We start from the raw sequence: 72,089 nt of genomic DNA on the forward strand, positions 1-72,089 counted from the left end.
TTAATGACGATTTATCTGTACTCAAACAAGTCATTACTCCGAATTCTCACTTATACATTGAATTTCATAATATTCTTATTATTTCCATTTTGAGGCAGAAAGCATTATGTACTCTATTTTAAATGTTCAAAGAAATACAAGGGATCACTATTATAGTCTGTTTTGCCACAGTCAAAAAAATTGCCAACAAATCAGTGGCTTACAAATGTAATTTTTTCTTTGCTCATGTTATATAAGGCTTATGGGTTGGCTACAACTACAGTCTTTCCCAGTTTTTCTGGGCTTGGCTGGACTCAGGTCTGTGCATCCTGCGTTTGGGAACTCAATTTGAGACAGCATTGACTATCTGTGTCATTTTGTTTTTGTGGTGAAAGGCAGGAATAAGAAGTTCAAACTAAAGATACACAGTAAGGCCTTTTGCTCAGATATAGCAAACGTCATATCCTTTCACAAGTCCTTAGTCAAAGCATGTCAAATGTCCAAGAGTTCCAATTCCATGGTTCGAGAAAGTATATCATACCTACAGAGGCACATGGCAAAGAAAAAGAGGAAATTGTGAACAAATAACACAAATTACTATAATTATCCTCCAGTCCCCATTTTGCCTACCTACTTTGTGCCTTTAAGCTATAGCCCTGACAACTGCAGGTTGTACAACTCTTAACACTGTAACCCTGGTGACCTGAAGGAAAGTTCCTTCTCTAACGGAAACATTTTGATTGACTAATATTTGGTTATTTACTATGCTATATGCTAATGATATTAATTGTTCAGAATCCTAGTTCCTAAATTGATAATGATAACGATAAACAGAAAGATGAAAAGCTTATCTATTCAAAAGTAAGAAGTAATATGGGGTGGTGCATATAAAATCATATTCACCATGCATTTTACTTAATAGCCTAAAGCTTAAGGTTTTTGGTTTTTGGTTTGTTTTTTTTTTGAAAAATACTAAGCAAGCTATATATTTCCTCCTCAAAAACAAATTAAACGTTATTTAAACTGGAATTGCATTCCCTTAATTTGGCAAAATCGATACTTGCTAAAATGCATATCTGAAATCAATACGGTTAAAATAAAGCAGGAAGAAAAAAAAAAAAAACAGCCCTGTAACTCAGACTATACTTCTAGCAAGGGTGTCATGAGTTCCCACGATGGCGGGTGATTCCTATAAAGTAGAATAGAAGTATAACATGGGACAAAATGATCAAAAACAACTATTGCATGACCAAAGATAGGCGGCTTGAGAAATGCTTCTGCTTCGAGTCAGTGAGTGCACTGTTGGGCTTCCTGGCTCGGAGCATCCCCGCGCTGTAGGAGGGGGCGTCTTCATCCAGAGCAGGGGGCAGAGTGCAGAGATCATTACTGGTGGGATTTCGGAAGCGGGAGAGCTATGGAAAGTCTGAAATTACAAACAGCAGCAGCAACGATACCTGTCTCAGTGACCATCAAACTAGATACGTGGGTGAGGGACACCAGAGGGCGCTGAGGAAGACCGAGGATCTGGGGAGTGTGCGACTCAGTGCACTCTTGAAGCGTTTCTCAAGCACCCAGAGACTGGGCACCACAGAGTGGAAACTTTTAAGACTTGAGTTGTCTAAATATAATTCCTTTATGAATATCTTTTCTTTTTAAAGATTATTTTTTGGAAAGATTTCCAAATTTCTTGTTTTTTTATTGTAGTTATTTTTATAGTAGCACATGTGTACAATATACAAGGTAATTCATGACATAGATTAAGTACACCTAAATTAATAAGAGAATATTCACTAGTCACCATGGGTCACATATGAAACTGACAATGTAGTAGGAATCTACCACATGTGGTAGGCTGACTAATACGCCCTATAGATGTTCATGTTCTAATTTCCAGAATTTCCAGAATCCATGAATATCTTACTTTATATGGCAAAAAAGACTTTGCAGAAATGCTTGAATTAAGAATTTTGAGATGTGAAGATTATCCTGTATTACCCACAGGTGCCCGCGTAATCACAAGGTCCCTATAAGAGGGAGGTAAGAGGGACTGTATAAGAACAAGGAGTCATTCAATGGAATCAGAGCTGGAATGAATCACTGTGAAGATGGAAAAGCAAACCACAAGCCAAAGAATGCAGATGCACCACATAAATTGGAAAAGCAAGGAAACATTCTCCCCTGGAGCCTCCAGAAGGAACGCAGTCCCACCAACACCTTGATTTCAGCCCCATAAGACTCATTTCAGACTTAGGACTGCAGGGACTATGAGATGATAAACTGGAGGTGGTGTTAGCCAATAAGTTTGTGGTCATTAGTGACAGCAGCTTTAGGAAATTAATATTTCCATATACTCACAACAAAACTAGTAAAAGTCAAAACTAAATAAAAATAGTTGAGATAGCAAGAGAAAAACAACCTACCACATAGTCGGGGACAATGACACTGTTACTGGTTGACTTCAAATCAGAGGACATTAGAGTGAAATGCACAGTTTGCTTGACAAAGAGCTCTTGGCACCAGGCTGATTCAGGGGGCGTGCCCTCTGCAAACAGATCGCGAGAGCCTCTCTAAGGCTATTCCACTGCTCTTGACATACGGAGCTAACGGACTAGATGAACTCTTGGTGTTCTTCCTCGATCCAGTGACTGCTTGTTTTATTTCCTGTTACTTAGGCATTCTCTCACTCACACAGATAAAGATAAACTTGTTAGGTAATGGGTACGTTAATTAACTCGATGGGGGAATCATTTCACAGTGTACATGTGTATCAAGTCACCACAGTGTATGCTTTGTCTTACAATTTTACTTGTCAATTAAACCTCAATAAAGCTGAACTAAAAGAAAAGACAGTAGGTGTTCCCTACCTTTTCTGAGGCTTATTTATAAATAGGCAATAATTTCTGTAGCCTGGACAGGTCGTAAACTATGATGCTCTCAACTCTTCTGCAGGGGTAAGGAGGCAGCACGAGCAGAGATAACCCAAACCTTCCTTAGAGTTAATGTGCAGACGCTGCAAAAGAAAATGTCTATTCCAGGTTAAGAATTCTATATTTAGAGGAATGTAAAGCTGATGGCAGCCATCTTCTGCTCAATGAGAGAAAATCTATAATTGAATGCAATGAAAAAAATATCAAGGGCAACCATACAACAGAGAAGGAGAGATCTAGTACTGAAGGCCCAGATGTTCTCATCACATTCTGAAGTGTAGACACACATTCCGTCATTGATAAAACTGCCTTCGACTGCTTTCATATCAGGTATGATGCAAAAGTTTTTAACGATGCAGAAACTGGATCTCAGAGAGGGGGTCGCCGTGAAGGGCAAAGCATGACGTCTGGAATGGATGACGTTACAGGAGGGCAGAGGGAAGTAAGGATTCCTTCATTCTCCTACTTCAAATTGGTAGTCTGCTCATTCTAAAATAACACAGCCCTCGGTTTAAAATGTTACAAAGGCTTTGTTCTTAGCCTGGGCTGGGGAAACAAAATGAATTCATTCTCTAACCATTGTAAAAGGGGTATGTCTCTTGATGACACAGAGAAATTTTTTTTTTTTTTAATGAGGTCCATATTCAAAGCCTGAATGGGTAACTATATTTATTGCAGTTATTAGTTCTGAATTATTTGAAATAAAACTCAGGTAGTAAAGAAATTTTTAGAAATTATTGACAAAAATATTGATCTCAGGAATTGATTTCTCAACCTCTAAATACAACCCAGTTCTTATGACTGTGAAGAAAAAGGCTCATCATTAATACCATACAGCTCTGAAAAGTGAATTCCTCCTCTATATTCCTTTAGATATAAAATTTGAGGGAAAGGACAAAATATGCACTCAAGAGAATTACAAATTGCAGACAGATTTCTAGTGAAAGCCATCACTTTACTGCGTAACTGGGAGACTGTGGTATTTCACTCTAGCACAATGTGGTATATGCTATGAAGTTGTGCCCACTCTCTATTCTATTCTTTTTGTCCTTTCCGTTTTTTTTTTTTTTATGATCAAAAAAGTTTATATCTAGAATTAGCCAGCTGGACTCAGTTTGTTGATCTCAATTTCACTGGCAACATCCAAAACATCAGAGTCAAGAGCTAGTGAACATGTACCTTCTTCTCTTCATCAGGCTTGATGAGAGTGTTGACTTTGGCCATGCCAATGTCATAGAGCTTTTTCACAGCCTGCTGGATTTGGTGCTTGTTGGCATTGACATCAGCCATGAACACGTTGTTGTCTTTTATCTTCTACGTGGCCGACTCAGTGGTCAAGGGAACTTGATGATGAACAGAGTTCAAGTTTATAACTCCTGGAGGCGCTCTTCTGACGTTATTTGGGCTGGCTGCGGTGTCTTGGCCCTCTAGAAGGTGGATGACATGCAGATCTATTTGTGTGTGTCTGTAGATGCCTTTCAGCACTGTCTTCTTGGCCTTCGATACATTTAATTCTTCAGCTTTGGAGAGGGCCAGGATATTCTGTCTTCAATTTTGGCACTACCTTTGTAAAGAGTTTGCCCTTTTTTTTTAAATGAAAATATTTAATATGATTTTCCTGTAATCCCTCTATATTTTTGTGTTGTGTGTATTGGAGTTTGTTAAACATAACACTTAGTCTAGACTGCAGAAAGTCTAATTGGGATGATGAGACCCTGAAGGAGAAATAAATGTCATCTGGAGATATGAACTCAGAGAAAAACAGACTTAAATAATCATCTCTATATGTAATAACTGAAATTGAATTTAGATTGTCTTCTAAAGTCGAAAAGATGAACATATTTTCAATTTAATGTGCCATTATTATTTACATAAAACAACACACTGTATTTTAAATAAGGTTTGTTTGAAATACAAAAGCAAGACCCAGTGCCACAATTATAACTTATAAAGAATCTCCTTGTAGGAGGCTGCTTCAGCACGTATTTACATTTGCTTGTAAATTAAAGATAAAGCAATTAAGGGTGACTTACACATACTGATATTTACGTGACTCATGAAATTAGAAGTCACAGAGTGGGTGGGTAGGCAGATCAGGATGACACTGCCCTTAAAGTTTGTCACGAATGATCTAGGTGGCCACTCTAATTTCAAAATCAAGAGGCACCCAGCTTCTCCAGGTTTGGCATCTACATTCCAGGAAAAAATAAAATGAGACTGTCAAAAACCTAAAGAGTTTGTACCAAATATATACTATTTAAGACGTTTTCTTCAAAGCTCCTCCTACTTACACTTACACGGTTCTGCCAGAACTATGTCACAACATCATCTCAGTCACAAATAGGATCTGGAAAGATATTGCTAACTATAAAAATTACAATCCAGAAACACCATGGCTTATATTCTGGAGGTAAGAAGAACGTGTAAAATTATAATTTACTAGAAGACTAGTTGTAACTGCCATAATTGCCTATTCAGAAATTGAACTCATAGAGTTCCAATTAATGACAAGACACTCTTATAAATGATCATTCTTTACTATAAGAAAATGTCTAAATTACTGAAAATGATTGCAAAATTATTTTTTGAAAGATTTATAATCCACACAATGGTGGATTACTTGTTTAAGGATCTGCCTTCCCCTCTCCTAGAAATGTGAACTCTGGCACTATTTATACGACTGCTTTGAGGGCTTTGATGCTTTCGTGTGGACCCCTCTCTCTGGGCACTGGGGCTTCTGTGTGTGATGAAGGGGAGGATGACTTTCATTAAAGTGGGCTCCCAGACTACCCATCCTCGACAGCACTGTCGAGTGGTCCAGAGCCATGCCCCATGACCTAGAAGCATTTCTGAGGAGTTTTCAAACTAAACTGATAAAGCAAGTCAGTCTCTCTCTGGGAATAAAAGCCATAAATGCACACAGGTGATATCCATTCAGGTAACATACATCCAGAGAAGAAGAAACCAAGTTGATGTTTCTTAAGACTCAGATGAAAATCTGGTCTGACAGTTTTGGGTTGGCGAAACAGTCTCTATTTTACCATGTAACATGAAATTCTCATTTTTGGTTTAACTTATTTATTTGATTTTCTCTGATTTTGATCAGTAGATCAAGTGGAAGAGTCTTGACATTTATCGTAGTTAATTAAATTATTCTGATTAATAATTTATACTATTTTTTCAAATAAAGGAAATAATCAAGCATCCTCCTTATCAACTAATAAAATCTTAGATGTGATTTGGCACTAGGCATAATGTATATTGTGTATTGTAAGGCCAAATATTATAGTGGTTTTGAGCTGTATCAGTTGAAATAAGCTAAATCATACTGCAGTAATCAACAGTGAAAATTTTTAGTGCCTTATAACCATGAATGTTTTTATCCTATGGGCTCATCTCAGATTGGCACACATTCTGCTTCATACTGCCATCATGCTGGGATCCAGGGGGACTGAAAGACCTTGACAATTTCACCAGTCTCATGAAAGACTGCATGGAATCCATAGGTTAGCTCTAGAGCTTGGGATCGGAAGTGACATGCATGTGTCATTTCAAATTCCTTAACCTAGGCAAGTTATAGGACCATACCTATATTAAAAAAAGGCAGGGGATCAGTGACCATTTTGAGCAATAATAGAATATTCAACAAGAACAGAGTCTGGAGACTGCGCAGGGTAAATTCCAGCTATCATTTAACAATGTTACTTTGGACAAGTTAAATAATGTCTCTGCCTATCACATTCTTATTGAAAAAGTACACATAATTCTACTAACAACTTCATGGAACTGATGTGGGCAATCGATAACAATGACTGGAAAATGCATAGCACGTTACCTGGCTCAAAATCACTAGCTTTTTAAGAATAAAAACATCATGTGATCTGGGATCCAAATTTTGATTCAAAACATTAAAATGTGACTTATGGAAATATGATATATATGCTCTAGTTCTGATTCATCTTCTTGTAATGAAATTGCTATTCAACGATCTCATGGCTAAATGCCTCTAGCAACAGTAAACGGTTTGCCTGGGGCTTTCAGTGTCCCTTCTTTGTTCTCTATGTAATCTTCAATCTCTTATTTTCATAAGAGACACTCTAATTAAAATGAAGACTCATTAGCTGCTCTTAAGATGTAACATAAAACTGAACTGCACATCCTCCTCTATAGAAGGTAAATAACAAAAACCCAAAGCAGTCACCCCAGGCAGCGTAGACAGTTACAGCGACTCATTTTAGTGACTGCACACTCAGCAGTACAAAAATGCCTAGACCTGGTGTCACTACTGAGGGGTTCACCTTTATTTTTATCTCTGAAAATACTTTTTTCATAATGTCCACTTGTTTAAGTTCATGTATCCTTTTCTCTATATAAGCAGAAAATGCGTAAACTAGTTATGCGTGCATCATTCTAAGAGTCCATCGTTTCCCCGTGTACTGGACTGATGATACCCCTGTAGCACAGGTTAGCCTCCACCCCACGGAAAGACCCGAGCTCGGCCGGGGAGGCGCTTCTCAGCATGCTCATCTGCTCTGGGCTCCCCACTCATGGCCCCTGCCTCTGGGATCAAAGGGGCAAACTTTTCTCCTGTTTCGTAAACAGAGGTGGACTTAGCCTTGCTCTTTGTCTCTGATTACTTGTTCAGAGTGACTTAGCAAGAGAGAGCTGTCTTTTCAACTGCTTTCTCCTAGCTAACTCCATCACAGTTCACAGCAGCTTAGCGAGAGGCCATCTGTCTGCATTTTATGCCCAACAATCTTCCAAATGTTGGTATCATTTTCTCAAAATCATAAATAAAAAATAAAACATTTGTAGGTATCACATTTTATTTGACAATAAAGCAGGAATTCATACTGGAAAACCCGCGATAATTCTGTTTCATAAATTTATGAATTTATGAATTATATATATTTATGAATTTCTATTTTATCCATGTTGACATGAAATAGCATTGATTCCTTAAAAATTGTTTTTAAAATGTCAAGGAAACTACTGCTTATGGTCATAGTTAAAGGAATCAGAGATCTCATTTAAAATCAAATAATAAGTTCTTGTTTATAACGTTTTTGAGAGAGATAAAATATATGCCTTTATTTTATAAATCATGGTTAATTCAGGTTGTTCTGGTATATCTCTGCAAAATATACATGAAATAAACCTAGCCAGAAATCAAATACATTAACTGTAATTCAACAAAAAGACATGCTAGGAATTTATTTATAGTAGGGCAACTTCATAAGAATTAGTAATGAGTTGTGCAGTTTACATATTAATTTAATTTTTCTACTACTGCTATACATTGAAATTTGTATGCAAAGCCATACATGCATACGATGGACTAGAATTACATTAAGAAACATATTCTTCTATTTGGATGAGAGGGCCTACAACTTTCTGGTTTCTTAATTTTACTCATCTATGTCTTAAATAACAGGATTTAACTTTTATAGAGCTTGAAGCTAGGGCATTCAGCAAGATGGCATTAGAATTTAAGAGAAGACTGGCTAGGAGAATTGATTGAAAGCTAGATTAGAAAAATAGAATAAGAGGCAAAGGTAAATACCACCTATCTAATAAAAAAATTAAAGGTAACATTTAACCTGTCGAGTCTACATGACTACTATTTTATTTACAAGTGTGGCACTGACAATCAAACACTACTCAGAATTGACAATATTGTCTAATTTTCCAAGAAAAGTGTAAGAGAGAAAATGACCACTGCATATTGCCTTATATACATTTCACTAACTCAAGTCAGTGTTTTGTCAGGATCCACTGCATTTTTGGCTCAAGATAAAGCATTTTAAAGTTCATGCTGGCATTTTAGATAAGGTTCTTAGTGGTAGATAAGATAAAATATAACTGAAGCTAAATAATGTATTTGCTTAATTTTCAGTAGCTCTAGATAGAGTGCTGGATCCCTACAGAGAATTTGGTTATTTATGATGAAATGGGAAAGAATAATAAATTTGCAAAGTGTATTCTTATTTGACTGTAAAGCTAATCATACATAAAACAATTTTGGATAAACTATGTAAAGTTTACTTTAATGAATATAAAGCTGAACTACTTAATTACCATCATTAAATTTTTGTTACTTTATATTTATCAAGAACACTTTATTATCAATAAATGTGTTTTTCTGAAACTAGGCAATGTTGGTATTTAGGTAATAATACATATAGAAATTGGAACATATTTTAATATCAACTAATCCATGGTACACCTGTCATGTACCTATTTTAAAGCATCAGAGACATCGCTATCTTTTGAACAAGACCATTGAATTGCACATATTTTAGTATTTTAAAAAATGTAACGTCATTTTCTATACTTTAATAAACAACATGTTTATCTTCACAAATTTATCTTTTTCATCACTTTTGCTTCAACTAAGTAGATTAATTATCTTACTAATATCTTTAAGCTGTTTAGCTTTGTTTACTTTGATTAATTTTAAAAAACAGTTCATGTAATCTTGCATTTGTGAGAGGTAGATAATAATAGCTATCTTTAATAAATATTTTCAAAAGCATGTAGTACAATGACTGGCATTTAATATCTGCCAAACTATTAATTACATCCCTCAATCATGATATTTCAACATTTTTAGCTCTATTTATCAAAATTATACAGAATATGCCTAATCTCTTTTCTATGTACTAAACTTTCTCCCTTGTCAGGTGAAACATAGTTCATTCTTTCAGTTGCTCCTCATATGTCTTGGGTCAGTAGTAGACTGGTACATGAAAATTATTTACTCATGAAAAAGCAACAGAGTTGTCAAAAGGGGAGTGAACTTATATTTTGAATAGAAACTGGTTAAGACTGTAGAAGAGAAGGCAAGATATGGCCATCAGAGATGAATTTACGAACAGTTTGAGATGTTCTGGCTACGAATTAAGGTGGATAGTAATTTGAAGAAAAAAATAAACTTAGAATATTGGTTCCTATGGTTATAAATAAGGGCTCTAAATATAATGGGTCTTATGACACAATTAATGATTAGTCATCTCTTAAATTCAGTATCTCCTCTAATTCAGTGAATCACAGAAAACATGTTAGGATGATTGATCACTAAACCAAAATCTCCATCATACACCTCTCGCATTGTTTATAATTATAATTGAATATGTCTGTACCATCTACTACGGAATGAGCATCTGGACAAAAAAGATTGTGAGTCTGGTTTATTATACCCCTAACAACCCATAATGGTCCATACAGAAATGGTGAATGAGTTAATGTACAAGGAAAAAAAAAATAGAGCTTTTTCAACCTAGATGCCTTAATATTATTAAAGATATTTTTCCTCTCAGTGGTATCTTCTCTACTTTTTCAATAAAAACTACTAACATATTCTAATTTACTGCTTAATTAAATCATCCACAGGTATTTTAATTGTTTTATTTTATGTCTGCATAAAAAAGTAAAGTCAGTCCTTTCTGTCCCTGAATTAAAAAACAAATATTTCTGCCTTTTTTTAATTGGCTTAACAATCTCAAGCAATTCATTATTTTTCTTATTGTCTTCCGAACAATTTTAGTATACTTATAATATTTTCACTGATAATTTCTAGCCCAATGCCAAACTTATATTTTTAACTTTACATACAATACTTTTTATGACCTATTTACAAATATTTTTCCAACACAAAGCTCATTATATTTTCCAGTGTCTTCATATAGAAGCTTTATTTTTAATCTTTCATATTTAAGTTTGTGATTCATATCAGATTAGTTATTTGTGTGAGGGAAAAAGAAGGTTTTAGATTTTACTTCTTTTTGTTAGATATCTGATTCGCCCAGCAGCATTTACTATAAACATCATTCTTTCCTCGCTGAATTTCAGTGGCTCTTAGCCATAAACCAGATGACTGTGCTTATATTGATTAGTTTCCTCATTCTTTTCCCCCTGTCTATCTTTCTACACTTGGGCCAATACCACTCTGTTTAATTATTATAGCTTTAAAATAATGCGTATGGAATTTATTTGTGTGATCTTAAAATATGTATATAACCTAAGCACATAATCCAATTTCGAGTGTGTTTGTTTGTTGTTTTCCCTGAGGCACTCTTCTTACTAATTCCTGTGTTAGTCAGAGACCTGCCAGGGTGTAGACAGCAAAATCGAATTGGGGCATTGATGGAACATTCAACTGTGTACATGTTGTCAGCAGAGCATGGGGAAACCACAAGGACGAATGCAATATTCTGGGAGTACTCAAGTAGGACAAGTTTATCATCTTTAGGCCTTAAGGTAGGAAGCAAGTTTTGGAAGACAGAGAAAAAGTTCTGTAAAGACTGTAACTCAACTGGAATCATGATGTGATGGAGACACTGTAGTTAGAAGGAGAATAAATAACTCAAATTCACTCTTTCTCATCTCTTACAAGTGCCTTTCACTGAACAAAATACAAGAAGGAAGCCAACTTATTTACACATTCTTTAAGCTGCTTTGGGAATGCAATAACAGCTTTGCAGAAGTTGAGAAGTGACTCAAAACCCTACGTGCAATTTTATATTCACTAAATTACTAAAAGTGGTCTGATTGAAGAAAGCAAAGCAAAACAAAACAAAACAAAAAACCCCACAAAAACATGAAAGCTGAGGTTACATTCTAGGTCAGTGAAATTCAAAGTGTGGTCCATGGATTATTGCTGGTCTGTAAATGATGTGCACGGCAACAACATAACCACGGAAATTGACAGTAACCATTGGGAACATCTACAGCGACTTGACAGTTACATGAGGCAAGTTATTCTTACCAGAGACCAGTAGTAGGATCATGCTTTAATCTGTCATTATTAAAATTTAGTTTAAGAACTGTAACTCAAAAGTGCATAAAATCTGGTATTTATTTCTTCTATGAAAAGATACTTCAAATTTAATTATAATTACATTAGAAACTATTGAAACTGGATGGAAGATTAAAGACAAATTTTGAAAATATAGCAACACTTGCTTCCTTTTGCATAAAAGTTAAAAATGAATATCATAAGGTCGCTGACGGTGCTTTAAAATCTCTTTCATTACCCATCAATATGTTTCTGAGAGACTGTTTTAATAAAAGTTTCTATAGCAAACAGAGCTACAGTATAGATATGCTTCTTTTTCTAGGAGTGATGTTGTCTTCAACATAACAGATTAGTTAAGCAAAGTTTTACACTTTTGAATAATAGTTGTCAAACTATATGCACACATTGAACACAGTGTATATCAATATTTTGAGTTTTAATGTGACGAATGGGTTCAATGTGTGCATATAGGTATTTAATATGGGGAATCAGTTTTCTTATTACTGCAATAAGGAAGATGTATTAATTATAAAAGCAAATTATCTATATTAATAACCTGTATGCAGTTTTCATAAAAACATGTATAAACTGTTTATATTTCTCCTCATATTTGTTTTGAAAATATTTACTGTGATGTGATTTTTTTCTCTTGCATCCAATAAAAACAGAATTTGTATTTTATGCCTTTATTATTTATATTCTATTTCTCTAGTATTTGTATTTATTAAATTTTACAAACTTATTTTCAACGTTGAATTGGAGAGGGGTGTCTGATCATTCACTCCAGATAATTTGGGGAGTACTAAGCTTGGTGAAAATTTCAAAAGTGAAATACTATTAAAAAAACATAGCAAGGTGTTTGGAGGGATGTAAGGATAAAGACTTAATCATTAACTTAATATTTAACTAAAAAGGGAAGGAAAAGTAAAAAATGAAGTCCAAGTTTTGGGTTGCTGTAATTGAATTAGTGGGAAATTTGGAAAGAGATGCAAGAAAAGGAATGAAGAGCGAGCAAAGTCATTTACAGGCAATGTAAAACTGTAATAGATCCGTTCTATATTTGCATTATAGTGAAAATTTTCAGTGATAACTAAAAAAATCACAGCATCATTTCCTCCCCTAGGTTTGTATGACACAGGATCATATAGTGTCACTTGGTCTCAGATGTTTCCCAGTTATCAGTGAAATACCCCTCTCTGCATGTCATTCTTAACTGCCTTCCGGCAGTCCCGCGTGCACTTCTAAAGACAGCCCGAAGACATAGTTGAGTGGCATTGCATTTAGAATCATTATAATCCCAAGGTAACAAATACTTTGTATGGAGATTAAAATTTTTTCATGAAGACAGATTTCTACCAATGTGACATTCAGTTTGCAAGAATGAGTGCCCACCTGCTGAACTCCAGCAGTGGCAAAGTTTTATCACCATTCTGATACTTGATGCATTGTGTGTATTTCAAATTATCTTTATTTCTAAAATGTACTTGCCTTGGTGAAATACTTAACAAATTAACAGGCAAATATATGTAACCATTACCATATTTAAGAAATGAAATATGCCATCAGGTTTTACAGGGATATTTCTGACACCTTTGGCTAAGTAAATCATAAAATATCTCCTCGCTCATTTATTAAAATTTCACGACACCTGATTATAGTCATTTGTAGCAGATATCAATTTTGCACTGATTTGTGTGCTTTTGTCACATGTATCTGTCTTCCCATCATATTGTATACTGCTATATTTACTCATTTTCAGTACCGAGCATACTGCTCAACCAAGATTAGGGTCTAAATATATATTTATTATATTAATAAATGAATGATGGCCTTTACTAAACATGCAGTGTAATGTTCAGGATAATATGCTCTTTAATTAGCTCGTTCCATTTGCTTGTTTTGGAGTATCCATTGGTCTAGGAATTCTAAAGAGGAAATGAAGTGTTGGTTGTTATTCTCTTTAGCCACTGCTGTTCCGTGATCCTGTGATTAATGGGAAAATCATTTTCCTTTTACGTCAAGATGAGACCAGTAGCCTAGTTTTAGAAAACAAATGCATTTTGAATTGCTTTTCTCTTTCATTCTAAAGTGGTGTGAATGAAATATGGTAGAGAAGGTTTCTTTCACTAAAAACATTCTCTATTGCACCCCAATTATTCCAGTAATCCACATCTCTAAAATAATCTTGTATAAAAGGTGCATTCAATGCCCTACTAATCTAGGGACTTTTTTTTTCTCCCTAATAAACTAATCAAAAGCATTAAGTCTGTTTACATGTGTACTTCTTTTGGCAAAGGTGAGTGGAAGAAAAGGGCTATAGATAAAATTAGCTTTTAAGAAGCACAGTTAGAAATTAGATGTCATTGTATAAATTCTTTGCCCCCTGCCCCACCCCCCAAAACAGACAATAATGGATAAAACTGATGGGCTCAAAAGTATTAGCCTGGAATGTTACCCAGTTTTATTGGCATGCTGACTCTGGTATTTAACATCCCAGGGCAATATACAAAGCCTAAAATGAAGATGATGTATATTGGCTTACTCTTCTTTTAATGATGTATAAAATATATTTTACTGTAAAATATAAATTACTGAAATAAAAAATATATTTTATGATGTAAAGAATTCTAGTTATATATAAATGAGTAATTTATCAACTATATAATTAGTTTGAGAAACAGTCACAACAATCAAATTGTTAATTTGTCATTAATTAAATAATAGTATCTTGTATCTGAGATATGGTTCATTTTGGTAGTTTAAGTTATTGTCTTCTTTCTCCTCTTTCTTTCTTTCCACAGAAGCCAGTACTCTCAATAAATCTTACCCAGACCAACAGTGAAATAAAAGTATCGGGAGCATCTTGGTTCGAAATGGCCAAGGTCAGATGATAATAAATGTATTGCCCTTTTGGCTCCTCTTTCTTCTTTATTAGTAGGTATTTGCAAGGGTTAGGTTGTAACTCCAGGGGAAATTGCAAAGGTTAGGGTGTAACTCTGGGGGAAAAAAACAGTTTTGAACTAGTATTCCAGTTAAAATTGTTATCTTTTTACATAAGGAAAATGAGGCAAAGAGAGACTAAATACTTTCCCTTCACCTGTAGATATTAGATTTTAGAAGAACTATTAAAAGATTGATTGCAATCATTTTCTTAACTTTCTGCAGTGAAATTCTGAAGAGAAAATGATGTACTAGTAGTAATAATGGTCTGCTGAACAACAGAGTATAGATTTGTGCTTTTTAATACATTGAATATGCTCTTAGCCTTCACCCCGAAGTCAAATCAATTTAAATGTTGTAATGGGTGGAGTACAATTGCCAACATTTTCCTCTTATCCCCTGCTCCTTAATATAACTGTATGTAATGGTGTTAAATTATATTCACTCAGTCTATATTCTTGTGACCTCTAGAATTTTATTAGAAGTAAGGAAGCAATAAAACAACTGAGCTGAATAACCGACGTGCATCAACATGAGAAAAATTAATCTGAAGTATTGGAGAAACAACATTAAATGTGTCCTATCTAATTCAAGGTAACTAAATACACTTTTACTTGAACTTGTTTTCAGCCAGTTATTTCAGCCAGATAATTTTAAAAATATTTAATGAAAACATTTCTCAAAATAGCTGTAACTAATCTTATTAAATCATTAATTAAACAGGTGTTATTTTGCTTTAGTATTTTATATCAACAAATATGTACTATAATTCATTTTTTTTTGTTGAAGGGTCAAATATAAATATGTCATTAAGAAGAGAGTATAAGCCATTAGCGATTTGTTCTTCTATAAAAGCTTATTTAGTGCTGTTTTGTTCGACAAGATATAGCGCTGAATCAGACCTGTAGTGATATACTCAGGAGAGGGCCCAGTCTCCCCTAGGAAAACCAGACCTGTACAAATTTTGACTGTAATTCCAGGGAGAATGTGAGAAATAGAAGGCAGTACGAATTAAACCTATGCAGACTCGTGGATAGGAATCATGGCATCTGATTTGGGATTAAAGAACACATCAGGATGAAGGAAACGTTTCGTTCAGAACCTGAGTAGTAAATGCAGACCTGGCTAATGACAGAAGGGAGACCTGCGTTGTGGTTGTGTCAGGTTATGTATGGTCCCTATCAGGACTAACATTAACTTCACGAGTCTTAACGTTTAGTTTTCTCTTCCTGTTTATGGAAAAGTGAACAACTAAAGGACGGGAAAGAAGTGAAGAGATAACCTAGTCTCATCACTTGGATGTACAGATGAACAAGCTTCCAGCGACTTTGCCAAGGTCATGTAACTCACTAACGTCAGAGCCAGGTCTAGGAGGAAGGGCTGAATGGGCATCATGTTTCATGTATTCAAGATTTGTAGAAATAATACATGTACTTAACCCTAGGTTTTTGCATGTTCTCTGCTTGAAATACTCTCTGCTTTAAAGTCTGTCCATATTGGTTTTGAAAATGTTCACCCCGTGAACCCCGCCCCCCGCATCAAAGTTGTCTAGTTTCAGGGCCTCTAATTACATGCTTCCTTTGCAGCCACACTTGCTTCCCTCTGTTTGCTGGACCTCGCCACCCTGCATCTGCTTGGTTGTGGTCTTCCTCCCTTTAGACTCTGAGCTTCTTGTTGGCTGACTCTGACCTTTATTTATTGTCACCTCTATTCCTAGAAAGGTATTTAATACATAATAGGCAAGCAACATTTTCAATGCATACAAAATTGCAGAATGACATACTGCTTTTTCATTGTCCCTAGTGCACATGTTTTTAATCTCATAAACTAGATTATTTGCAATATGAAAAGGGCTATATTTCATATGATAAAAACCTCCAGGGCTGCATATATTCAAAGAGACCTATTGATTAACTAGGTCAATTAATATATTTTTTATTTTTAAAGCTAGAATATAAAAATGAGCCTTATAAAATATATGATTTAATATACACTGCTTTTGCATTATCTTCAATTAATAATATGTGTTAAATTGTAGTGGCTATATTATTCAAATAAGTAGTTGGATAATAAAATAGAATTATTATTGACTACAGTATTATTTTTGTCTCTTATAGAAGTTAATGTCTCATAATAGAGCCTAATCTATTCATGTTAAAATGAATAATCACATTCAGCTATCTACATTTTAATCAATCTATAATCATCTTCATGAATAAACTAATGATGTTTCACTAACTTTTAACATTAGCACAATAATCAATCTATGAGACATTTTATTCACTGTGAGTTGATTTATTATTAAGTAGAATTTCAAAACATGGTTATTGACTCCATTAGTCTATAAGATTACACTATCAAAGAACCCTAGAAAATTCAAGTAATAAATTTAAATTAGTATTTTTATTACACATTGAAAATATGCTTGGATTTTATATAGTATAAAGATTCCTCAAGGAAATGCAAATCAAAGCCACAGTGGGATATTATCTCACGTCTTTTAGAATGGCTATTACTAAAAAGACAAGAAGTAAGAAAATTTGGCAAGGGTGTAGAAAAAGGCGAATCCATACACAGCATAAGTGGGATTGTAAACTTGTGCAGCTTCTATGAAAAACAGATTGGAAGTTCCTCGAACAATTAAAAATAGAACCACTGTGTGATCCAGCAATTCCACTTCTGGGTATTAATGCAAAGAAAATAAAGAGATATCTGCACCCCCCACATTCACAGCAGCACCATTTACAGCAGCTAAGACCTGGAAGCAACCTAGATATCCATCGATAGATGACTGGATAAAGAAAATGTGAAATATACCACAGTACGTTAGTCACATTTTCTTGGTGGAAACGGAATCACACATCTAAAGAAGGAGAAGTGGGAAGAACACACAAAGCGCCTAAAGAGCTCCATCAGGCACCAGATTTTCCAAACACACATCCGATGCACTTAGGGCAACAGAGGGGTCACTAAATACACTTAAAACACCCAGAGCAGTGTTAGGGGCAGGTATGATTGGGTGCTGGGTCAGACCCGAGGATCCTTATGTCGTCAGTACCCTTCAGGCAATTATTCTCAGAGAAATGGGAAGGAGAAGGTCAAAAGTTTTCCGTGAAAGTTAAGTGATCAATTGATCAAAATATGCAGAGAAGGGGGAGAAATTCTCTTCTATGTTGGAACAAGATTTTGAGGAGCTTAATGTCTCATATATATACATTTTTCTTTCTAAAAGTGTCTAATATATGTCGATTTGTAGGGACCTATCAGAAATTTGACTGGTGTAGATGAAAAGGCGCATAGTGATGCTTTCTAAAGGAATAACTATTTATACTCCACTTGATCGTAAACATTATATTTTAAGATGTGATTACTGTAATAACTACCTCCACCTAAAGGAATAATCTCTTGGTAAAATAATATGAAGCAGGACTAAGGCCAGAGAGGAATTTTTATTTTTTCTAAGTATGTCCATAGTCGTGATAAATAATTCTCCCTCTTAGGGCTAGGTTTTTGATCTGTCGGAAATAATTTTATTTTTTATGATGTATTTCTAACTTTTTGTCTCAAAAGGAGTTGATGTGCTATCCCTGCTAAAAGTTCTAAAACAAAAAGATTTTGCAGACGTGCCTTTGAATTTGCTCATCATTCTCACTTGAAGGCTCTATCTACCCTAGATATATGATTTGCTTCCTTCGTCCTTCCAGGCTTTATCCAAATGTCACCCTCATGGTGAGACCCCCCGTCTGTCACGCCATCTAAAATCGCGACCCTCCCAGTATCTTTGTTCCTGCTTTGTGTCTTCTTGAAGTTTTCACCTTCCACATCTCACTGGTAGACTGACTTCTAGCACAACATCAGCAGCTCCATTCAGTCTGATTTCTTTTTTTTTTTTTTTCTTTCTGTTCTCAATCAAATCTCCAGCATTCAGAATAGAGCCTGACCTAGAAAGTGCTCATTACACATTCACCGAATGAATAAGTGAACGATGAAGGGATAAATAACCGCGATGGCATTTTCAAAGAAGTGAAGAGCAAGCATATGTTTCGTGAACTAACACTGTCTCCTAATGAAAAACAAACTAAAATCATGTCTCTTGACTTTGAGCAATTCTTTTAATCTTGGAAAGTAAGAGTTAAATTGTATATGCTTAAAAAAAATGAAACTATTTTGACATTTTGAAAGGTATTCCTCCTTACATGCAGCAGAGGAAAAACGAATTTAAAATAAATGAATGAAGAGGAAATCAACATTATCAGGGAAATAAAAATGAAATAAAAATAATACAATATTTCATCCATGAGAGTAGAAAAATATAGTAAGCGTAAAAATATGTTTTATCAAGAATATGAGAAATGAGAACTAGTGAACTGATATTGCTTTAGCTACAGACATACTGAAACCCTATGTAATATACTCTACAACTGAACAATTCCACTTCCCATTACATTCCCACGTCGACAATTAGATGGTCTATAATAGTAAATTAGAAAGTATATAATGTAATAAAATATGATTTGGAAGACACACCTAAAATTTATTTATTTATTTATTTTTTTGAGAAGATGATTTTTGAGGAGAGGATAAGGTGAAAATAATTACAAATAATGGTCGAAGATCACTTCAAATGTATCTATAATATACTTTGTCCATTTAAACAGTTATTTGAAGGAACCATAAATATTGTTAAAACAGTTAATTCTGGATGATGGGAATATGGTTATTTCTGTTTCTTATTGTGTGTTTTTTTTTTTTCGGTATTTTAAAAATTTCTTCCAAATACAATTTAAGAGAAAATAAATATCTACTCTAAAAGAAATCTGAAACACAGATACAGGTTTCATAGTAGCACAGGTATATATAATATCGCTATGGTGGTGGAAAGTGGAGATAAATTCACATGCATTCTTGGCTATCTCGCCCTTGGAAAACTATTCTAGAAAATCAAGACTTATAAATGAGGAAAGGTTTAATGAGTGTTTAGTGAATAAACAGTCCTGTAAAGATAAAGAGCTTTGATCTAGTTTTGTCGAGTAACCTACGACGAATGCTGAAGAATGGAAAAAAACTGTGAAATCGGAGTTATCCAAGTATTTTTCTTAGATGTAGTGGAAGATAGAGAAAACAAACAAACTCTGGCTATACTGAATATAATTGTGTGATCCTGTACTTGGAAAAAATGTGGTGAAATTTCAGAAGTCTGGTTTGGGGGTGACATACTTGCTAGATTTTACATAGTATAAAGATTCTTCAGTGAAATGCAAATTAAAACCACAGTGGGATATCACCTCACACCTTTTAGAATGGCTGTTATTAAAATGACAAGAAATAACAAATGTTGGCAAGGATGTAGAAAAAGGCGAATTCGTGTGCAGCACTGGTGGAGTCAGGGTAACCACGTAATTTATCAACAAAACTGAGAAACTTTCAGAATGAAATATGGCACCATTAGTAATTATGCCTGGGCAAGAGTTATAAACCTATAAAAAGGGATTTTCACCCAAACTATACGTAACTGATAATCTTGATGACATATGTTACATGGGTTGGAAATGAGAAAGCACAGACTTAGAAGTCATAATGAAATTATCAGCCATTTAAGCAAGATGAGCGATTGCATCAAAAATTTCTAAAAGAGATCTGAGAAGACAGATGAAAAAGCAAATATGTAACAGATTTATTCAGTTACTTAGTGGAAAGTACCAATAAAATATCAGGATAAAAATATTAATTTACATCTTAATATGAACATAAATTATTTGCCAAAGGTAATGATTTAACCATCTCCCATATTATTTATATATTTGACATGTATTTCAGAAAGTTTCACAGAGTTTACCTGTATCAATATTACAAACTGTTTTTGGAATATTTTTGTTCTGTAGTTTAATTCAGGGAGATGCCCACAGCAGTGTTTTTCTAAAAGTAGACAGATAGATACTACTTCCTTTGATATCTCAAATTTTCTGAGGGGAAGAAAACCAGTGCTTATGACTCTGAATTAAAAAGTCTGCAACTATTCTATCAGCAAGCTATTCATTGATGAATTGGGTCTATTAAATTGTAAAACCATCCAATCTTCTTGTTCCTGTGATTGTTTGCTCCAGAGCCAGTATGAGAAAATCAGACCTATAGGCAGCAATTTTTCTTCCCTTTGTAATTCTACACAACAAGGAATATTTTCTTCTATTCTTCAAAGTTACACTCTTTCTTCATCCACTCCAGAGAGTTCTTAAATCACGGGAAGCTACTCAACCAACTTTCCACTCATGGGAAATTACATTCACATGAAGGATAATTCTACTTCTAATTCATTCTTAGTGATACAAATATCTCAGTAAATTCCTGTACTTTATGAGCTCATTCTTAAATTACACAAAACTAAGGTCAAAACAAAACTTTCAATCGTAGGCATCTCATATATAAAAATAAGAAATTATATAAATATAAGATATGCACAACATATGTACTTTCAGTTATTAAGAAAATATTAAAAAAAATGCACATTTGTTCATCATACTGAGATAGATATGTATACTAAAGAGATGAAGAATCTTCATAAATATGAAGAGCCAGATTTTGTTGGTAAGAAACTACAATGGCAAAACAATGTTTGAGTATAGATAATATATTATAATCTTTAAAGTGACAGACATTGCCATATAAATTCCACTTTAAAACTCAAATTTAGATCAGTAATAGATATGTACATGTATGTTGATTTATAGCAGTTTAATCAATATTAATATTACCACACATAAAAATTATAACATATACACATATTAAATGATCTGATTAAATTACAGAAGATTTATAGCCATTCTGTAATCCATTGCTATTTGGAAAGCATATGAAATATAATTATGTATCAAAATCTGCAAAATTTATAAATATTTAAGATTTTTCTGACAAATCTTGTTTAATGAACATAATACTTTTTACTTCACAGACTGAATTTTTTGTGTTTCCTAGTAGAGTTCTATAATATACTGTAACAATTTTTCACAACTTGGAAGGATTCCATAAGGTCCAAATGGATGATTTAGGTTAGAGCTATATGCAGTTTTTAATGCATGTAATAAAATCTGATATAAATAAAAGATTTAGTTGTTTCATTCTGCTTCACTACTATATATGTACCATTTTTGAAAAATGCACCACAGACTCTTTGGGGCACATCCAGTTTGGTTTCACTCAGTTGATTTTACTAATAAGATAAACAAATCATTTTCTACATAGAAAAGTGGTAGAAGTTGTACTTTTCCTCCTGCTATGTCTGCATCCCTACTGTGAAGATTGTTGAAAATGATACTGACATTTATTCATATACTTTAAGAGAAGAAACAGTATGCTCCTTTGTGAAACTCAGTTCTACAGAGTCTCTCATTCTTACAGACTACTTTTCAAAGCAAAAATCGAGAGGACCTTCATTACAGACAGTGAACAATTGTCTTGAAAAAGTAAATGGCCCAGAGTAAAGTCTGAGACCATTGACATTTGGATGCCTTGTGGCATAAGGATAAGTTCCACCCCAGGGGCTATAGAATTTAGATAATTATACGATAAGGGGTTTGGGCTAACCAGACATCCTAAGGTCCATTTACTATCTAATTTTATAATAATAATTCATATGTTAAGTTCTGAGGAATAAAGAAATTCAAACAACATATGCCCTTCTCCAATGATGAACAAGATGGTATCATATATTTAAACTCTTCTGGATTGTAATAGCATTTTGATGTAATAAAATGTGAGGTGAAAGCAAAACTGTCAAAATCTCTAACAACACAAAGGCTATGCATGATAGTGATCTGACCCCCTTGTCCCATACTTTCTAGTAATGTTGATTCAAAGGGTCTGTTGATTTTTAAAAGAGGACTGCTTTTCTTCAGAAGAGAGGATATAATGATTAAAGGATTCATCTATTTGTTAAAACTCTTAGCAGAGTAAAGTTATCTTGGGTATGCTGAAAATATCTGTTTCAGTGTTTATCTGATACCTGAGAGCATAAAACAGTTAATAGAAAAAAATCAGTGTTATTGATTTGTACATGTGCTTACATATCATTACTTAGAATAAGAAAATAGGAATTGATATAATTTTATAAATTCAAACTTAGAAATGCTATTTTTAGTTAAAGGGAAGGTGTTTTTGTTTTTTGTTTGTTTTGCAGTAGTAAACATGTCATAGGATTTCACTAAGATCTCAGCAGTACCTAATTAGAATTTGAGCATATAAGAAGTTTGATGGTTCTTTAATTTTGTTTATATAGTCTTTTATGAAAAGCCTAAAGTCTTAATCCAGGACCTTCAGGATCCTGTTGATTGAGAAATGTGGAAGAGATGTCTCTGATGCAATCTTATATGTTAATAGTGTAAAAAAAAAAAATCACAGTTTATTATTGTGACAATCTTTCACTATAACTTTCTAATTATCGGTTCCTTGGGGAGAAATTCTGCCTTAACTACAAAAATTAGCTCTGCACATTCAGGAAATCATTATCCCTCTATATTTTGTTTTTGTAACTTTTTAAATCTGTAACAGACGTAGCCGCCTACTTTATGGCAAAGAGTGGGGTTCTACTTACAGTCCAGGACAGAAGCAGTGGTGCTGTCTGTGCCGTGGGCAGGCTCTTGAGGTGGACCAGAGAGCTGTCGCTGCTAATGTGCCATGCGTGCCTCTGCGTTTCTACTGGCAGTCTGAAGCAGGTCAGGATATGATTTCATCATTGCTTTTTTATTCAGTTTGCTGTTTTAGAATCGATATTAGGAATTTTGTAAGAGGCCCTCACATTAGGACACCTTATTTCAAATAACATTGCTAATCCCTGCTGTGATAATAGCTCTATTTTTATTAAACAATTAGCACGGTAACTTTAAAAAATATTTCTGTACTTGTCAAGAATGCTGACATAACATCGTTTCACACCATGTCTTTTCGATCACTCATAAAACTTCCTGAAGCACGTGTCGATCAAGTTTCACGTGCCAATTATCTTTCTCACTGGGAAAAGACCAACTGGCCCTTGACTATCTCAGTCAGCTCTTGCTATGTTTTGATTAATCTACTTATAACTGTAATATCGTCAATTTTTCAAATTAAGGTACAGTTCCAACATGGCAAGGACTGCAGTCCTTTCTGCTGAGCCATATCTCTTGTCATTCACAATGTGCCTGGTGGTTCTTCCTCAGACGAGCCTAAGACCACACACTTCTCTTCCGAAGGAAGTGTGTCTTCTGACAGTTTCTGATTCAATCGAATTCACTTCCACCTATTTTAATCCTTGTACCTTACTGGTAACCCAAACGATTTAATGTGTGTGTGTGTGCATGTGTGTCATGCATTGTTTTTTCTTCTAAACGTATGTAGGAACTTAAGGAAATTTTAATTTGAAAATTGCCTGTTCATTGAGTTTACTTGCCACAGTCATTTTTATTACCCATATCTTCCCATCAACACCATTCAGGGACTAACTTTTCCAACTTAAAATATTCTTCTGGTTATTTATTCATTGGAAAAGTGAAAATTAAACAATACTGTGACAATTAATGGACAACATTCTCTAAGATATAGATGATTATATTAAGAAAAGGTGGTTCTTATGTGGTGTATAATTTTTATCGGAGTAATTTTAAATATTAACTTCTGTTGAATAAAATGCCCTTTTTAAAAACTTGGACAGTATGGCCACTCTGGTTGAACTATTATCACAAATATCTCTTATTTTTAAATAAATAAAACAAAGATGGCATGAAATTAGTTTCCACAGTGTGAAATTATTTACAGCAGCAGTAGACCAGGTTCTCAGATAAAGGCATCAGAATGTGTGTCTCTGAAAGGATGGCAATTTATGCAGCTCAACTCCATTGCATCTGGAGGTCGACAGCTGGTTATTATGTTCACCTAATTTACCGGAGCGGTAAATACTGCAAGTGAAGAGATCAATTCACTGAAGGTCTATGGTTCAATAGGTTTAGAACCTCATGTTGAAAATAAAATGTGGAATAAATTAGAAAAAACCTTTCCCACACTGCCTCAATAAAAAAAAATAAAATAAAAAAGAATACCCACAGTGGAAAATGGCACTGAATAAAGTCTTTGATATAATTATGTGGATGGCAATAAACCTAGTCCTGATTTGCTTTATGAAGCTATTGTAATAATATTAATGATGTTTAACCATGTAACAATCCCTGGACAAATGGGAAATCTATTTTCAATATCAATTACTCATCGCTGAAAGAAAATAAATTAATAGAATGTCCTACTTATGAGACATTATAGGAAAATTAAGTTAAGAAATTTTTAGAGCATGAAGAAAAGAAAAAAATAGTTTGTAAAGGAAACACAGAATTTTACATTAAGCTTTAGGTTCAGACATTTGTGTTAACCTAGGAAATAGAGCTAATCGTTTAGAATATGGGTCCAATAATTTAAAGTATAACCTCTTTTACCATATTAGCCACTAAAGAAAATAATTATAAAATGTACTCTGGTCTCTAATTTTAAAAGGATGATTCAAAATAAAATAACAGTACATATAAAAACAGTATACACACACACACACACACACACACACACACACATATATCCTATAATTAAATAATACTCAGATAAACCATTCTTATTCATGCCTAATAGCACATAATCTTTGTTTTTTATTTACAATAAGACTTATTAACTAAATTTTACATTTAATGAACTTCACTGCTCTTTAGAGAGAGCCTTTCATGGGTCTGTCTAAAGGATACAGGTGTATGAACACTACCAATATGAAGAAATGGAACAGCTCATCACCTCCAGGAGTTCCCAGTGCCCCTACCCCATTCCATCTCCCTCATCGCTTGGCAATGATCTTTGTGCTTGCTGGACCCACAGCTTTCTCTTCTCTAGAATTTAAATGCCATCATACAGTACACAGCCTTTTGTGTCCAGCATCTCCCACTTAGCATAATACTTTTGATTAATATATGTTGTGTCATATATCAGACATTTGATTCTTTTTTTATTGTCCAGAAGAATTATGTGATCATTTCTTAAGATGTAATCAAATTGGAAAATTCTTATATGATTTTAGCCTGTTCTATTGTTCTACACTTTTAAAATCTTATAGATGCTTGGAGGGTCAGAGTAGGTATGAGAGTGAAGCAGGGCGTGGACCCTTATTAGGTATAAATAACAGCTTGTAAGATGCCTTCACTAGAAAACGTAAAAACAATGTTCTTATTCTTATGTCCTTATTTTAACTTAGAACTAATTGTTTAGTCATTTTAAATGACTAAATTTAAATACATAAATTTTGAAAATAATACACATTTTCTCAAACTATGGACAACAGAGTATATTTCATTTAAAATACTGAGTGCTTAATGGCTTCTCTTTTCCAAAATATTTCAAAAACTGTCTCATTTTAACCTAACATGGTTAGCTACTTTCTAAATAAAAATACCTTTTATTATTTAATAGTTTTTATAATTCCATGTATTTGTTTTAAAATTCCATTTATATTTAATTTCAAATTTTCTTAAATATGATCTTGTTATTGAGAATCACTTTTTTGAAAGTGAAAGAAACACTAACAGAAAAAAAAAACCATAAATCTACAGTTGTTTGGTCTTTAATTGACATCCTTGAGCTTCTTAAATAAGCAGCACTGGAGACAAGATAGCAACTAACCAATGCAATTGCTAAGATTTTTTTTATATGTCTCGCAATAAGGACTTTTTTTTTCTATTTCTGTTTTTTTTGTCTGTTTCGATGTTAACTATTCTTTGTTTATAGGTATGATCGCCAACAAACACGAAGGCTTATCCTAACTACAACTGTTATACTCAAAATTATAGCGTTCTTTTGATGTCTGAATAAACACTGGTCTTTCTTAGTACTCGTTGCCTGAAAACATACCAGCTATTACAAATCATATTTCCTTCCTCCTTCCTCCACACCCCTCCTGACCTCTCCTCTTCCTCTCCCTCTCTGTGCCTCAATCCCTCTGTCTCTTTTGGGGGGTCACACTAGTTGTGTTTTGCTCTTGTCTTTGGCCTCTCTCCCCCATATATTTTACTGGCTCCATATTTATCCTAATGTCAGTAAAATCCTTAGCTCTCAGCTCCTTTTATTATTCTCTTTTATTTTTCGGCCTCATCTACCATATGGATTCATCTATTACTTCTGCATTTATAATTTCCAAATATAAATATCTGCTCCTGAACTTTTATTCAGAATTCAGATTTTGAATTTTCATGCAGAATGTCTCCACTTGGGTGTTTTAGCCTCAGATTAAGCAAACATAACATCAACTTCCTTTCTACCATAATTATATTCTTCTCTGGGTATTCTAATTTCTTCTCATGATACTCTTGTCTCTTAATTACTGGGTTCTAAAATGATGCAACATTTAGTTTTCTTGCTTTTTATTTAGTCACTAGGTTCAGTTGATTTTTCTTTCCAAATCATTATGCATCTATATCTATTCCTTAGAACAGACACCATATTTACTCTATTTCAGGCTGATGTCACCCCTGTTTTGAACTATTCCAAGAGTCTTTGTTGTTTCCTTTTTTACTCTTCAATCCATTCTGCATGTTGTAGATACATGAAATCTTATAAAATATTACTTTTTGTCACATACTCATGCCTACAAAATTTTAATGCCTACATTAAATGTTATAGTTCAAACTAGGGCAACTGGAAGTTGGCTGGTTGTAAAAACGAAAGGACTCCATGGGATTAAATTGGGTTTAGTGACTGAATAATAAATAATGGTTATAGACTGAGCTATACTTGAACATGTAGGCAGGTGAAGAAAGCAAGTAATAAATATGTCAAATGCAATTTTTCCTTTTGGCCTATGGAACCAGGTTTTGAAATTTAATAGTTATACATAAAGCACTTATACCAGAAGTCTCATTCCAGATGATGGGATCAAAACAAACCAATACAAAAACGCCAGGTAAGTGGAGCACCGCCATCAATCAAGGATGGTACCATAGCAAAATAGGTGAGAAGTTAGATAAATTATGATGAGAAGCAATAGTTTAAATGTACATTCAAAAAATGAATTTTACTGATTGAGACTTCCTCTTAAATGCCACAATTTATGGGACACAGAATTCTATTGTAGGTCTCATTTTAAGAAGCTATGTTTGGTCTAAATGGGTAAGTAAGAATCCTTCAGATTCAATACTGAAGTTTTTGATTACATATCCGCTCAACTCACCAAGCTTTGCAAGAGCGATTTTCTCTGGCAATGCCACTGTCTAATTAAGAGCTCAGTTTCTTTCATGGATCAGATTTCAAAGTCATTGGTGTTGAAATCATTTATAATGCTGAAAATCCACGTAGTATGTTTGCCCTGGGTATAAAATTTAGTCCCAAATTATTCCCATAAGGAAATTCTCAAGTTTCTCTCAGTACTTAGAACATTGCCTTATAAATACCAAAAACAAACAAACAAAACAAAACAAAAAACTTACTAAAGTTATCTGAATGTTTAAAGTACTAAATTATTTTATAATTAAGGTGTATTATGAACTGCCTTCACAGTAAATCTAAAACAATGTCTATTTCAATAAAAATATTCACACTGAACAAATCACTTTTATAGCCAAGCATTTTCTAACAAAATATCTTATGTATAATGTTTTTCTCGTTTTCTATTGATTTACAGGTTTTTGTGCTTTGAAGTCCATCCATTTAATAAAGCTTTAACCAGCGGTTCTATTTCAATAATTTATTTTTCTTCTAAAAGTCAACAGAATATTTTATCTTTAATAGTCAAACATCATTTAATAGTGTTCATTATTGTACTTTCTTTGAGCATGTTTCTTATCTGTAAAACTTAGTTATTAGTTCTTCGAAACAGAAATATCAGCTTACATGTCTCCATCCCTTGGATAGTGTTTATTGTATGTAATCTGTAGGGAGTTGCTAAGGAATAGGTTAATATTTTCACGGCTGATCGATGGATCCATTCTGGTGTGTTAAAGAGCAATATGTGTTTTACGAAAAGGTTATTAATATCTAGGCATAAGGAAAATATCAGTCCTAAGAAATATAGTACAATGGGCACAAGGTACAGTGATGAGGCATCAGAATGTAAATCAAAACACTTAAGTTGTAGCTTTCCTTTTACGCATTAACTACGATAATTCAATTCTTCCTTTGTCACAAATTTCTTGGCCAAAAACTCAGATTATTTACTTATAAGATTTTATTACTCCGTGATTAGATTATTCCTATAGCTCCTTCAACTCTTAAATTTCTTGGTTTTAAAAATTACCTACTAAGTGTGTAAAATGCCATGACTTTCTCACCATTATATGAACTTATTTTATTCATATTTAAAAGAATGATTCTTAATCATCTCTATATATGTACATTTATACAGTTGTTATCATGTGTGCTGTGCACATTTTTCTCTGATTATAATTTCTTACATCAGTACTTACTATTCTGATATTATCGGTCATTTTATTACCCCAATAACCATAGAAGATCATGTTGCTCATTTAGATGTTTATTAATGCTTTTGAGTGAGATAACTATGGTGGGAAAAATTAACAACTACAATATGAGTTCCCCTAGTATTCCTTTAAATCAGCTTCCATAAGGAAATTGAGGCAAAATAAATGTTATTAGTTTTAATACAAATCAAGTTAATTTCAAAGGCTGTGTTTTGCAGATCCTGTGTTAAAGATCTTATACATTGCCCTGAATAAAAATATAGAATTATGCTGAGAAATAAATTATACCTTAAATGCAATCTAAAAGAAAACAAGCAACCAGTGTAGTGAAGGATAGCTGTAATTTACTCCACATGGTATTATGCAGATAAGGCACTTGAACCAGCAACCAAAGGTTTCCTATTTTCCAACGCTTCAGGTAAAATAATCATTGCCTGTTCATTACTTTGCAGTGTTCTAATCAGGATTTATACAAGCACATACACGTTTAATAAAGGCAAAGACAGGTAAAAATCCAGTAACTTTCTCTATTTAAGAAATCACATTTCCTGAAGTCGAACAGCTTTTAAACTTGTTTTTCCTTTTCACATTTCTATATCTTGATAACACTTTGTGTCACTGCTCTTTTTTCAGTTAACAACTACTTCCAATTTAGTGTTACCCATGAATTTAATTAGTATGTAATTTAGCTTTACATATTATTAATTGGGATGGTAAATAAGGATGCAGCTGTGGCAGAACAACTATTTTAAAAAGTGCTTAAACTCATTATACTAATTAATCAAGGACTTTAAAAAGAGACTGTAGAGAGCATATAAATATGAATGTCTATAGAAAATCGGTTTTTATATCGGTTTAAATGCACACAGAGTATAAATTTGGCTTATAAGAGCAATAATTCAGGAAAGTGAAAATATTGTTCTTAAAATCATATGTTCAGCTTTGAAATGATTACTTTTCTTAAGAAAAAAAATCTGACCTAAAATCAGACTTCAAAAACAACAATAAAAGATAATGATTATAGAGTTAAGAAATTAAAAAAAAAAAATCAAACAAGAGTGGATGAAGTCTCACACCATAATTTGTCCCATGTGAGAAAGAATCCTTGACATTCTTGGAAAAAAAGGAAGAAAATGGTGACAGGCAGAGATAACCCCAATTATATATCCTGAGGGTCTTAAAATTAGAAATATGAACCAGGGAAGTGTTCATAATATCAGGCTAATTTGAGCATTTGTAATGAGAGGTAATTCTTTATGATAACTCTTCATGGATAGTCTGTGAAATTGCCGCTCTTAGAACTGGGTATTTATTTTATAAATAGCCCCTTCTTTGTATTATCAGTGATATAGGTACACTATTCTCATCCACAATCCAACATTTTTTCCTCTTTAATATAAGAATACTTCTTCAGAAAAAAATTAACAGAACATAAACAACAACCACAAAAAAGCACGAAAGACTCCACAGTTATTACCAGGACTTATTTTCCAAATGTAAAAGAGTATCGAGAACTCAGGCATCACTAGGAGTTTCAAATACTTAGAGACAGCAGCTGTCATCGATGACTTCTGCAGTGATGCTGTGTGTGACTATTTCAGCATCAGCACCCAAACTCCTCAGTTAATTTACCAATCCCCTAAGTAGGTGAAACCATCCGTGAGTGCCTTCCATCTGTTCCTAGAGGTCCCTGTGTTTGTTATTTCTTACATGGGTGCACACCACCCAACTGTGACACAAACTCACATATCAGCTTGTCAGGTAGCTGTGAAGACAAAGGCATAGGAAAATAATCCCAGTTTTGAAAACACTCTGATTCATAAAAATATCAAAATCAAAACTTTTATGACTAAATGCTATATGTTACCATTTATCTTCTCTAAACCCTTAAAAATAGCAGGTTATATATTATAATCATTGTAGTCTACTATTTAAGGAAGCAGTCTGATTATTTTAGCCCAAATAATAACTTCAGATAGTAACTCTTTATGATTTACTAAATTTCATTGCGTACCACAAAATAAAGTCCAGCTATAAATGGGGAGAATAGATTTTTCTTTTATATCTAAACTAAAAAGTTCTCAATTTTGCAAGATTCTAAATGTTTTCTTATTTATCAAGGACAAATAAATAATTTTGGTATGAAAATGAGGAGACATATAATTACAATAAAACATATAATTAGAGAGATAAAACTGTGCCACAGCTGAGATAGTTTTAAGAAGTATATCAAAGACAACTAACTGATCGATAATGCAGTCTATTCTGCTTCTGAATATTCTTATACAATCTCATTGTTAAAGGTCGGAATAAATATATCTCTGCTCTTTAAAACTTCATTGATATTCTAGCAAAGGTAATTATTATCAATTATCACTTCTAATTATTATCAATGTGATGCCCTTAATCATTTGATCACTGTGAAAAACTTTTGACTTAATTACATACTGCCTTGCATGACTCTTTTCTGACTGGGATATTTATCTTTCTAATTACATTGCATAATCTGGTCATATAAGCACTGTTGTGTGTGATTACACCTATATAATTTTAATCAGACAATTGTGGGTTTCAACCCTGGCTCATACATCTACTTTCTGTATAACCTTCTATTATCTATCCTTTCTTGGTTTGAGTCTTCTCACAGAAAATTACAAAGTTAATATAACATACCTTTACGTATGATGAAGATTGAAGCAGATAAAGCATGTAAAGCACCTATTACAGTATCTTAAACACAGTGGCTAATTAAAAATAGTGATTAATGTGTGGTTTATGTTAAGGAAAACAGTCTAAGATCCCACTCAGGAGTGGTTCCAATGTGTTATACAGCACATTTCCTAGAGGGTGCGGTGAGAGCAGTTTCAATGCATTTTGGTTTTATTTACAACCAACTGCAAGAAAAAACTGAGGTCTGCCTGGGAGTTTACAATGTCCATATATCATCCTCAGAAGTTATCAGTTCACCTTCATTCTCCCAATAAATTTGATTTTGCCCTGCTAAATGTTAATATTAAACCTTATGACATTATTACTTATTACTCTTCTTTTAATTTTTAAAATTATTTTCTTGACGTTTATCTCATTTCATGCTTACAGCATGACTGGGAGTTGGATAGGACATTATTTTTCAAGGAGGAAAATAAGATCCACAGAGGTGAAGTGGCATGCTTCAAATGAAATGGACCACAAATCCAGTTCCAGGCCTATAACGAAGTCATTCTAATTCCTCCATATGTGGAAGATATAAAGATGCATTACTAGGCTTTGCACAGAGAGTTCCTTCTAACTGGAAACTCTGAAATCTCCTAAAACTGAGAAAATGCATTGGTTTAAACATTTATTCTTACCACTTTAGCACCTGGATGATGTCATAAATCTGTTTAATTACCTGGAGTCATTTTATCAATTTAGATTTTATTTTACTTTGGATTTCCCCTAATCACCTTATACCCAGATTATCCAAAATCTATTTCAATATCTCATTTCGAATTATCTTTTGCTTGTAGTTTATATAAACTGACTTCATTAAATTTTCAATTTGTTAAGGAAACAAACAGTGAATAACTACTATGTCCAAGGGAGTATTATATTTCTTAAACATATTTGATAAATATCGGAAAGGTCCTTTAAAATTTGAGCGAGTACACCGCCTAGCTAGGTACCCTTGGTAGCTTCATCTCCCACACCTCCTTGGTTGGACCTTTCTCTGGAATATTTGGTAAGTCTGTCCCAGCCACTGCAGCTTTCATACTACTGCCTCACTTCAGGTTTTCATTATGTTTCTAATTATTATTTTATCAGACTTATTCTGACTAGAGTCTTTGCTCATAGTCACTCCCACATATAATTCCATTTGCAAGCTCCCAGGAGTCATTTTCTTAAAATTAAAACTCATATGTGTCTGCTAACAGAGGATAATGTCCAGAGATGCTTTAGGATCTGGATCTAATCACTTTATGCCGCAAATGATTCTTACAATTTTGATCAAAAATGATGGAAAGTTATAAAAATTTCCTTAATATAATGACAATATTGATAAGTTGTAACAGTAGCAGAGCCAACATGTATATGGTGCTGACTCTGTACAAGACACTGTTCTAAGCATTTTTAATGATTAATGTATTTAAACCTCAAAATATCTCTGGAGTATACATTATTATTATTATTATTATTATTATTATTATTAATAGTAGTAGTAGTGGTAGTGTTTGCATTTCATAGAGGAGAAAACATTGATATAGGATATCACTTCCTGGGTAAATGGTTTGTTGATTGCCAGTTCCTTTGGTTTTAAAACTCCTCGAAAGCACATATACATTGATCAAAATTAGAATTCCATGAGGCATTGGTAAGAAACACAACTCATGTCATGAAATTTCAGAGAGAAGTGGTTTGCACAACTGTGACTATTCTTGTGAGAAGTTTCTAGGGATTCTCACTACTTCTGACCCAGGGTGGGAAGGAACAAGATGTGATCAGCTGACATGATGGTCTGTCGTAAGCACACCTTGAAGGACCTGGAGATGTCTGCCTCGTTCTCCTCCCCAACCTGAGCAGTTGTCCAAATCAGTCCCAGCAGAATCTAAAGCAAAGACTATGGGGTGGGTTGTTGCTGGGATCTGACATCTGTAGCTAGGAGAGATTTCTGGCTGCCTTATACTTCTATACCCACAGACCTGAAGTCCAGCCACACGCCCACCAGTTCCCACTGTGTGTACTAGTCACATAGGCTTCCCCAAGCTCTGATAAACTCCCCAGCACACACAGAACCAAGATGGCGTGCCTTAAATTTCCTGCGCTTATTCGGAGCTGTCTCCCTGTGTCTTCTTAGGAGAGATCAAATTATCTTGTTAAGGGTGCAGTACGCCCGTACGTAGGTGGGCGATTCCTTCTCTGTCTTCCCATAGAACCTGTGTTTTAATTAAGCACATCCTTTAACACAATGGGCTGTAATTATTACTTCAAGTATCTTTCTCAACAACTAGAATGGGTTCTCTTCAAGGCAAGAGTCATTTTCTAATTGATTTTAGTACCCTGAGTTCTTAGTGCAGCTCCTGGCATATTTTAATTTTTCACTAAATATTTGGCTAGTCATTTTATTACATATTGTTTATTTAAACATCACGGAGAATCTGTTAGAAATTCAATGACCATGAACAGGAATATGATTTCATATATTTTGCTGATAGTTTCAAGTGTGTGTGTGTGTTTTTGGTAAAAGATATTTGTTTCTATTTGATTTTTATCATGGTAATGAGGATTAGATGAAAATAAAACTAAAGTATTTTATGAATTTTTTATGAATAATAAATTATTCTTATGAACCTAATGGCTTTAAATGTAGTACTTATTAACTATGGAAAAATTTGTTCCATTGTTCCATTGTAATCAGGTTGCAATTTTAATTTTTTTTTTTTAAATAAAGCAATTGGACAACCATAAAATGTAGGAAGAGAATATTCATCAATGATGTGACCTCAATCAATTTGATTCCAGATGCAATATCTCCTATGCTAATATCATAAAGTTTTACTGTATAAATATCTTTGGGAAATTAAAAAGTTGTTTTAACAATTCCTATTAGAAACCTATGGACATATCAGATAACAAAGTCTAGCAGGAATATTTATTTTACATCTATTTATTTTAATCAATATTTAATATTGTATCTATATATTCCAATTAATCTCTTTTCCTGAATTATTACTCACATCAGTCTGAAGGCAATATATCTGACTAGTCATCTATTTTAGGAATTAGAATTTCAAAGGTTAATTGGAGTTTAAACACTCCATTACGCAGAGAAGCATCTTTACTGAAGCTGCAGATCCAAATAAAAGCAAGAACTGGTAAAGTAGAAGAAGAAAAGATGTGAGAAGAAGGCAGAGTGAGCAAAGGGAAGTGAGGACTTCTCCCGAAAAGGGACAGAGGAACCAGGGGAGCCCTACGAAGCCATTGGGATTCGCCTGGAGCCACGTGACTTGCAGCTGATATGGAGTCTAGTACTATTTATACTCATCTCCCAATGTACACAGTGTTGGAGGACAAGTCAGTGGAAGATAACTGATGACAGCAAGGTGGCCTATCTGCTGTCCTCATTCATTGCATCAGCAACTCACATGTAGGTTTTCTGCCCTGGGTTAGCTTAGCCTGCGCTTGAAAGCAAGTCTCAGATTCACACATAACGCTTGCTGCCGATGGAACTTCAGAAGGTTTGTCTGGCTGCATCATTCTTGTCACCTTACTCAGAGATCCATGGGTTAAACTTCAGGACTCACTTTTGAGACCGACAAGAAATTCTTGTTTTTTGCCAGAGTGGAAATGACACTGCATTACATCAAAAGTCTCTTTAGGACATTTGACCTCTATTCCATGTAATTCCTACGTGAATCAAAGTATAGAGCCAAAGAGTCCTTAAGTTATAAATTTTATTTTTAATTGTTGGGGGACTTTGAGAAGAGCACATTATTTACTTATTTAAAGGATTTGTAGATTCCTGAAGTATTTTGTTTTGAAATTATAACTTGCTTAAGCACATGTATGTTATGAAAAAACATTTATGTATAGTTTGGATGTCTTTTTCTACTAGTTTTCTAAGTCTAAACAATACAAAAAGAAAATGTACATAAAATTTTTAGGTCACAATTTGAACAAACAACTTGATGTATTTGGTTACATGCATGCATAAGCAGATTTTAATCTATCCTCGTTCATTCTGTCTTTTTTTAATACTGATTACTATATCTGTTGTACAAAAATCATATGGATAATGATATATATGTTAAGTTTTGAGAACCAAAAGTTCAGTAAACAAAAGTCCCACCCTCAAGTCGCTTGAGGGTGGGTTAAAGCCATATTAGCATGAAAATATGCTTCATGTTCCTTAAAATAATGTGTACATATTTAGTTCTTACTGCTTTAATGTTATTTAGCTTACTGCCAACGAACCTCATTGATCTAGTTTATTTTCCTTGCATCTTATTTAATCAATGACTCAAATATTTTATGAGTCCTACTTATGGACTCTGTGGCAAGCAGGAAAGTCTGTCCTCAATTCACATCGTGGTACAGTCCCCGCAAGTTCAGTTTATTAAAACTGCGCCAGAACGTCCTGTGTTTACTTGTAAAATGGAGATCCGTTAAGCAGCCCTGGCAGATGTCTTGAATAGCTGGCAGGTATTTAAATGTCATGTGGGACTTAGAACAAATCTCCGATTTGTGGGGAGTTTCCATAACTTGCAAATTTTCTAGCATCCCTGTCCTGAGACTATTAAATCCAAGTGATGTCTCCAAAAATGTCTCCACACCTTTCTGAAGTGCATCCTGCCAGCCAGTCTTGTCCTGCTAAGATCCCCTGCACTACAGAATGGCCACCCCTTGCTTCTATTCAGGTAATGATAGATGTTTACATTCGCAAACACATTCCACAAGGAAAGAAAATTCGGATTTGCGTCTCCTTGTTCCTAGCAAGAGGTTGGAGTGTATTTATCCACCTGATGGTTTCACCACCAAAAAAGAAGCTGCTCCTGAGTGCTACTGGACACCCCAGATAATCAGTAGTTACCGTGCAACCAGGTGACTATGCATTTATGGCTTTTTCACATCTAATGTTTCACTCTGTATGGGTTCAATTCAATGTAATTTGAAATTTGGGGTTATTTCAAAGTTTTAGGTGAAAAGTAATCTAGGTCACTGCAAGAGAAACTTAGTTTTCTAAACTATGCTTAGGCGTTTTTCTTTTTATCCTCCCTTGCACCCCTCCCTCCATATACACACCAACATCCTTCACCCCAGAAATAACCTAAAGCTCCTCTGAATTTCTGAGAATGAGTAGACAACCTTGTATATACACACATACATATATTTTTATAGTAGGAATTAATAATTATATCTAACTACTTGGTAGGACATTTGGATTTCTGTATGTCTTCAGCTTTTCAAAGGACAATCAAAACCTTATACTGTAGTTTTGTGCTAAAAATTCAGAATACTTCTACAATTTCACACAAACTGAATTTTTACACAACTGGAGATTTATATCCACAACTTAAGGTTCCTTAGCAGTAATTTGGTATGTTTGAAATAACATTTATTTTCATAAATTAGATTATAAAAATGCAAAATAAGTCTATGCTATTAATATTTTGCTTAACCTACAGATTAAGATGTTTAGAGACCAAATGTAATTTTTGAGAAGTGACTCATTCCAAAAATGTGATTCATTAGTAATGGAGATAAAATGTCATGATTTCATTAAAGGAAAGATAAAATTTTTTTGCACAACTGAAAACTAAAATCGATTTAATATATCCTATTTCCCTTTTGCAATCCTGGGAGAGGAAACTCGACTGGGAGAAGAATGTAATACATATACCCACAAAATCACTTTCATGCAAGAAAGCAAAGTTATCATCTAAATAAATGAGATAATTTTCCTACTGTTGTATTGAGCTGGGAAACTATTTCACCTGTTCTTAAAGTTGTTCAGTAAGGTTTTATCAGGGTTAAATAGAGATATGGATCCAAATTTTATTTATGCTCAGGATAACAATTTTTTTTAGTAAAATCATTTTACTTCCTATTGAGTATTTGATTACTTTACAGCAATGAATACAGCATGTTAGATTTTCATTTAATATGTTTAATCCAAATTGCCATAATAAAATTAATGAAGTTAAATTAAATACAATAGTATACCTTAATAATTTCCCCAATTCTAATTTCTTAACTGATTTGCATGATAAACATCTAATGTAAACATAATGAAACAAAACACTAAAATTATTTCTGTTGTTGCAAATTTTTAAAGTGAAATCTATTTAAAATCAACTATACATAATTAAAAATAACCCTAATACTTCTGAAAATGTAAAAATGTTTGGATTTTCCATCTGTTTCTAAAAGTAAGGTACTGCCCCTAAAATGAATGTAGGATGTGATAATGGATACATTTTGAGTTGCAAAAAGATGTTTCTCTTTTCTAATTTTTGTTTTCTTTCATTTTATTTAGAATTATCAAAATAATACCACTCTTGAGAGAGCATATTCCCACTTGTATAACACAGTGGCTGAACCTACAAGAAAGTTTATATCTCAACCCCACCAGTTACAGCTATGTAATCTGAATCAGTTATGTGCTTCAGCTTTATCCATGGATATCATACAGATATTTTTTATGGATATCTAAATTATAGCTAGTGTCACACTAATAGCTTATTTGTGCACTTCCTCACGGGGAACATTTTAAACCGTAAAATCACCAACGAAAAGGACAAAAAATGTAAAAAAGTGGCAGTAAATAGACTGAGAAAAAAAAATACACTTGTTTACAGTACAAGAACTGAAACAGGAAGCAAGCAGGAAGGTGTCTTGTTCTTCCTCAGCTGGGAATGTATGTGTAAGTTCACCCTAGTTCTTGTCCTTCAGTGCCTGTCCGTGAATGACCATGAAAGTGCTGCCAGTATGGATTTGTTTTTACAAATACATTTTAGCGAGTAGATGAATTTGCAAATAGGTAATCTGTAAATAATTAAGATCAACGGTTTCTCTGTAGGGACAAGGAGGACTGAGATCAATACATACATAGGTCTAAGCAACCCTAAATTAAATAATAGAAAAGCAAAAATAATAACAACTTGAAAGAACATTGCTCCTGAAATTATTCCACCTGGTATTTATTCTTCTTAAGTTTCCAGGTGATAATGCTGCAAGAAGCGACACCCAAAGGAGGAATTTGGACACTCAGACAACTTTGTTAGAGAAAGGAGGGTTTAATGCCAGTGGAGAGCATGGGGCTCAACAGCACCAAGCATGATCTCCGCTTGGTCAGATTTCTTACAGCTTACATACCCTTGCAGTGTACATGTAAGGGGTGCGTGATTCCTTTATCTGAGGTGTCACATGTGCCTCATGACTCACGATGGGAGGAGTAGCTTGGGGCGGTGGGGGGGGGTGGCGCTGAAAGAGAGGGAGGAATTTCCAGACCGCTGGGCTTACAGGTTGTTTGTTTTGCGACCTTGGCATTATTGGCACTGTTACAGGATTCTCAGAGAGATGGGACATTGAGGCTACAAGTAGGAAGCAACTTATTAATGCCAGCACCTGCTCATCGGATTTTTATCCAAAGGCTGAGCTCTAATTGTAACATAACAAGCAGTTTTACACAGTCTTGTTATTCCTACACAGCTACTGAGGTAAGGAAGAGCATTAGCTGGTTGGCAAGCCATGAATCAACAGATGTGAGCTGGAGAGTCCTTGAGGTAGGGGAGGGAGCTATGGGAAAACATGTGAGCTGGAGAGTCCTGGACGGGGAGAGGGCAGTCAGGAATGGGCTTTAACTGGCTGAGTCGGTCATTTCTGCATACCTTTCCCCTGCACCCTTTCAGATGCCTCCTCTCCTCCTAAGTCCTGACTCTGAGATTTAGTTCCCTATAGGATCTGCTGTTCTGGAGGCAACATTCATTGAAACAATATTACCCTTATGTCTTTTATATAAAAATATAACCAAGAACACCGATGGCCAGCAACTGATTCAGAAAGTCTTAGAGTGGGGTTCACTAGAGAGACCCCTTTCCTATTACGAAATGGCCAAACTTCCCCCGAGGCTTTGGAAAAAGTTAATATTGATATTACTTCCTTATCAGGATCTTGGATTCATCTCAAGTTGAACATAACCAGACCTGTTAGCGCATATAATCCTCACACCTACAAGAATGGGATGTTACTCTAACAAGAACAATTAGTTTCCTTACTTTCTGATTCAATAAAGAGTCTGCCTGCTTTTTCCTTTCACTCTAATGAAAAAAAATCAGACATTCTAATGTAAGACGGCACTGAATAACTGTAGTTGGAGAAAAATAATTAAAGCTTCAACAAAATAGTTGAGTTGGGTTTTGGTAATGAAATTTTAGATACGAAATCAAAAGGATGATATACTTCATGAAAGAAAAAATTGGCAAGTTGGACTTTAAAAAATCGAAACTGTCATTCTATAAAAGACATGAAAAGATAAATATATAGTGGGCAAAAATGTTTGCAGCAGACATATTTGATAAAAGACTAGTATCCAAACTATTCAGCTATCAAACAGATAATAAAACATATAAGTTAAATAAAAATTAAACAAGATAGGGGATTTTTAAAAACTGTGTAAATATTTGCTTAAAGATCCCTTTCAAAGAGCTTTTCTGAAATGTGTTGGCTATGACTGTGTGTCACCCTCCTCATTTTTTTTTAATCTTGAAAATATGGAGAATTATTTTGATCGTTATTTTGATTGTTATGTTGAACCATCCTTTTTGCATCCTTGGAATTATCTTAAATAATTCTTGTATTTACATAACAAACCACGTCAGACAGTATTATAATTTTTGCTTCAACCACCAAGAGTAATTTAGCAAACGCTTGAGACTTCGTGAGAAGATTATCATGAGAAAGAGAGTCTACCCCTCCATCTCATCGGGGGCAGTCATTTTACTTTAAACGTGCAATAATCACCAGTTGTTGCTATTCATAATCTAAACAAAGGTTGTATTCAGTGAAATACATACTTATGAGTTTTGGCAGTGTTCCTTCAAAGTGCTTTTGAATTTATTTCATTTTGATAGCTACTCTGAGGTTATTATTGACCTATGACCAATACTATTATTATTAAGGATTTCTTTGGATTCAACTTCTGAATTCTTTGAATGGTTACATTAGTAACCTCTCCCATCATTTCTCCAGAGAATATATTCACTTTAACTACTAAATAGATAACTGAGGATCACTGTCCTAAGAGACTAGAGCCTGACAATTTATTTAACAATGTGCAGAGTTCTTAGTCTTCACTGTAGCAGAACAAATTATAATCCATAGTGAAACACAGTTCCGAGGATTTTAGGCCTGAGCATTATCTATTTCCCCTGCACAGCCTAATGATCGATTGTGGTCAATCTGCTGGCTGAGCAACACAGGGAAAGGAGAAGGAGAGTGGGCACTCTCTCTGCCATTTCCTCTCTACCCATTTAAAAACAGCCTCTAGAAGAAAAACTTGTAAATCAAGATTAAATTTGGGAGGTAAGGGTTGTATATAATTTGTAAAATTTCAAATACATAATTATATATTTCATTATGTGATATGTAAGCGACATTACAAATAGTCTTTTAGTTATATCTTTGAAGTATTTATTTTCATGTTTAAAAAGAGCTGATATTTGAGAGAAGTAATAACTGAAGTTAATTTCATGATCGGAGAAACTATCCTAGATGTATTATTTCCTCTAATTTTGCTAGAAATAAGCCTGCCAATTTTTCATTCCCGTCAGGCAATGAAGAGCTCATTACTGAGACCACCTACAGATGGTATGATTGAAATTTTGAATCTGTGCATAATCACCTCATTATTTTGATCTTTTGATGCAAATCTCCTGATAATCATGGACATTACACTAAGCAAAAGCGTAGGAGTTCAATTTTAGCCCTAACTTTACTCACATTTCATATACGTCCTACATATATCTGAAATATTGCTAGTATGCCTATCTTTATCAATTATTAAAAAATTAAAGCCTAAAGTTTCTATTACTGGTTTATTATTTTATTTTATGCATTCATGAAGTTAGAGTATTGAGATTATGTCATGTTGGAAAATTTTGGTTTTTACATAATGTGTTATCTTTTTAAGTCTCAATACTTTGCAGTTCACATTAGCCTATGTTATTTCATCAATGTGTAATTAGTTTGCAAATTAGTGTTTCCTTTCTTCTCTGCCTCTGGGATGAGAATATTGTTCAACATAAGAACTTAGTTTTATATTAAACAGCATTAGTTTTATAGTAAAATAATTCAATTGTACCTGTTAACATGACAAAATATTATTTTAAATGAGAAAAATCTTTAAATATTAAAGGGTACCATTTCTTACTCCTCTCATTTGTTTTAATTTCATTTAATGATTACAGGTAGACTTATGAAATGTTTTTTAAATTTTTTAAAATTATTAATAAAACACAAGAATCCAATACTATTTTGTTATGTAACATTTTTAAAATTGGTAATTAGGTATAGTAAAATATTATTATGTGCACAGAGGTTAAATTACAGAATGACTTATATTTCAATTAAGATACAGCATTGTTTACTATAATAAAGTTCATATTGTGGATCCAACATTAACAGAACCTTTATAATAATTAGTAAGATAAATTAGCCAAATTTAATAAGTGCCAAAATAGAAAAGTCAAATATGTGATTTTTTAAAAGTATACTGGTATTTAAAATATAATTTGTTAATTTTTAAGACTTTATTACTTTTTTTAACCAAGGATGAACCTACACTGAAACATCATAACCACCCCAAGTCCACAGTTTACCTTAGGGTTCACTCTTGTGGTCATACATTCCATGTATTTGGAAAAATGTATAATAACATATGTCCATCGTAATATCATACAGAGTATTTTCCCTGCTCTAAAAATCCCTTCTGCTCTGTTTATTCATCTCCTTTTCTCCCCCACTCACCCCAACTTGGGGCAGCCACTGATCTTCTTACTATCTTCATAGTTTTGCCTTTTTCAGAATGTCATATAGTTGAATCACAGAGTATACAGCAATCTCAGGTTAGCTTTTCTCACTGAGTAATATGCAATTAACTTTCCTCCATGTCTTTTCAGGGCTTGATAGCTTGTTTCTTTTTAACTCTGGGTTATATTCCTTTGTCTGATTCGCCAATTTATCTATTGTAGTGTATAATTATTTTTAATACATCGTTAGATTCTATTTGCTGGTAGTTTCTGGAGGATTTTTACATCTATGTTAATGAGAGATATGATCTATATTTTCTTTCCCTGTAATTTGTCTGGTTTTAATGTTAGTGTAATGCTAGCTTCATAGACTGGATTAGTATGTATTCCTTCTGCTTTTATTATCTGAAAGAGATTATAGTAATTGCTATAATTTCCTTCTTAAATGTTTGGTAGAATTCACTAGTGAATCCAATTGGTCATGGTGTTTCCTGAAAGGTTACTCTTTTGATTCAATTGTTTTTAATAGATATTAAAGATCTGCATTCAGATCACCTATTTCTTCTTATGTGAGTTTTGGCAGATTATCTTTCAATGAAATTATCCATTTCATCTAGGTTATCAAATTTGTGGGCAGAGTTACTCATAGTATTCCTACATTATTTTCATTTCCACAGTATCTGTGAAATCTCTTCTTCCATTTCTGATATTTGTAATTTGTGTCCTCTCTCTTTTTTTCTCAGTTAGGGTGGCTAGAGCTTTCAATCGATTTCATTGTTCTTTTCAAAGAATCAGCTTTTGGTTTCAATGATTTTCCTAATTGATTTTCTGTTTTCAACACCAATTCTTATTATTTATTTTCTTCTGCTTACTTTAAATTTAACTTGCTCTTGTTTTTGCTAGTTTTTCTAAGATGGAAACATACTAGTTTTAGGTCTTTCTTCCTTTCTAATATATGCATTCAATGCTATAAATGTTCCCCTGTGTACTGCTTTTGCTGCATCCCACAACTTTTGATAAGTTATATTTTAATTTTCATTTAGTTTGAGAGATTTTAAAATTTCTCTTCACAATTATTATTAAAAAAAAGTGTGTTTTGGGATTTTCCAGTTACCTTTCTATTTGTTTCCATTTTAATTCCATGTGGTCTGAGAGCAGACATTGCATTATTTCCATTCTTTTCAGTTTGTTCAGGTGTGTTTCATGGGCCACACTGTGGTCTAATTTCATAAATGTTCCATATGAACTTGAGAAGAACATGTATTCTGTTGCTGTTGGATAAAGTAGCCTATAGATATTAGTTATATCTGGTTAATCGATGGTATTGTGATTTCAGCTATGTCCTTACTGATGTTCTGCCTGCTGCATCTATCCGTTTCTGACAGAGGGAGGTTAAAGTCTCAAACTATGACAGTGGATTCATCTATTTCTCCTTAAACTTCTGTAGGTTTTTGACTCATGCTGTTGGGTGCTCTGTTAGGATCCTACACATCAAGAATTATTATATCTTCTTGGAGAATTGGCCTCTTTATCATTATACTAATACCAAACACTATTTGAAAGAAACTCCAATAAATTCTTTAATATCTATGTGGGGTGTGTGTGTCTGTGTGTCTACATGTGTTACAACATTTTTTCCCCTCAGTCTTTAATACTAACATATTCTTACGGAAGTATTTTACCTAGACATATTTCACTAACGTAACTACATAATTTAAAAAAATAAATGGAAGGCTAGATCATTTAAGTGGATTCTGGAAAAATATAAGATATTTATAACCTCTCGTTTTTACTTAAGCATGAGTCCATTCAACATAAACGAAATTTTCATGAATATTACTGTACTTACGTTCTATGCCAAAGTCTGAGAATGTTAACTTAACATCTAAGGAATTCCACCGTCTGAAATGTGAAGTACCAGTTTTGTTTTTTGTTCATCTCTCCAGGCTTATCTTCAGGGTACCACAAAAAATTGCTTACAACTTTTCTAAAGGCAGCCAGATTCTTGGGGACAACGTATGAAGGATATAGAACTTTAAAATATTTTATCTGTATCCTTAAAGAAATTCAAGTGTAATAGGAAAAAATACATAAGAGGACTTATTTCCAATACAATACAGTGAGCAATGCAGATGTAAGTATAGGATTCTGCCAAACACAGATCAGCGTGTGATCTGGCCTGGTGTTTAAAAAAAGGTTGATGAATAGATGACTTGAAGGGTGATGACTGCATTACTGAAAGACCATCACAGGGAGAGAGTAGAATAATAGGCACAGAAATACAAAATAGGATGACATTTGCAAAAAAGAAACTATCAAAAGAGAAAATCAAATTGTACCATTACTAGTGATTATGAAGAGAAATAACAGGGATGCCAGTTAACCAGAGCTGTATAGATAGAAATATTACTTATTATTAGGGAAAAGAAAATCTTTGGAATGAATATTTATGTCTTCCTAAATTAACCTTGTTTATTTGTTACTTGAAGTAAAAATTCAAAATAGCAATTATTAGACAAATGAGAACTAAGATACACATAAGTCTAATACAATACGCTCATTACAGCTTTGGGTAAAGATGACCTTCTCATCAGGATTTGCCAGAGAATTGCTGCAGTCGTTTCTGAGGACGCAAAACTGAGCTGCAGCTCTGGACAACACAAACGGAACAGGAGCTCATGAGTGTGTGTTAACTTCCCACGTAAAAATTTTTTCATTTTTACTTAGATTTTTTTCAGATTGTTGGTATAAATTTGCTTAATTTTTCCCTTTAACTTGTGAAGATAATGCAGACTAAAGTATAAAATTAAGTGGTTGAATATAAGAGGAAGATTAGATACATAATGGAAAACAAAGACCTTTCATCAACTACATTTCCTACAGTAACTTGTAATCTTTTAATGCCTTTATCTTAGAATTATTTCTGGTGATTTTTATACTACTGTGTGGATATTTTATGTTCTGAGTTATATAGTTGGATATAAAAAGGTACCTGCCTCTCATTTTCATCAGAAGTAATTGAATTCTGACTCCCAAAACCTTTTATGTGTTGAAAGAGAGCACACAATGAATAAATAATTTTTATATCTCTATATCAGGATTGAGAACAAATTTCACAAAACATATAAACATCGATTAAAAACAAAACCTAATTGTAATCAAATATTGGAATATATCTTTGTTATTTACATAAATTCTGATTTGGGGGAAAACACGGAATGTATTCTAAACTATATAGTAGATATCATCAGTAGCCGTTATCTTAATGCTAGGGGAAATTTTTCATAATTATTTTCTAACTTTATAGTTTATTCTACAGTCTTTTTTCTATTCGTAACATATTCTCAACCCCATCCTCGAATCGTATCAGTTCTTTAGTTTCCATCTTAATCCTGCCTTCTCCTGCTTTCCACCTCAATCCTATCTTCAGATTTTCACAGCTATTGCTCGGCATCTGTATCCTCATCTTTTTATAACCCATAGATAGCATTTCACAAATATCAGTACCATGAATTTTGAAAATTTGATATTTTCAATCTGTCACATTTTTATGTACTAGCATGTGTTCTCAAGTTGTTTCCTGCTATATCTGTTCTAAAGTTGTATCAGTTAGAATTATTTTAACTAAATGAAACAGAAAGCAAGAAAAATTATCTTTAAAAAGTACATTTTATCTTGTAAAAAAAAAATCTAGAGTGATGATTGGCTCTCTGGCTGGTCAATATTACAGCTAAATTACATGTATAGGGATTCCAGCATTTTCCAATCATTTCATTTTACCATCTATCATGTGGGCTTCATAGTAAGTCTCATTCTCTTCATAATTACAGGATATTGACCAGGATGGGACAGGCCAAACTTTTCATTCATAGTTTTTAAGACTATTTATCTATGCTATTCAGGCTGCTATAACAAAACATCATAAGCTGGGTGGATTATAAACAAAAGAAATCTAGTTCTCACAGTTCTGGAAGCTGGAAGTACAAGAATATGATTCTGATAGATGTGGTGTCTGGTGAAGGCTCACTTCCTGGTTCCTACATGGCACCTTCTTGCTGTGTCGTCACATGGCAGGAGGGGGAAGGGAGCTCCAGCGGGGGTTCTCTCTTATACGGGCAACACCGTCATGACCTAATTACCTTCCAAAGCTGCTTCTTCCTAAAACTATTGCCTTAGGGGTTAGAACTCTAACATCTGAATTTTGGGGGTACACAGATCCCCAGACCACAGCACTGTTATTTCTTTTGGTGCAGAGGACAGTTTCCACATCTCCTTTGCTGGGATGGACTGTGTGTCTACACCCGGACCAGGCCCTGTTGCTGGGAATGTCAGTGCGGGGTCATATTAGGCCCACATTCCCCACAAAATACAAAAGAAATCACGATGATTCAGGCACATCAGGTAACATAACTGACTTAAAATAACAGAGGTCTAATCAGGAAAGGAGTAGCCTAAATTATTTTTTACAGTGGATTAGAATAGTTGAATTTAGGGAATCAACGACGGTGTTCATTTTTGGTAAACTGCTTCTCTTCTACACCTTAGTAGACTTGTTCTCCATTCTTGTGAATTTTCACGTTCTTTTTTTTACCTTTTCTCTTATAAACTATCTTTAATATTTTATTATGTAACCAGGGTAATCAGTTTATAATAAGTACTGAATTATCAGTATTTATAGAATAATGCCAAATAAATTTGAATAGATAACTGGTGTGAATTCATTTTCAAACTTTTTTTTTTTTAGTCCAAAGGAACATTTCTTTTCTGTAGATATCTACGTTGTAAGAAAAGAGATGTTCAGGGTGTATGTATGGAATTTATACTGAAGACTTTTATACACCTAAGTAAACACACAGTCATATATTATAGAAACAACTTCCAAAACAAAAATATTGAGCTATCTATAAGTTTCTATCTCCAATTCTATTAAAATTGGCTGCAGGATGATAGGTATTTTAATACACAATAAAGATACACTCATGAGGATTTTCATCTTTTATAAGAAGCCTTATCATTATTATTCAAACCTATTCTAGCAGCAAATTTATTTCCTTTACAACATATTTTTGTTGTGAATACTGACAATAAAAACAAATTCTGTTCACAATTTCAGCAAGTTCTCTATATTTTTCTTAAAGGGGACAATTTTAGGAGATATATTTCTTTACTAGACGCCACACTAGATTTAAGTGCCCACAGGTGTTAAATTATAGGTACCTCAACGATATTTTAAAATAATGGATAATAACTTTAATGAATGGTGAAAAAAAATCTCACATTTTCAGCCATATAAAACCTAACCATTATTTTTTCAGTAATGTTCTATTTAGGAAATATGCAGCAGAGTGTTAGTTGCTAAAGAAACCATTCTCTATGAAATTAAATAGAAAATAGAAAACTTTTGGAAAAGATATCCAAAATGCACACTGAATATTTCGTACCAGCTTCTTTTGACTTTGGTGTTGGTGTTGGTGTTGGTGTGTTTAGGAACATGTATTTAACAGCAGATACAATAAAATTTATCTAGGGCACTAAGACTGTGCAGTGAGTTTCAAAGTTTTGCTAATATAGTGATATGAACCTTGGAGAATTTAATGACGCAAATGTTTTTAACTTTGCTATGGCAAAGTTATTATAGAATAATTTATAATATTTCTGCATTTTCTACTCTAATATAAACTTTCTTAAAATTTGTAATCATTTATTCGCATATTATTTTTTCTGGTTTTTAATTCAAAATACCTCTAAATAAATTACTTAAGCAAAGATGAGATTGACATTAAGTAGAGAGCATTTTTAACCTTAGATCTTTCATAATGTCCATAGTCTCTAGGAAAGCTGGCATGTTATAGTGCTCATGTCAACTGAAAATTCAGCAAGATTGACTCCTGAACGGTGGCAGAGCACACAGCGTCCTTTAAACTTTTTCAAGCATACGAAATAAATCATTGTATTTTTCCTTACAATTTTTTGTATTTTGTTGACAAATTACACATAGACTATAAAAATATATTATTTTGTGAAAGAATGAAACGATGTAAATACACATTGTTCCTTGACTGATCCTATAAGAACAACAACAACAACAACAAGAATGAAATGTCTGTTCTAAGTGTTTTACATATAGTATATACTTATCCTCATAATATCTCATATGATAGATCCTATGAACAGTGCCATTTTAGAGAGAAGGAAATAAATATACTAAGAATTTATGTAATTTGCCCAAGACTACATGACTAGCAAATGGACGTAAGATTATAAACTAGGCAGCCCAACTTCGCAACCCAAAGGAAATCACGTTTTTCACTGTAGTATTCCAGATCATATGCTATGCATCAAAATAAGTGTGTACTTTAAAACATGAATTCTGATTGATAAAATAAAGAAAAATACTATCCTAATTTATTCATTTATTTAATGCTCCAAATATATCAGACAATCTGTTCATAACTCCAAATAGGACAGAAAAATTATGACATCGACTACATGCACAGGAGCTTAAAATATGGTTTAAAAGATAGATATAAAAGAACTATTGACGATATATAACATAGGAATCTAAATATCTGCAAAAACTACTGGTTGAATATGACCATTTAAAAATGTATAGTAGAGCAAGTTAAACTAATCAGAAAACGACCATTTTTCATAGAGGAATATTCGTTATAGATGTCTGCATGCCAATGTTTTCAGATGTACTTGGTGACACAGAATACTGGTTCTCTAAAGATGTTTATGTTTTAATGTTATTTTAAATGATATTATTTTCTTATTTTTCAGTGGTTCGGTGCTAGTATGTAGAAATATGGCTATTTTTATTGATCTTGTGACACTGGTAAATTTACTTATTATAGTAATTTTGTTATAGACAGTTTTAGATTTTCTACTTATGCTCATGTTTTCCAAAATTTATTGTTTGTTTTCTCATGCTATGTTCAGTGGCTACATTATCTACGATCACGTTGAAAAGAGCTGGTGAAATCAGATACCCTGATCTTAGAAGATGTCCAAATATCCAGCATTTCACCATTATCTTATTTATAGACTTAACAAATACATCCATTGAATTGCTTTCTATTTCAATATTTCTGATCTACATATTTTTATCATGAATATGTACTGAATTTTAGCAATACATTTCCTGCATCCACTGAGGTGATTATGTATTTCTTCTCCATTACTCTATTAACGTGATAATTTCATTGATTTTTGTTAAATGTTATACCAACATTGCTGCATTACCATAAAATGACTGAATTGTCAAAAACAACTCATGTAAATCACAGATTATCTCCTACACAAAATTTTAGGAACTGTTCAAAGGATTCAAATAATACAGAAGCATTAAGTTCTTTCTGGAGAGGCCAAATCCCATCAGAAGCTGTTTCTAAATGTTCTTTTCTCCCACGTTGGAATGATAAAAACATGGGCACTTAACCATGTGTCCATAAAATTGTCAGATAAAGGTGCTTTTTAGTATTTTTACTCTATCTGCTTGACTAACTTTCATTCTCCAGCTGGCCACGTTCTATAAATCCTTAAATTCTGGGTTTATTTACAATAAGAGAACCAGACAGACGAGTCATTTCTTGCCAAAATGCAATTATTTAAAAGAACTCTCAAGTATACTTCCATTTGTAAATGCTATTAGCTTATTTACAAGGAGGTCTGGCCTCGTTCAGTTATTGCCTGGGCAACCCTCAAGTAGAAGGAAATAAATCACAGCCCAGCTGTTAGCTTTCTTTCCCTGTCCACCCTTCGATCTTGATCAGTGCTTCCTGGCCAAATAACACTATGTATCTTTTCATAATTCACCTTAAAACAAATTTCCTGGAAATATATCCTGCAAGAGTTTATGCAAACAAGTCTGTAAACACTCCAGTGGACCGCAGGATTTGAACAATCTAATGGAATTTGGGATTTATTCTTTTTATAAACATTTTAGTCATGATTAAAATACTGCACAAGTCCTTTCATATTTTTTATCAGCTTAATTATTCCCTATCTCTGTCATCGAGTGTTTGGACATGAGGTTAAAACTTAATAGTACAACATTTGTCAGTAGTTATCTATCCCTAAAACTTTAGCGTTCTTCTCTGTCACACTGAGACACATGTACTTAAGATGATCAGAACTGATGAAAAATTATAGGCTTTTGTGATCTAAAAATTAAGAGTTAAGTGGAAGGTGGATGTTTGGTGGCCACTGTGACATGAGATATAGATACATATCTATAACCCAGGTAAACACAGGAAATTGTATCTCATTTCTAATGTAACACAAAGCTGAAGTGATTGTCCTGTATAAATGCAGGGTCCTCAAGGAGCTTCCTGAGGAAACAATCTGATCACCTTATGGGGTTTCTGAAAGGAAAATCCTGAGATGTAGGGTCTGACTTGTTATCATTTGCCTGTTGAAGGTACTCAATATGATTAATACACACACACACACACACACACACACACACACACACACACACACACACACAAAACACCTTTTTGCGATACAATTCCTCAAAGTTATGACAGATGCATACAAGAAACTTCTGTGCAGGTATGTTTCCATACTCTGAGACACAGAAGGCTCTCAGAGACAAGAATCGCATCTGTTGAAAGTTTTAGGAAGTCTCAAAAAAATCTTCAACAAGACAATGTTTAAAAAAGGGACATTGTCTGAGATTTACTTAAGTGACCTTAGGGGATATTTTTAATTATTCAAAACACTGTACATTTTTTTTTTGGAGTTTGAAATCAAGCAGATTTTCATTTATTTTCTCTCAACCAATGTTTCCACTTTTGCTCACAAACACACATCAGGTTGTTGCTTGGGCTAGAATTAAACAAACACAGGTGTTAAAATGATCAGTTTCTTCAAATTTTTCCTACCTGCTTGTGCTATGGAAAGTCATTAAGCTTCTGTAAAAGACACATTTCCCCAATTCATTACACCTAAAGAAACTGCCAGGCAAAATGTACTGCTAGGATATGAACGGTTGCAGACTTCCCACGTGTATTTTGCAAGCAGGTGTTTCATTTGCAGTTTGCCAGAAACAAATTGTTTTTCAGGTGCATAGAGAATATCATCTTTGTACCAAAAAGAAACAGTAGTAACTACTCCTAGTAGAGTCTTTCTCAGTAGGAGAGCAATATGGAGCTGCTGAATGAAGGATTGGATTGAGCACACGATGTCTGACAGCCTATGGTACACCCATCCGGTCAGGATCCATGTTAATTACTCAACCCTGATTGGATGGCGATAAAATGTAGAGTCAGAAGCTGAAGGTTAACACTGTTAAAGTACCTTCTACGTAAAACAGTGCTTTTCCATATCCTTGTGAGTTAAGTGCTATTATATCTACTTAAAAACGCAAAACTGTAGCTTAAATTTTATTCGACTCTCTCAAAGTCACTAAATTAATTAGGATTGCACCAGAATTTGTACCCATGTCAGTGTGCTTACAGAGCCTAATTTCAAGAACTTGAATTCTACTTTGGTTTCTATTTTCTTATCTTATTCTTAGAAGCTGCAGCCCCAGGAATTGGAACACTTCCTATGAATTCCTAGCAGTAAATAGGATTGTGCCATCCTATGGAGAGACTGGCAAAATAAGGCCAATAGCATTTCTACTTTTCCAGTATTATAGCCTGAAGCACCATTGAGGTACTGGGTCTTTATTCATTTTATCTTTCCTTTCATGTGACCACATGCCTACAGCTAGGCTTTTATATCAGCACAGAGCCTAAGGGCAACTTTTATTTTTATTTTTGTTCTAAACTTATACATATTTCTATTAACACTCATCACAGGTTATGTAGAATCTCAAATACAAGATGGACCATCCCATTCAAAAGTAAAGTACCCCTGTGCTGGCCCACAGGAAGAAGGCAGTATACAGAAGGGTGCATCAGCACAGGATGCTGGTTAGATAGATTTAATTTCTAACCCAGCTCTACCAATCATCAGCTGTGACCATAACTAAATTACTTAACATTTAAGTTTCATTTTTTATTTACTAAAATTAAAGATAAATTTCTATCTCGTTGAGTTCTGTTGAACATTAATGAGGTAATATATCTAAATGAGAATGTAATATATCATGAGAATGTATCTTATTGTCTAGTACATAAGGGTGCTAAGAAATGCTTTTCAATTTTACTGGAATTAGAATTTATATGTCTAGGTTTTATCTGCATTCTTGAGCAATATTAGAGTAAACGTGAGGAGAAAAAAATACAACTGAAACATGAAAAACTTTCTTAATTTACCTATGTATGACTCTTAACAAATCTTCCTGTATTATTTAACATGGCTATCTGCTTTAAAAAAAAGATGAAGTTTTTATATATCAAATTGACATTGATGACCTCTATATGCACACAATGTTGGCAGACTATGCCTCATCTTTAGGCTTGTGTTTTCCCAGGATCACAAAGCTCATATTAGTGACTGAGGACGAGGTCCCCTCTAGGTCCTCAAGCAGTGTTATTTCCTACATAGTATAAGAAAGTTAATACTCCATAGTCCCATTTAATGGTTTTAACACCCTTTTACTCTTGTCTTCTGATATTCTACCTCTAAATATTTTATAAATTTCATAATACATTGTTATTATGCTTGCATTAAAAATCAATGTTTAAATAAATTAAAAACATTACAATGTTTATAGTAATGCATACTTATGCCATATTTCTTTTGTTACACATTTAGTTTTCCCAATCTGAGCTCCCACCTGGAATAAACTTTCAGCCTTAATAATGATTTGACTTTGGGTGGTGAACACACAATGGAATATACAGATGATGTCTTCTTGAATTGTATACTTGAAACCTATATAATTTTTATTAATCATTGCCACCCAGATAAATTTAATTTAAAAAAATAAAGTGAAAAATTTTTTTTCATTTTACCTTTTGCACTATTTAGTTCTAGAATTGCCTTTCGTTCTTACTTGAAAAGAACTCCATTTTCTCTGCCTGAAACGCTCCTTCTGTTTATCCATTTTGTTCATCTTCAGTCAAATCTTTAGCCAAATTTTAATAATCTAAAATAGCTAAAATTCTCGTTTGTTAGTCCATTTCATGGGTTATTTGTGATAAGCTACAATTGGCTCTTATTTATGTTCATTATGTTCATGTTTTCCAGCTTCTTTGAACATGTTGTTTTGTTGTTCTTGTTCTATTTTATTTTGTCTTGTAACTTATTCATGTCAGAAACTGTGTTTAAAAGAAAAATAAACACTGAAGTAGAGAGTCTTCTCCCACCTTCCAGAGGGCACATGTCACTTTGTATTTTTGACGGTGTGTCATTTTGAGAGAATTTGTCATTGGGATTGCTGGTTCAAAAGGCATGCATCGACAATTTTTCAGGATATTAACAAATAGATTTTTATAAAAAGAAGTAACTTTTTGCATTTTCTCAAATAATAAAACAGTACTTGTCCTGATAGTCATGGTATTAGAATATATTGTCAAATTATTTTTTTCCAAAGAGATGAAAAATAGAATCTGAGTCTTCCCTCCATCTGTTCTCCATTTTAGTTCTCAATAAATATCAGTGACAGTCCTTTCTTTATACATCGCAAAAGTTTGGGTTATTTCTTTTCACACTGTAGGTAGAATCACTCAGAGAGATGCAATGGAAGGAAAAGCAAGAAAGATGAAGCAGAAAGGAGGGCAGAGAGATTTAAAAGTATGAGGACTTGATTTTCCATTGCTGGCTTTGCACATGGTGGAAGGGGACCATTAGCCAGAGAATGTAGAAGCCTGCAGAAGCTGAAAACAACCTGCTCTACAGCCAGCAAGGAAGCTGGGACTTGCGTCCTATGACCACATCAAACTGAATTCTTCCAACAGTCTGAATGATCCCGGAAGAAGATCCCCTGATAAAATCTCTGCTTTCTGGGACTCACAGAAGAGAAATTAGTGGAGCCTACTGCCCTTCTGCTCTACAGAACTATGAGATAATAATTAGCATGATTTGAACTACTAAATTTATGGTAACTTATTACAGCAAAATTTTCTATAGGAGAAAAAAATTTTTAAATGGAATTAAAACATCAAGGGAAAAATAATAGCTAAAGGGGAAAATAGGATAAAAATACAAAAAATTAATAGTTTCTACCTATTTCTGGAAGAACTACAAAGGAAAGCAGAATGGAATAACAGGAAATGGTGCAAAGCCCTGTCAGAGAATAAATTGTTAGGGTTTAAGATGAGAGCTCAGAGACTCTGTGTAATTGAAATATACAGTGATGCTTCCAGAAGTAAATGACTTGTGTGCACAGGAAAGTCACTGTCATTTAGGAGGTCAAGGAAATGCAAGGCTAGTGAGTTAGATGAGCCCGCTGATTTGGGCAGTGAAATATCCCTGTTGCTGGGATGGAGAGGGAATTTTGAGACCCCAGGTGAATCCTCGACAAATATGCTGGGATGGCAAGAAATTTCAGTAGGTAAAAAATCAATAAGAGAGGGAAGTGGTTGTAAAGTCAAATGATAAAATTTACAGTAGAATGATATTTACAGCATAGAGTTAAAAAAATTCCTATGTTTTGGCTGTTGGCATTTTTATTTTCCACAACTTTTATTTTACAAAATTATTAGACTGATGTATCTGTATGGAATTGGAGAGAGGATGGAAATTAGATGAAGATGGAGCTAAATGGCCATTCGATATCAAAACACATTATAAATTTGGCTAACTTATGGCTGCAAAGGAACTGGCTCTCAATTTCATCTCAAGAATATAGTGTCAGATACTGATCTGGCAATGTGATTTTTTTTAAAAAAGAAATTTATCCTCTTGGTTGAATGTCAATCCTTGTATATATTCTTAATGATATACAAACTAAGCTGTATCAATGTGCATCTCCAACAAATCCAAATCATATGAAGGACTAAGGATTACTGGTAAGTATATTATCCTATTTATAACTAGTTTTGAGCTCTAAAATTAAAACTTTAATATAAATGTAAAAATAAGTGCTAATTATGGAACAGCTGTGTCAATTCTAAAGTGATGTATAATGAAATCATATCACTTAGCACACCAAAAGAGAAAAAAAAATGTTTAAATCAAAGGTATGACATGAAAATTAAATGAATTGTTTTATACCACCCTGAACACTGTTGATCTAAAATTAGGCTTTGAAAAATATTATTCTTCTTCAAAATCAACCAGAATCAAGTGTGATCAAGAAACAATAATGTCAGAAAATTTCTAACCTTTTTTCTTGTTTAATAAAAATATGTACTTAAACGGGTTGATTATACAATACAATTTGGTGGTGTCAATATGTGTGGAAAAACAGAAACAAATGGTGGTATCTCCATTCAATTAAGATATTTTGCAATCAATGCTAATCACAACAGAACCTCAGCAGTCTATAGCTACATGAACAGAGCTGAAATAATGCTTCAGATAACCAAAGCCTGTTCATTCAGGGAGCACACCAAACTTGGTTAACAACTAAAGCTTTTAAATATATTATATTCAGACATTTCAATTATCTTATCATAAGCTCCTAATAATGTGTTAGCTTAAGTGGCATTTGCTATATATTTATTCACTGAAGAACATTACTTCCCTTTGCATGATGTTTCTTTTAGTTTTTTAACTGGATTTCAGCTGTTCTACATGAATATCAATTTTCATATGTTAATAGTTATGTGGCTACTTTTTTTAATTAAAAGAAATAGTTGACTGTAATCTCTCCCAAGTTGGCCTCCATAGCAATTTGCATATGCACATGTACACACACATGCACATGCATTCCACTAAGACACTCCTAAGGCTGAGGTTTAACAGATTGTGTTGTTTTCCACTTTTATTTACATCGGTAAAGAGGAAAGAATGTGATATCAGATACTTAGGAGTCTTAGGGTTGCGTTAGTTTTAGACTGAATTGTCATAACGTGCCCAAATAAGAAACACGCAACAATCATCTTTAACAAGATGACATTCTGCCTGTAGCTAAAAGCATAAGAAAGTAGGCAGGTGCCTAAAACAATTTGGGGTGACAAATATTATCTGAAAATAGATTTAAACAGAAACGTACTCTTAAGATATTTGGAAGAACATCTGAATTACAAAGATTACACTTTGGCTGCAGAGAATAAGCTAAGAGGTGAGCAGTATAGACATCGTTTTTGTATTATTCCACATAATATGCCTTGGAGATTATTAAGTTTTACTGCTAACTTTAAAGAAGAGTATTTTATAATAAAATTAGTTTCAATAAACTTTATTAAAGTGAATTTGGTATTGTCTTTGTGTTTTGAAAAGTAAACATGTAAATAAGTGAAATACATATGTTGTCTAATCAACTGAACAGGACTATCATGCAGCGGTTTGTTTTTCACAAGACACATTACCCTTGAACTCCAAAGAATTAATAGACTTGTACCCAAATAAAACTATATAAACATAGCTCAATATTGATGAAACAATTATGGTAATTATGTTAATTACCATTATTGCCTTATTATTGACATATATGACTATTACAACAAATATGAACATTATTTTGTGTGTATGTATATGTATATCTATATGTATATACATCTATCTTATCTACTTGCTACTAGTGACACCGACTTGGACATCATCAGATAGCGGAGGAGACCTGAGCTCTACTTTGTTCTCCTCAAGAAAACCTCCCACAACCACCACCATCACTGTTCTTAGACTAAGTATAATTGTGTCTAAGAGATCATCTACGCTAATGCCATTATTTGCCACATTTCTGTATCCATCAGACACATAAAAGAGCCTAAGAATCCCAGGGCATTCCTCAAATATTATTCCAACTTCATGGAGATATGACTTATGAAGACGACCAATCACAACCCTCTCCCACTTCAACAACTATTCCTGGCCCTCCACTGCCAATACCTGTAACTGCAACAATTTTCTCTCATTTTATTTGAATTCCTGTTGTAAATGAAATCAAATGCTTCCCTGAGGACAGTGTTTTCTTCTTTTTCTACAGCTCTCTTAAGCACTGGTTCTGTCCTCTTTTGCCACTGGTTCTGACGGCAGTCTAGGCATCCTACTACTCTTCACTGTATTTTCCAAGTCATTTTCTTCTTTTCTCCCTCTTTTATTATGCATTTACTTTTGTCTTCTTTCCATCTTTTTTTCTCCTTGAGAATCATTTATTTTGTATTTGCTATACATCAAAATCTCTTTATCATTTATTATCTAAGGTAATTTTTTCAGTCCTCCTAGTTCAAACCTTTAATGCTCAAAAATAACATGACTAACCCTATTTTAATGTTTAAATTTTAGTTTTTAAATGATGTTTTTAAGTTTAGGAGATCTTAAATCCCTTAAAAACTCCTGTTTTCATAGTACCCTCCACCCCAGATGTTCTTCTTACTTTATCTATAACATATTTAACTGGCTTTGTGTTCTGGGTGTTCAAATTGTGTCTCCTCTATCTGCATCACTTTATTATTATTATTATTAATAACATATGACTTATTGTTCTTATTAGAGAACCTCTTTTTCCCGGTTCTGTAACACTTTTCAATTGAGTTCTCAAGTCACTCGGGCAAGTGCATTGATTCACTTCTCCACATGTGACCACAAATGAGACAGAGCTGTCATCCACGTCTACTTTCCCAGAGATCTCAACAGCTCTTTAAATCAAGACGTCAAATAGTTCAGAGACAGGAACAGAAGACAAGGAATGATGTGCACGCATCATGCGGTCAGGCCTCTCACATTACTGACTCTCTTATTCTTTGCACTAACTTATCTCTCAAGGATAATTGCTGACATTTAAATTGAAATTTTAAAATACAGCTGACCCTTGAACAATGTGGGGGTTAGGGGTACAGACCCCTTGCTAAGCTAAAAATTGACTGTCCAAAAACTTGGCAATAGTCCTCCCTCGACATTGTGAGGGTTTGGTTCCAGGACCTCCACAGATACCAAAATCCACAGATGCTCTAGTCTCTTCTATAAAGTGGCACAGATCAGTGCCTACAGTTGGTTGTCTGCATCTGCAGATTCCCAACCATTCATCAAAGATACTGTTTTTTCTTTTCAGTTGATTAAAAACATGGATGTAAAACTTGTAAATACAGGGGGCTGACTGTGTATTTATTGAAAAAAATCTGCTTTTAAGTGGATCCGTGAAGTTTTGTTCAAGGGTCAACTATATAAACGTTAAAAAATGGGCAGTGTTGTAGACAGTAATGACTAGTTATTTGTATTTATTATTGTTAATATTTATGTAAATTGAAAGATTACTTGTCACAAAGTTATGTCAGAGAACTTTAGCTTGATAGTAGTTTGTGTAGATGTTATGTTCATAGAATCTAAAATAAATTTCCTCTGAAGGATTTTATACTGTATGAATAAAATCTGCATATAAATTACTTGAAACATTTGAATGTGGTGATGTTATGAAAAGTTTTCAGAGAAATATTCAGTGACAGATATCATTCCTCTTATACATGATGAAGAAACTTACATTTGAAAAGTCATTTTCAAGCAAGGACTTTTTTTTTAAATCATATTAGTAACAGAACAGGTTAAATATGATAGAAAACTACAAATCTTTAGCATGAAAATTTAGAATGAAAATTTTTTCACTTTAAAACATAAAGCCATGAAAAGAGATAATGATGAAATTTTGTAAAACAGCTCTTATAAGAGATATTTATTAGTGAGATAAAAAATGTAAATTTTTAGGACTGAAGTTATATATGCAGAATTAGAATCAAAAATAAATATCAGATTCATTTGGTCTTAAATTACTATAATTGATAATCTATATGCATTTACAATTTATTTTAAAGCATTATACAAGTCTACCTTACTGAATTTTATGCCAGAATACATCATGTGTACTAGATATTTTTACATCTTCCTATTTTCCATTCTTTCTTTGAGAACGTGCTGGGTTTCTTGGTAAGCAGTCTTGGTGAGACTGTCAATCCAAGTAACTTTTTCTCCACTGGCCCAAAAATGGGAGACAGAAATGTCACCGAACCAAGACTATCAAAGTCTTCTGAGATCTGAATAAGTAGTCATCCACGACTGCAGAAAGTCAGGGCCACTTCTAAGAAGACATCCTTCCACCACTGCAGGGTTCTAGATTTCTAGAACTATCTGGCTACCACCCTTCCAAAGTCTACCTCTTCTCTCCCTGCCCCCGCCCTTCCCCCCCCGCAGCTTTTTCTTTGATTTTTGTGAAATACTCCAAATCTCTTCAATAAATCACTCTCTTTGTTTAGGTTAGTCATGTTTGTTTTATATTGTTGGCAATAAAGTAACATACTAACGTAAAGTGTTTGCAGAAATTCTATTAGAACCATATCGTCAAACATAAAATAATTAAAATGGAATGTATTTTAGACCTGACTCTAAACCTAGTTATTCTAGATTGCTATAATTTTAACTTCTAAAATTGCTACATATCTCATTTATAAAATGGAAAAATACCTAATTTCAGTCTTATGAAGGGTAAGTGATATTGTATATTAAAGAACCTTGAATCATTCCTAGCTCTTAATATTTATAGACATTCATTTTGGATATGTGGCCTTATCTAATTTATAGACATAATTTGTCTTCTATTTATGTTTAAAGTATTATTAAAAATATACTTATGGCAGATGCTGTTGCCTATTTATGTAGAAGTTTCCTCAAGTACCATTTTTTAAAACAACTTTATCTTTTTTTTTTTTAAGTTTTTTGATTTTCCTCTTTTATGGAACGAAACAATATTCAAGCTAAACAGTTCTTTCTGTCATCTGTTTACATTACCTCATTTTCTTGAAAATAGGAACTGTCTATCTTTCTCAACTATGTTGATGGTCTAAAGGCAGTAAAAAAAAAAGCAAATAAAAGAAAAAAATGATTTTATCACCTCTTAATTCTTCCTATCAATACTATTATCCATGCCATCTTTCTGCATAGTTCCTTGGTTATATAACTCATAGCCTATGCTGTCTACACATGTCTTTTAAAACCTATGTTCACTGGATACAGTCTCTGTCCACCTTTAAGATGCTTCCAACACTCTCCCCGATTGGAACCATTTGTTATTACATAATCTCTCTTGAACTGCATTAGATTTTATAATTATTCACATGTTCTCTCCCTATCCTTCCTTCATGAACCAACAATCAACTACCACATTCATCCATAATTAGTGACTCAGGTGTTTTAGGGTAACAAAAAATGAGAACTGTTATTTAGAACAGAGACTCATGCCAAAGAATTAGGTAACATTTTTTTTAACTAATTAAAAGAAGTCATCATAGAATCTACCTCAAGGACAACAGTTAAGAATTCCACCTATTGCTAATGTGAATAGTATGATGATTTTCCACCCCATGCCTGGCTCTTGTTACAAGTCTTCAAATCAGGAAATTTAATCCATTCAGTTATTCAAGCCCATATTCCACGAGCCATTACAAATGCTTCCCCTTCTTTAAATTATTTATTCCGATACACCAAGGTGATGCTCAGGACTTTGATTTTTCCCCATGCCTGGAATGCTCCCTATATATCTGCTCATTGCCCAATACGCTCATCTGGACTAACTTTTGCGTATCTGTCATTCCCTGAGCCTTCAGATCTCAGCTTCTTGATGCTCTTCCTGCCCACCCTAGGAAAGGTGTCAGCGGTGGAAATCTGCCAGCATGCTGCAAGGTGTCTACCATGGCGGATACTGGACTCCCAGGAGCAGAGAAGATATGGATAAGGCATCAATAATGCCTGCTACGAGGCTCTGGGGTCATTATATAAACCCTGGGTTACTTATTTATAGGCCCTAAAATGACTGTGGCCAGAAGTAGTTGTAACTTTCATTAGCATGTACCATTCTAGAAGTTTCTTTATCTGCTTTAGGGCTTATTTACCAAGTTGGGAGCAAAAAGAATTGCACTCTGCACCCTATTACACAGTTTGACATTGTTTTGTATTCCCAGAACCCAATGAAGCCAAAGAGGAGTCCAGGCCATCAAGGGTAGGTAATAACTGTTGGCTGGAAAGTACTTTAATAGTCCAAGGAGTGATGACAATAAGAGTTTACAATGTCTAGAAAAAAGTACGGACTCTATTTTAGCTTTAGGTTGAAACAGGGATGAACATGATAAATGCAACTTCCTCTAATAGGAACGAATCAGCATAGACTTTCAAATATCTCTTTCCATAGGGGCAGTCAAGACTTAAGTTTAAAACTTCAATTCAATTACATTATTTAGCTAAATTCATGAATCCTTAAACCTCCTATTAATGTTGCTTTCAATGACATAGTTTCTTTCATCGTATCTGAGTAAGACTGAAATCAGTGAAGATGCAAATTAAATATTTAATTAAAAAGGTAAAGCATAGAAAAAGGAGTGCTGCTGTCAATTCTGATAGATTCTAATTTCTGGAAGTCTCTTTGCCCTTCTCCTTGAGGGAGTTATTTTTAAAATGTGTCTGGGTATGTGGCGAGGGTTGCCTTTTCACATGCATGCTTCGTTTGGAAATCGCCTCTTCCCTTCACCAGCTGACTCCAGCTATATTTATATTAACCAGAAAGAATTCTGGAACAGAGCCCGTGAAACATTGCCTCTAAAAGCAGAATGCCAGTGGGAGGGACAAGTCTGATGAATGAATGACAGCAACTTACACAAGCTGAAGTTGTGTAACTGCAAACAGGGAGTGCAGAGGAAGCAGCAGTTTCTCACAAAACAGAGATCGGGGGAGCGATGGAAAACTGTGAAACAACTCTAATTAACGGTCAGTTGTCTTACGTTTGGGGAGATAATTGCTGAAAGGGAATTAAGAGAATGTGATCCGTGCGTACTTAAAGTAATGTCTCTATGAAACAGCAAGTTAAACAAACTTTACATCTGATGAAAATGGAAAGGACTGTTGGTCTGGTTCACATATTCATTTATTTTTTCATTAAACAGGTGCTACATACCAAGGATTGGCACATTTGTAAAAAAGTGTGAGAATAAGTAAAAGTTAATTCTAATATAAAGTAACTGCAGTCAAAATGAACATACAAGCACACACATGGCTATTCGACACGATAACTATATTTTGCACACCCATTCACGTCACGTCATGTTTACACAAAATCGGAACAAAAACCTGTGCTTTTGGGTTCCTAGGGGAGAAAATTTTTCCTCAACCCTGGTAAGATCCTTGGCTGGTCTGAAAATTAAGCTGACAAAGATGGATTAACAAAACAAAAGCATACACACTTATTTAAGGTAACTTTTACGTGACACAAGAGCCTTCATGGGAAATGAAACCTGAAGCAATAGACCCGAGTGTCCCCTGATGAAGAGTGAACCATCGTGGAGATGTGACAGATGAGAGTCTGAGGAAAGTGTGGCAAACGCACACATTTAGCAAGGCCTGTTTGCTAGGATTCTTCTCAAAGAAGTCCCTTTGTCTCTGTCTGCCGGGTACAGGGAGGAAATATGACAGATTCACATATGAGGGACTTATGACAGATTTCAGGAAAGAAGGAAGTGAGGGGGTCAGAGTGACCTTCCTGCTTCTGCTGATTTCTCAGACTCCTTTAGCTTAAAATACTCAATATGCAAAAAGCCACATTCGGAGGTAGCATGTCCCAAACCCCACCGGGCTGCTGTGTAAGGACAGACTGTACGGAGGTCAGTTAGAAGGCTCCCAGGGCAGTTTGTTAAGGAGTTTTTCATCTATTTGTCCCTTCCTGGACGCCTCTGAGGAAATGTTACTTTGTTAAGGATACCCTTCCCAACCACCACATTCACTGTTGCCCCTGCGGCCCCCACAGGACGAAGGCACAGACCCCCACCTGATGCCAAGACTCTCTCTCCTCCAACGTACTACTTCCCTCCTTCCCTCCCTCTCTCTCTCTCTCTCCGTTATCTTTCCTCTTATTATAATACAGTTTCCACAATACCAGGGATCATTTTGTTTCTTTATGTATAATAGGCATACTACAAGTACCTCTTGCTGAAAAAAGTTAAAACTAAATTCTGCCGTAATGTATTTGAACTTTTCTAATTCTGGCTGTTTTGATTTTCGTTGACCTACGTTGTACTGAATATAACATATTTAAAGGTAAAATGCTGGATTGCTTTTGTGTGGTGTTGTTTTTTTTTTTCCCCATTCAATTTTCAGGCAACTAAAAGGTATGTATTGGGACAGAAAACAAAATTAAAATCCAAAATTTGAAATACAATTCTAGTTGGTGGTTCTAACAATATAAAATATATGTGTTGGGTGAAGAACAGTTAAGCAGAAGATAAAGTGAATGAACGACTGCTATTTCTCTGTCAAATGGGAGAGATACAGTGACTTATTTCTATTACATCTTTCATCATAGTCCAAATTACTGACATCTTAAGAAGTAGTGTAATTAGAAACTGAATTTCTAAGGAGATAGTAGTTCAGAATGAAATCGATCTTCTTTCTCAAAGATTCACATTGTAAAGGTATTTAAATGTCAAATCATTGTTATATACTTGAGAAACTAATATAATATTGTATGTCAACTATTCTTAAGTTTACAAAAAGAAAAATTTAACATGAAATTGACTGAAACCGCTGTTTTTAGAGGTCAGAAGTTGGCTCATATATGGTACAAATAGAAGACTCTCTCCTTGATCAAACTCTATTAGGCAGGTCTTTAAGGATCTCGTTTTAATAAGAATCCTGCTAAGTCAGTGCTGATCACCCTCAACATCTGACGAATTTCTCCTTCCTGACCACCCCCAGGAGACGTCGCCTCTCTCTGGCCTGCATTCTGTTATGTCAATTGAGCCAGACTCTCCCCTCATCCCCAACGTCTCCTTTGAGTAACTGTTATTCCACCGACCACAGTCCCCCAGCATACACACAACCCTGCTCCTTGGCTATATATTCTCGCTTTTCCTTGTGGAGGAAGGAAATCGGAGTTGAGCTCAGTCTTCACGTCCTGCTGCCAAGCCCCACGCAGCCGTCCCTTAGCTACTGGGACTGCTCTCTGTATAAAGACCTTCTCATTTTAACGAACATCGTGAATAATATTTTCTTCAACATCTCCAAAGTTAGAAAAATACTGGTTAACATTCAGATGCCTCCTTGTAGGCCAGAGACATCCCAGGCCTAATTTAATGCCAGGTAAACGTACTGAGAACTGACTGCGAAACTGCCAGAGGCTGAGCTCACTCATTACTGACATGGCACCAACAGTAGAGATGGGAGGTGGGGGGTGATTAGTACTATGGCATTTATCAGTAGATATTTACATGTCTTTTTCTAATTTTAAAAAATGTTTGAGTGTAAATGGTTATTTCTGAACTAATGTATGAATCACCTGTAATGCTCAGAATTGGTCAAAAACAAGTTAATATCAAACACTTTTTTGTTCATAATAAACAGACAGTATTGTATATGTTTTCAAAAGAGTTAAAATGTTTCTGAAATCGTTCCAATGGTTCTCATTTTATGGAGTTCTCATTTTATTGTGTTTAATATACATTTAGAGCCATATGTCTCTTCTGATTTGAAAGTCAGATGGAATGAGCTGAATTTAAAAGGTTTTGGCATTTAGATGGTTATCTGCATTTAAATTACTTTGTTAATCACACTTTTACTGAATCATATCTAAAGAGATTTGCACAGACAAGTCAATGTTAATTTTGGAGAATGGACACATTATTGATATTAGAATCTCACCTGAGTATAAGTGTGAGAATTGCTTACTGATATGCAGATGCAAATGATTAAAACAGCTCAAATTTTCATATCAAAGCATAAATAGACTGATAGATGAGAATAAAGAGCTCAGAGACAAATCCAAAAATACTTGGATAATCTGTCCTACAAATGTGTTATATTCACAAAGCAAAATTATTTAACTATTATAAATATTATATTTAAGTCAGGTAGGTCCTCAAGTATTAACATTATTCTCAGGTAGGTCCTCAAGTATTAACATTATTCTCAAGTTTGGCTCCCCCACCTTGTCACTGGCACCAAAGTAAGTTCCCCGATTGTGTAAAAAATATTACATAACGAGAGATGTGGTAAAGGCCCTGAAACAAAAGTCAGTTTATTGTATGACATTTTTAGCTGTGTTTTAATGGAAAGGACTTCAATACTATCTAACCCTCCATTCTGGCAGGAACAGAAATTCTGGCGTTAGGTCTTTAGTTCTCATCTCTTTATGTATCCCAGTCTGTTATTAGAGGAAGAACTAAAAAGGATTCTGGGATGAGATTACCTAGCTTAGGATCAAGTATTGAATTTCCAACAAGATATTCTTGGCTTCTTTTAACATCAAATTACAAATAAGAATAGTGAGTACAGCAAGAGTATAAATAGCATGTATCATGATCATGTATTATACTACCAAATAATTTAAATATTATCAAAATACTTTTTAAAAAATAATGGAACAACTACAGTTGTTAAAAACCAGTAGTTACCTAGGCTAAAAAAATGATATCTTTTACAAAAGCCCATGACAGGATAATGCACTTCAAAAATTTCACTTGGAGTCTTTTGTTTTCAAGTAATACATTAGAAATACTCATGATTTTATTAAGATGCTGCTCTTACTCTCTGTGTATATTATATATATATTACTATATACCATTAAATTAGGCATTAGAACTTGTTGGGGATCTGTCATTGTTAAAAAGGAACTATTTACCTGTATCTTATGTTTAAATTATCATCTATTTTTGATTCTGATCCTAATTCTATTGCTAGTTTTCTTATCATTCAATAAGAAGTTGAATTTGAGAATATATTATCTCTGTTAATAAACAGACTGTAGAGTTAAGGACTATTTTCCCAGGGAAATATTTTCTTATTATTTAATTTATTCATATATTTCTTTTTTTATTTACTTGAAAATCATTTCTCTAAAACATTAAGAATCCTTTTTGAATTTAGATATATGTTGAGATCTTAAAGCGTTATACCGAAATGTTCTTTTTAAAATCTGAATGCAGTCTCCTCCTTAAAATACAATTTCATAAATTCTTCTTAATTAATATGTTCCTAAAAACCTGCTTTAAAAGTACTGAGCTTTCGATAGTTTATTTTTTTCACTCATCTACTTCTTAAAACCTTATCTCTTCCTTATAACATAAATCAAAGATTAACCTGGCATATCTCCCCAGTAACTTCAATAACACTATGTAGTATTTAAAACTTATTAACATGTTTATGCCATCTGTTCCCAACTTAAATATCACACACAGATTTCTAAATTTGTACATCTTAAGATATTCTTTTTATTTTTTTAATTTTTTTCTAGGATTTTTTTCATGTTCTTACAACTGCCTAAATATAACAAATTTATTTTTCAGATCTGAGCTGCAATCTAAGTGAAATGATATTATGAATATAAGACAAGGTGAATACAGTGGTGCAGTAAAAAGAGCAGAGAAGACTGGCAGAATTCGAGCCTGACTCTTGGCTCTGTTTCTTATAGTATGTGACAGTGTATATGTATTTAAAATCTGACAGATCTGATATATCAGATTCTGAATATATCTGATATACTAAAATTCTCTGAATATCAGGTAAAGTTAACCACTGCACAATATTTACATAGGAGAAAATAAATACCTAACTGGAAAAGTTGCTGAGAGGATTAATACTAATAAAATAATAATGAACGGTGTTACTATTGTAAGCATGTAAATGTTTTATATGTTTTAAGCCTTTCTTCATAACAACTCAGTGAAAGAGATAATAGTTATTTCCATTGTATAGATGACAAAACTGATGTGATACAGTAAATGACACAGGGGATTCCAATCCAGATAGTCTGGACCCTGGGTCTCAATTATTTCACTGTCTCTCAGATATTTAATGGAGATAACATATGTCATTGCTATGCACACTTTTCATTGTTTGGTAGCTAACAGTATTTATATTATTCATGAATAATAAAACATATCATATTAAATTCAACATTATAAAAATTTAAGTTCCGTAATAAGAATTTTGCATTTACATTACAAAAATGTTATTACAATTTTGGTTAGCTTTTCTGCCATCATATACTTCTCATGCTTCCAAGTCAGTGGGGAGGGGGAAAAAAACTTATTTTGGACTTAAGATTCTAAGTTCAAAGGGCAAAATTTCAAGTGAAAAGCTTATAGCTTATTTATTAAAGTGAAAATATAAAATTAAAGGGAAGAAATTTAACGAATGCAGACGCTAGGTTCATTTTAGGCAGAATTCTGTCACAGAATCACTTTTCCATTTGTTTTCATTTCCGCTAAATATTTTGATGGCATTTAACTTTCCTGAGAAACTAGAACAAATGAAAATGTGACTATGTAACAAAAAAAATCTAAGAATTTCATTGTCTCTGTGCACGTGTGTATATCCATGTCTACAGGTTTATAACGTTAAATAGATCTGTCTTGAAACCACATCCATCTCCCATATTTTTCTAGTGATTTAAATGAATTTAGCAATTGTTACAGAAGTAGGTATAGTAGACCATCGGTTTACAAATTCATCATTTAAAATACATATTAAAAATGTAGATTATCATTCTTCACCCCCAGAGAAATCGATGATTCATGACAGTAATTATATCACTCTTCCTTAACATGTGTAAAGCACATAACCAACAACCTCAATACTTGAAAATTTTAGATTCCATATCTCAAAACTTATTTTTTCATAATTTTTATTGTTTCAATAACAACATTGATGAATCTATCAACACATGAACTTCTGAGTTCTTGGTTTACTCTCATCCAATAATTATATCTTCTGTCCTAAGCCAGCACTTTGTGATTATACACGAAGTCTTGTTACTATCCACAACTGTACCCTCTTCATAATATCAATTTCTAGTATCTCTCCTATAATTTATCTTTCCAGATCATCTCACTCTTGCTCTTATTTCAAAAATTACTTGAGCGCACTGAGACCCCAAGTTGACTACCTCAACAATTTTTATTTCCTCTATCTCCACTTAGAATTTTTCATTTCTTATTTACCTACTTTATATTCTATGGTACATCAGTATAGTCTAAAGTTACTTTCCCTATTTACAGTTAAATACTTGCTAAGTTACTGTCATCACTGTATTCTTCCCCCTGAAATTTATCTTAAAATTAGTCTTCCCCCCTCCCCTCATATTCACCATATGCCAAATCCAATGGTTAATCAATCATCAGGTTACATCTTACTGGATTTATTTACCACAGCTGATCATTCCTTCCTTCTTAAAACATTGTCTTCATTAGTTTTCACTTGGTTTTGATTTTCCTCTTTAATGTCCTCTTTTTTTTAAAGTTATTTTTATTGATTTCTTCTCACTTCTCTGAGGTTTGAACTCAGTTCTTACTCCTCTAGCTATAATCTAACCAAATATTACTATTCAGTGGATAGCTATAAACACCATCTCATGCCTCTGAGTCTTAGATATTTACCTCTAGCCCGTAATTCTGTGAGCTCCATATCAATATACACAAATGTGCCTGGTATGTCTCCACTCAGATCTAAAAAAGGCATCTCAAACATGAGGTATCCAAAAGAGAACTGGTTTTCATCTAAAACATCCTCCTCCTACAGTCTCTCCTGACTCAGAAATGACAACTATTCTTCCAGTTAAGGCCAGAATGCAGAGTCCTCTTTAACATGTATTTCCTCATATACAATAGAAGACCTCTGTCTCTTTTAACCCGTGTGTGTATATGTCATTGACCACTGCCCATCACTTCCACCATTCCTATTCTAGGCATGTTAGCCAGGAACTCTCACTGGAATACTACAATAGACTTACAACATGCATCAAGGTTTTTTCTTTTCTTTTTTCTTTTTCCTTTCTTTCTTTCCTTCCTTCCTTCTTTCCTTTTTTGCATTTATTTTTTAATCTTGACTTTTATTCTCTACGTTCAACAAAGCAATGAGAGTTACTCTTACCAATAAATATAAGGTCATATTAATTCTCTGTTCAAAACTAATTCAGTGATTTCCATTTCCATAAGAGTGAATGCAGTCCTTATTTAGCCTACTTCACTGACACGTTTGACTGTGTACGCTCTTGACTTAGCCTGCTCCACGCGAACCAGCATCCTTGTTACTTTTCTATCCAAAAAAAGGAAAATCATTCCCAGTTCACAATAATCAACTTATTTCACACTAAGAAATGTCTTCTTCCATAAAATAGAATATATTATCACTATATAGATGTAAAAATATATTATACAATAGTTTTGCATGTGTCATTCTCATTAACATCCCTAAGAACTATGTTATGATGTGACTTGATTTATGTCTTTTCAAGTATTATCCTTGGATAACATTCGTTCTCCAAGTATATCTTGAACACTTCATAATTATCAGGCACTGACCTATGTTCAACAGATACAGCTATAAAAACAAATACATATACCTCATGGGCTTTCTATTACGTGAAAGGAGAGACAGACAACATACAGCTAATATATCAAAGCATCTGAATTTGGAATTCTCAAGATTACTAAAACTTCTAGGTTCTTTTCCTTTTTTTCTGTTTGACACTATGTAGAAACATCTTTGAGGGTTCGTCGTACATGTTTACATACAGCATTGGTGAACAGAAGCATCTCACAAAAATATAGAAATGTGTATTTATTTCTGACACTTCTGGTTCATGGAGTTTAAGTCTCAAGTTTAAAATCAAATTAAAATTAACTTTCAAAGCTTCGAAGGCAGAATGACATTCATTCTCACTCTACTGAAGCTACATCAGTAATAACTGAAGAAGAAAATGGTAATGCAGATGTCAACGCCCCCTGAGCAATAAGGATTCAACAGGCTACTTAGTGGAAAGAGACTATCAGGTCATAACTTTAATAACTTACACATATCTAGTTTTAATTAGTCCTTGGCAGATTGGATGGCCTCTATATAGCAGTCAAGGAATATTTCCATGCTGTCTGGCTACTGAATAGTCCCTATGAGTGACTCACCATTTTCTCTCTTCCTGGAAAAAACACAACTTATTCCAGTGTGCACAAGGAAGAGCCCAATTAATCTCGGTTCTTGGTATTTGCAGGTTTCAGCCAACTTGCTCAAGTTCCATTACTTCTAAAAAAATAATCTATATATTCATTACTTCAATTTATATCTCAATTTCGAAACAGCCTCTCCAATACACGTCAGTTGGGTAATCTTCTCATTAGATTTTCTGTCACTATAGAAATAAATATTAATTATAATTTTTATCATTTATCATATTGATAGCTTTATCATATAAACTTTGAAGGTCGATATTATTGCATTTATATAAAATACAGCTGGTTTTAAGATGTGGAGTATTGATTATGGGGTTTTTTTTGGTTATAACTTTGCAACAGCAATATTTTCATGCATTTTTAAAAACTAGTGATTTTCATCACTGCCCTTGCCAAGTCTACATTCAATTTAATATTTATCTCTTTACCATTCCTGAAAACAAAAGTTGATTCAGAGTAAAACAAACGAAAATAACACAAACAACAGAGAAAACCCATAGAAAAATATCTTTCTGCAAATGTCATTTTTACTTAAACTTTCCTTCCTGTACTTTCTGATAATCTTGTCCATGCTCTACACTGTAAAAAATTTTTGAAGCTGTTCTAAATTTTATGGAAAAAAATGTAAAAAGAAAACCTCCCCAAAGTCTTTTAAAAGAAGTGTGTTCCTCGAGAATAATAGTGTTTTCTGAAGAGATGCTTTCCTCAGGTGGCTGCAAGTCTCTTCAGTTTAATCTCCATATAGAGCTCGGGTCTTCAAGAGGACTGCTCACCGATTTTTTTCTTTATAGCACATTCTACTCACTTTAATTTGTCTGTACAGACATCAAATGCAACAAGGTGAACATTTTATAAAGTATTTCTGTGAAAATCTGAGAAAAAGCAAAACAAAAAACACAGTGGCAAAACATTAAGTTGGAGCACGTTATTGCTAGTATCGAGTGATCACATAATAGTATCTAGTCTATGATGGTTCTTAATTCTATTTGTTACATGATGACATTAATATCCCACATCTCTGCCTGTCTCTTATAATATTGGCTTTGTCTGAGTTGAAAAATTAACACTGTCGCTTTAATATAGAAAACTCCACATATCAATGTTAATTTAACCTGAATGACTATATATTGTAGGCATACTTTTACCAACCATATTGGCAAATGACCACTGGGTAAAACTAAATATGTATATATTAACTTTCCATGGACATTTTTTTCATCAAAGTGTGTTTGAGAGAGAGATTGTTTTATTTTTCATATACACATAAATCTGTAAATAATAAATAAAAGGAGTCGCAGAAGAACTGTGAAATAAAACCAGAATAACAGTCATAAAACTTCATGACACCTAGAAAACAAATTTACAACACTTATAGTTGACATACAAAAAGCCTATGAAAGCTTATGGAAGACAAAATCGACTCGGTTATAAATATTAAGTCTATCATTAAAGACGGCACAGAAGATGCCTTAGATGCATTTATATCATTTTCCTTTATGAGCTCATGT

The sequence above is a fragment of the Pteropus medius genome, unplaced genomic scaffold (assembly GCF_902729225.1).
Source record: "Pteropus medius unplaced genomic scaffold, Ma_sr-lr_union100, whole genome shotgun sequence".
Taxonomy (NCBI): domain Eukaryota; kingdom Metazoa; phylum Chordata; class Mammalia; order Chiroptera; family Pteropodidae; genus Pteropus; species Pteropus medius.